At 38.8% G+C, this 53,292-nt stretch overlaps 2 protein-coding genes across 2 annotated transcripts; both read left to right on the forward strand.

The window, feature by feature from the left end:
* The first annotated feature begins 1,316 nt into the window (after positions 1-1,316).
* On the forward strand, positions 1,317-8,670 carry LOC576601 (prostaglandin reductase 1). The gene is made up of 9 exons (XM_030989385.1): positions 1,317-1,713; positions 2,304-2,349; positions 3,249-3,299; positions 3,940-4,107; positions 4,939-5,056; positions 5,710-5,865; positions 6,630-6,735; positions 7,329-7,447; positions 8,372-8,670. The coding sequence occupies exons 1-9, from the start codon at positions 1,602-1,604 to the stop codon at positions 8,480-8,482; spliced, it is 987 nt and encodes a 328-aa protein (XP_030845245.1). The 5' UTR covers positions 1,317-1,601; the 3' UTR covers positions 8,483-8,670.
* Positions 8,671-11,594: 2,924 nt separating this feature from the next.
* Positions 11,595-25,924, forward strand: LOC576667 (uncharacterized protein C05D11.1). Its single transcript, XM_030989386.1, has 8 exons — positions 11,595-11,772; positions 13,693-13,775; positions 14,277-14,435; positions 16,797-16,952; positions 18,419-18,595; positions 19,499-19,639; positions 19,906-20,108; positions 25,206-25,924. Exons 1-8 carry the CDS (start codon positions 11,631-11,633, stop codon positions 25,447-25,449), a joined length of 1,305 nt encoding a protein of 434 aa, XP_030845246.1. The 5' UTR covers positions 11,595-11,630; the 3' UTR covers positions 25,450-25,924.
* Positions 25,925-53,292: the final 27,368 nt, after the last annotated feature.

A 53,292-nucleotide genomic window follows, 5' to 3' on the forward strand; every position in this document is an offset into this window, starting at 1 on the left:
GAAAAATTTTAAGATGTGTGAGGTCGCAGTGGAAAGCATTGGAAAGCTTGAGTAGTGATATTTTTCACAAAGAAATATTGTTCACTTTTTATTTGAACTAACGAGCGAAAAAGTGAACAGATGATAAAATTTGAATACAAAAGCATTATTGTGTCAACAAATTTGCTTATATTTGATTTGTGAAAAATAGCAAAATTTTACAATCCTAAAACCTGCAATTTGACAATTTTCCGATTACTTCCGGCTCACGAAAATAAAACGTGAATTCGTTCAAATACAGTTCTTTATGTTATATGTCAGATTAGTGCCCACACATGCCCAGTCGAGTAATTTTGATTAATATTTTAGGAAATTGTGCTCCATATCCTTTCGCTTGCCTCCTAAGGTAATAGTATAAACAGTGGCGGATCCAGGGGGGGGGGGGGGCCCGGCCCCCCCCCCTTGAGAAAAAAAATCATGTAAAATCACGTGATTTTTACCTTTTTCGGGGGTTGGGTCCCCTCCCCCTGGCGCTCAAGGGGGGGGGGGGGGGTGCAAGTCGAAATTTTTTTGAGGATCAAAAAAAAAAAATGTGCTCACTACCCCCCCCCCCCCCCCCCCCCCCCCCCACTGAACGAATTTTTGGCCGGCGCGTTTTTCAAATTTTCGGGAGCAAAAAAAAAAAAAGTTGGGCCCCCTCCCCTAAGAAATCCTGGATCCGCGCCTGAGTATAAACCAAAGGTTTTGCTTTACTTTGCTTTGTAATTCTGTTCTGGTTGTTCCAATTTTTTTGGTCCACTTTGCCCCGGGTTCCCCTACTGCTCGTAATTTAAGACGAATGGAAGCGAACGGTAATTAGGCTATCATCACAAAAGCATATTTCCCTTTGTAAGTGACCCGTTACTTTGCAGCTAGGCAGAAATCTATTGTCTACGTATCTGCATTAAGATTCAGTTAAGCACATGCCCGACATATTTTCTCTTGGCGGCATCATTCGGAAGATGGTACAAAGGGAATGAGCTAGATATGACTTCATCTCTTGAAACCTCTTTGATCTTATTCTAATGGGCCCCTCCAAGCGTAAAAATTCAAAACCTGATCTGAGTTGTTGTTGGTATGGTATTAATATTTTTTATTTGATATATATAGGCCTATATATATATTTCATTATATTTTATTGACGGCTTTTGCACGAATAAGAAATCCTAATCCTGTAAATCCTAATACCAATCCCTAAATTAAGAGTCGATTTCCATTCCTATTTCCGAGACTAACTGTGCGGATCGAGGAATTTTACTCTCAAATCATACCTCTAACCTATATATTTGAACTTTGATACAACACGTACACACACACACTCATCAGCTCATGGATATATAGATACTCAGATATAGCCAAGTCATCGTCTCGATAATTTTGAACTATGGCCTGGAAATCTTGCTACTAATTTAGGCACGTTAATGACAGAGACATAAAGGCAAACACATTAACCCTAGCTACAGTTAACGCGGATGAATTACACCGGTACGATTCAGGCATTCATGTGCTAAAGCCTGGTTGCTTTTCAACACGCGTAGGCCAAGTTCATATTACTAGTAGTACACGTTTGAACGGTAGAAAAAATGGCTGCTACAGCTGGGAAACGTTTTGTGCTTGCGGAAGCTTTTGATGGTGACGTCAAAGAGACAAATTTCCGTTTGGAAGCAACCTTGATTCCCGCTCCGAATGAAGGAGGTAGGCTTAATGTTTTTCATTTTAATTGTTATAAGTAAACATACCTATGTGCAATCTTATCATTAAAACTTTTATCAGTAATAAATGAATAATTATAAATTATGAAGTAATTATTAAGTATTCCCCCAATTATGATGAATTACACCTGCAAACGTAAACTTTAAAGACCGTCAACACTACTGGGCCAGAAGGAATTAGATCACACAGCGAGGTCACTGACAGGTGGCTATCTCATTAACTCAGCTCTCAACTAACATAAGAAAAAGAGGATCATGGGGGACCAACAGGCACCAATTGGGAAAGTTTTCTATACAGAGGGAGCAAGTAGTTACAAGTAGGAGAGTGGGGTTTTAAAGAAAGTCACATGGATGCCTGCATGGTAAAAAAATTATCCAAGGTATTTTAACCTGAAAATTTCCCTTGCAAATCCATGCAACTATTAAAAAACTTTTTATTTGTATGTTCATCTAGTGGCGTAAAAAAAACTAGTTCCAGAATCGAGACTATGTTCAAAATGCACAGGTATATATTATATGCATAACAAATGTGAAATGTGAATCACTCCATGAATTATCTACTTTTCTTTGCAGAGGTGTTGCTAGAAGCTCTGTATCTAACCGTCGACCCCTACATGAGGTGAAAAATGTTTCTAGTTTTTCTTCATAATAAGTTTGCGAAGTTATACAGCAAATGTAATTCAAAGCATATAAGTGTCGCCTAAAAGTGTTCTCTAATTTCATTTCGCATTGTATTAATTTCCAAGAGAGTTGCCAAATATATAGATACAAATGATAGTTTATGTATTGGTTTGTATGAGACTGCAATTGAGTCGAATGTCCAGTTTGTAATGTATTTTGGTCACTCATGAAACAATAAATCAAGATTGGCTTAAAGTTAAAAACCGGACTATCGACTAATAACTATAATGAACAATATTTTGAACAAGTTACTTCAAGACAGAATAAGTCCTATGTGCGAAATATTGTTTCATTTATTTGCATGTGCATGTCAACTGATTTTGTTTTTATTTTATTTTTAGTCTCTCTCTCTCCCTTTATATCTTTCTCTCTGTATATATTAGTTAAAATATATACACGCATATAAATGTATACATGTATTAAAACATCCATACCACCCGACCACGCACACCTACCCGCCCACCCGCAAATATAATCGTCCGATAATGAGTATTTGCCGTGCTGTGCGAATAATTAAATATATAATAAATACATTAATGACTTAAGTGCGAAGTTCAAGTGAGATCACACAGCTATAGTCATTCCTCCTAGCAAACAATAAGAATAGAAAATGCAATGTCACAGTGGTATGTTAATTAAATGAATAATGCTATCTTATTTACACTTTAAAGGAATACAACATAATACCCTTGAATGGTGTCCTTGGTAAAAAAAAAACTCCTCTATCAAATTACACGTACATGTCCTCACTTTGTATGTGATAAGTATATGCATGCAATGTCTATTTTTACAATCGGATCTCATATTCATTTTGTCATCTTTTCTCTTTATTTGTAGAGTATGGGGAGTTCAGGAAGGGGAACCGATGGTTGGAGAACAAGTGGCCAAGTAAGAATGCAGACAAAATTTTAAAGCGAAATTTGATTGATTTCTACACACATTTTTGAATAATTATTTCATATAATGTATTCAAGAGATTAAACCAAAACGCAGTTTTGAAGATTATGTATGTGTGATCTGTTGCAATTATTATTTCCAAGCTGAGAATATACATGTATACATGCAGGGGGTGTTTCACAAAGATCCTAAGTAGAACTTAACACTAAGTTGGACTTAAAAATTATGGACAGCCATTGGAGCCTTAAAATGAAATATATCCAAAAGCAGAAATTCAAGTATTTTAGACTTTTTATAAAATCCACAACAAGAACATGAAATCTCCTTGATGATAGAAAATATGAATGATTTGAATCAACATTTTATGACTTTCAAAATAACTTTTACAAAATATTTTCAAAGATGCTGATGGCTTTCCATAATTTTTAAGTCCTACTTAGAGATAAGTTCAACTTAGGATCTTTGTGAAATACCCCCCTGGACTCTTTAATATATTTATACCGCTTTTTGAACAACACGAGTGATGAAATAATTGTGAAATGTGACTGAACGCCAATAATATAATCAATAACAACAACACCAACAACTATAAAAAAAAAAAACATCAACGAATTGTCTCACGTGTATTCAGGGTGATAGCGAGCCGGGATAATAACATAGCCGTAGGTTCCTTGGTCCAAGCCCAGAGTGGATGGACAACACATTCTGTTGCCAAGGGCAGTGACGTCACGCCGGTACCGACATTCTCTTCACCTGATTGGCCAAAGTCTCTTGCACTCGGAGTGTTAGGCATGCCAGGGTAAGAAATAACTATATTCTCTCGCTCCGTATAATGCAAAAACGGTTTTGGGCATAACCTGGGTGCGATTACTAAAGACAAAATGAAACATGTTTATCTATACCCTCTGATATGTTAGTCACACCGCCAAACGGACTAAACACCAATTCCAAACCGACCGATATTGTCCGGGAAGTCCACCCTGGTATTAAGTGTTTTTGTTTTTTTTAGAACAAAAAAAAAAAAAACGAGAGGAACAAATCGGTGAAAGTTCGAGCAAATTCCCGATGAAAATAACAAAGTTATGAATTGTTGAAGTTCCGATCAATCAAACACAAATTGGCAACTGTGTGACGTATTTTACGAGGTCCCTTCCCGTTTGGTCTGTAGTAAAAATAAATCAGAAATTTTCTATCATGAATACACCCTAAATATGATAATTGCATATAATATGGAGAACAAAAATCTATTCCGTCATCATTATCGAAGAAAATGAAAGTTAAATGAAAGTGTCACTGTAAAGAGTAAAGTTGTAATCGGAAGTGGACCAGGCCACGCTAAGAAATCCTCCCATCCAGTTCATTTCTCACGATGCTAACATTAAAAAGCAAAAGCATTCAATTAACTCCTTCCTACCGGGCTTCTATTTTCTATTTTACTATTCACCTTACCTGGATGGACATCGAGTGGCAATTGTGTATACAGTTTTGTAGCAGGGATTTGAACCGCGTGCCTTGCGGTGCAAAGTCAGGGTATTGTCCACTAAACCAGACCACATCTCCGTATGTATTGTCTGCAGGATTATGTAGAGGATTTTATACTGTACTTGTTTTTTTGTTTTTTTTTGCGCAGGAAGACGGCTTACTTTGGCTTGTTAGATTCCTGTCGTCCTAAAGCAGGAGAGACAGTAGTCGTGAGTGGAGCTGCAGGTGCCGTAGGTGGCGTGGTTGGACAGATAGCCAAAATAAAGGTAAGACCTGACCAAGATCCCTTCTACTGACCAAGTGACATGCTTCATACCTTCACGCACCCCTTCTCTCTACAGAATAAGTGTGCTCGACTAATCTCTCAAAAACCGAAATGGCCCTATGTTGCCTCCTTGTTAAATGAACTGCAGTATAGCTTCCAGTAATACTGACATAATTCAATAATTTTGTTCAAACTTGTATACCTATGTCAACCCCTCTTCCCCAATAATCTCCTCACCCTTTCAGCAGCAGAGAACATCATATTCACTTCGATCTACATTCGGCTCCCTCCTCTCTCATTCCCCAATGGTAGTAGTGGTAGTAAAACTTTTGGTAGGCTTTTGGGATAACTTGTTTAGCATATAGCTAATCTGGCACCTGGAAAAGAGTGAAATATGGATGTTTTTGTTGTTGTTGTTGAAATATGGATGTTGATGTTAACCATAATTAGGCACTGAAGAGTAAAGAACCTCTAACTTTGCAAGCTTGCACTTGCAAAGATTGTGATTATCTACAGCCTTTATATGACACCATTTTTCTGTTTAAAGAATTCAAATGCGCAGGCTCCTCCATTGATATCAGTATTTTCACACTTGCCGAAGTATCAAGTATGACATCATGCAATAATAATTTGATTGTGTTAATTGCTTCCTAGGGATGTCGAGTTATTGGCTTCGCTGGGTCGGACAAGAAGGTTCAATACCTGAAGGATTTAGGCTATGATGTCGCCATTAATTACAAAACCATGGGCGACCTGGACATGACTCTCAAAAAAGCAGTTCCCGAGGGTATCGACTGCTACTATGACAACGTAAGTAAAATTCGGTTTGTTTGAAATGATCTCAGATATACCTTCTTCTTTTTCTTTGGTGCAGTTTGCTTCCTTCAATCTCGAAGATTCTTGCAGAACTTTGGTGTAGTTTGTGTCACAGGGATAACGTGCCATGTGCCAATAATTAACAAGGTGCAAGTAAAAGCAGCATTGGATCTAGCTGATGCAGCCTCTCGTCAATTAGAGACGAAAGGCTTCCACATGTGCGGCTGGCACGACATTAGCTGAGAGGTGTTCCATGTCCTCACAGTTCTTACCTTGTTCATTGTATGTGAGCGTCATGAACACGAAGCAGAAAGGGGATTTTGTAGATACACGAGAAGCCATCACTACCAACATGGTATTATTTCTGGAGGCGGATCCAGGATTTTGTACAAGAGGGGACACAATCTCTCTAAAATACTGAATGCTGACATCTGAGAAAGACACGGTCGCAAAGAGTCCGGGCAAAGAGGTTCTAAAAAAAAAATCAGCTTTAATACGGCTATTTTAATAGTCTTCTCGATTACTTATGAAATGTTAGAGGAGACATGGTGGCTCGGTGGTAAAGCAGTGCAGGTCTCGTAACCTGGAGGTCCCGGGTTCTGTTGACAAGTACGCTTAATGACTTAACATAAATTTTAGCTACCGTTGGACTCAGTATAATATTATTGCTATCGTCATTATTGTCCATCGCTTTCTTATTTCAACCGATTTCAAAATGTATATTACTTTAATTGTCCCTCATGCATTACATTATATAGGTTGGAGGTGAGTTTTCAAGCACCGTGCTGTACAATATGAACGTTCGAGGCCGTGTATGTGTGTGTGGATCTATCAGCGCATACAACGAAAAAGAACGTCCAAAAGGTTTGAAGAAATTTCAAATTCAATTCAGTTTAATTCAGATGATTATTTTGTTAATTAATCCACTCATTTATTCTGTAATTCACATTCTCTTCTCACACCACTATCTTTATCAAGTTGTTTTATTTTCTCTCCCTTTTGTCTTGTCTCGTCCTATCTCTCTCTCTCTTTCTCTATCCGTCTCTTTCTTTCTGTCCTTCATAGTATTGTATAAGTATGATATATGTGTAGATTTGTAAGATATCTTGGTTTTTGTTTCTACTTTTATTTGACCTTTTTTTATATAAACTCCATATCTGCGGAATAATGGGGGTTTGACATCATCGACTTGCTATAGATATAATTAGCATGCGATGTCATGGTTTTGTTAAATATTTCGAAACTTTAAAATTCCATAAATTTCTTATTGTTCGTCCAATTGTGATGAAACTTTTACCGTTTTATTTGTCTAATCATTTTCTATCTATTTAATTCAACATGAATCCAGTATCTTACCAAAATGCTTTGCATGTATATGTGCATATATGAATGTTTGCATTTTTGTTTAATAACTAAGGAATTAATAAAGACTGAACTAATTATATATTTCCATGCAGCAAGTATTGTACAACCAGCGATAAATCGGCAACGTTTGACCATGCAAGGGATGATGGTGTACGATTACACTGACCGATTCCCGGAAGCCTTGAAAGACATGATGCAGTGGATTCAAGAGGTATTTCTTAATACAAAAAAGAAAGAAAAGAGAAGATTGATTCTTTTTAAAGGCCCAGTGCACTACTTGTAGCTACTTGCGCCCTCTATATAACAAACAATGCCTAATCGGTGACCATTGGTCCCCCCATGATCCTCTTTTTCTTCTGTTAACTGAGAGCTGAGTTGATGAGATAACCACCTGTCCAGTGACCTTGCAGGGTAGTCTAATCCCTCCTGTAAACTACGGCAGATAAGCTTTAAAGGGCAATTCAACCTTTGCAATATATTCATTGAGTTGTGTATCAAAGCAGAACAATTAGAGAAAGGGAATTGCGAGAGTTCGAAATATAACTGAGCAATAATAAGATAGTTTTTAACAAGTTTGAAATATGAAATTGCTCGGCCTTTGTGTATCCCGGATTGGCAGTTCGGTCAGTGGATTATGACGTAGTCATTGGTAACCCTATCGTTTATCGTGTACTAAAGAATATCATTAGTTTATGTTTTTCTCCTGAGTGACCTCTCCCTTGGAGAACTTTTATGGATAACTTATTACAAATTGTAGGTTCCCTTTAAAGAAAAGACTCCCCGATTCATTATTTGAGAGAGCTGGAGGGTGTGAGGGAGTGAGCAAGCGAGGGTGCGAGTGAGTAGGAGAAAGAAAGAAAGAGAGAGAGAGAGAGAGAAAACTAGAGAGGGTGATACAGAGAGAGAGAGAGAGAGGCAGACAGAACAGAAAGAGATATAGACTCGGTGTTGAAAACAGATTTATCATCGTCATCTCTTTTCCAGCAGTCCTTTTCCAGGAATAATTTATCTACTTAGTAGTTCTACAAAACCTTTATCATTACTGACTTATTTTGTGTGTTTCTGTGATCTTTCTCTCGCGGAAATAATTTTGGATAACACACATATTTTGTCTGATTTCATTTTTTTTTCTCAGGGTAAACTGAAGTACCGTGAGCACGTTACCAATGGATTTGAGAACACTCCAAAGGCTTTCATGGAACTCTTCAGCGGCGACAACTTTGGCAAAGCCATCATCAAAATATAGTCACCTCTGTATAGTTAACCTTTCATTTGCTCGTAGTGCCGCCTGGCATAGCTGCTTGTTTGCCCCACGCGCCAATCGGCATAACTTATAAGGAATTATAAGATGACGAAGCGGATCTTAATCAATTAAAGGTAAAGACCAGTATTGGAAACGCCCCAATTTCAAAAAATGAAATGGAAGCTATATTAACAATCATGTGAAAGAATATGTTTTGACTAATACATGATGATACAAATTTTGCCGGGAAACCGCCTACTAATTGATATATTTGGTAAATTATTTTATCTACATGGTCTGTGAGAGATAAACGCACGTGTCGCGCACGTGTGCGTATAGTCCCATATACATCTTTCTGTGTACAGTGCTTGTAACTTTACGAAGACTGGGCCAAATTTCTTATCATTTTGATGATTCCAGAACCTTGCAGTACACACCAATACTTATATGCTAGATGATCAACCTTTTCTGATCGATTCCATAACGTTTCTTTCACAATGTAATCGCATGACCATAACTGGTCTTTACCTTTAATGATTGGTTGAGAGCGTATACGTGATCAGCCATTTATTTTGTCTAACACGTAATTTTACTAGTGACCAGTCATTAGTAAAATCGTGTAATAAAACATCATCTTATAAAACAAAATAATAATACACATCATTTTGTTCGGGCATTAGTAAAATTACCCACACTCGGTACCCTCGAAACAGTCCAAACACTCTCGGCTATCGCCTCGGGCCTTTGCTTTGTGAAAAGTATTACGTAATGCGAACATGATTTTTATTGGATGTACAAATTGAAATTGCCCTTGAGTTGATTTTTCGAAAGTAGTCGTGATCGTGTTATGGCAACCCTTATAGATTACTTAAGACATTGAAATACTCTCGAAGACCATTTGCTTGGCAAAAAAAGATTTTGAAATAAAGTTTGGCTCTGGTCACGTGGCTGTTTATAAGCAATTATAGGAGAGTTTTTTGAAATACTTAAGTATTGGTGTATACTGAGAGGTTTTGGAAGCACAAAAGTGATAAAAACTGACGCAGTCATACTAAAAATCACAGTCATGCTGAGCACTTATAAAAGTATACATGTATAGGCATATACTACCCAAACATGTGTAATGAATGTTTGATCCATTGTTTGTTATTTTTCTTCATCTTTCGTATATGAGAGCATTTGAAGAGTACCGTGTTGTAGAAGGTTCTGTATTTCCATAATATTGTTCCAAACTAGCATAAACAAAATTGGAAAAATCACAGTTTACTATCTTCTTTTAATACCAGAGCCCCATCTGATAAAGATTGATCCAAATCAATCTCAAGTCCGCCATTCAATTGCAAGTTGCAAGAGTGTCGACTATCTTATGTACATAATTGCAATTGAAATCAATCGCAAATAAGTAGCAATAAAACACAACTGGTTATAAGACGGGGCCCTGAACTCAACCTTCTCTTTAAGACGAATTTGAATATGTTTACGACGTGCTGTTTTAAATGTATAATTTCTCCCGATGTTGCGTAATTTTTCTTTCAGTTCTGTCTGTACCATAATTGTTGATACAAATATGATTCCATATGAAAATAAAGTCGTCATTGAATTAATTAAAATGTGATTAAATATGACCTAGCTACCACAAAATCAATCCAAGCAAGGCCATTTCAATATCCTTGCGCGTCACCTAGTTATTGCTTTTTTAAACGTATTTCGATGATATCTATATGGGAAATTCAATGGGGGAATTGAAATTGGCAAATTACCCTTGAGTTGATTTTGTTTCTCGAAAATAGTTGCGATCATCCAAAAGCAGAATCGGCCGCCCCCCCCTTTTTTGGCGGCCTTAAATGGGGGAGAGAGCAAAAGATGAAAAAAGAAAGAGAGCTACCTACCTTGAGTAACGGGTCGGCAACATGTTGGGTGGGATAGAACCCCTAAATCCACTCCACCGCAATTTATGCATAATTATTAATGTGTGCATAAAAGTATAAATCAGTGTTGGATCGGGGGGGGGGGGGGGGGATCTGCCGCGGCTTTCCGATTTGTTGTATTTGGCCTTTAAAAAAAAAGAAAGACCCAATATGTATATAAGTGGTTTCCGAGACGACCTTTTTAATGTAAAATTATCACTCACATACTCTTTCTCACTGACAATTTTGTATATACCAAAGGGTTTTCTTGGAAACCACTTTTGTATTGGGGTCAGGGGCAGGGCTTTAGGACATCGCGATTGCCTATAATTTAAAAACGAATAAGTTATAGTAATGTCTATATATAGCCTTTGAGTCACATGCACCTGAGTTCGAGGGGAGGGGTCGGAATTTATCTTCGGGGAGGGAGCAGAAGGGGGGGGGGGGTATATCTAATGGCAAAAGAAAGTTGTGTTATTTCTTTTAGCCGATCTTTGCCGCGTAGACAGGTAGGCCCTATATATGCGCCTATGTAGGCCTACCGGAAAGATGCCGGAAAGCGTCATTTTTTTCTGCGGCACAGATTGGGTCTTTTTTAGAAAGAGGTCTTGATTTAACCCTAACCCTAACCCTAACCCTAACCCTAACCCTAACCCTAAACTTTCCCGTAGGCTCAACACGCACTTAACCACAATCTGTGCCGCAGAAAAAAAAATAACGCTGACGGTAAAGATACACTAATGTCAATACGAGCAATAAGGGGGTACAAAATGTGCACCATCTGACCCACCCCCCCCCCCCCCCCCAGGCCCAGTGCAGCTAGGGCGGATCCACGATGTTCAAAAAGTTCCTTTACGCCGATGGGGCGGGAGTCGGGAAGATGCTCTAGGGTACATTCTGAGGCATTTCTGAATGCGTAAACTGAACATTTATGTGATTTTTTTTCTTTCTTGCGCCCCCACGCCCCTTGGATTCCCCTGCAATTGTCGCCGCCCATATCGTAGACAATTGCGTAGGCTACTGCATTCGACAAAAACATAGTACATAAAAACCTGATTAACATTTAATTTCAGCATGATTACACAAAATGTCGGTGATATGAGACGACTTTCCTTGCCATTTAGCCCCACCCCCACCTCCCCCTCACCCCCTCCCCCTCCCCCACCCCCCCCCCCCCCCCCAGTACGAGCCGCGGCGGCGCCGATCCTCGATTCATTCTCATTATAATCATCAGCCTATGCAAAATGGCAGCCAATTTCGAGAAAATTTCCGACGTTGTTTCCAACGGAATTGTGCCTGTCACAAAGTATAGATCGACTGAAACTGGTCTGACAGTATGTCTAGCCCAGGTAGAAGGTCCTCTTGTGAATGGCTACTTTGTTTTAGGTGAGTAAAGTGAAGTTATAGATTAAATTGTGATTGGAGATAATGAAGTCTCGAATGCACTGCACAGTAGTGTATGGGTAGTACACACACTATCTATACGCGATACACACGTGCAGTACAGTGGACGTTATACGAAGTCGATGGTTGTGTGCGAAGGGGTACGGCAGCGTCGCGGCGGGTAATTAGGTGTGTCGGTGGTGGATAGCGACCGGTGGTTATGGACGCTCCGTGTTGCTATGCAAGGCTGAATGGAATGATAATTATGATGAGGTTTGCATGTTGCTATGCAAGGATGGACGGATTAATAATTATGATGAGGTGATATTTATATGAATGCTGTGCTCATTGGGGTGATTGAATTAGCTTGCCACTGAATAGTGAATGTCTGTGTCAATGCTACCTGCTTGAACTTGAACTTAAGTTGTATAATAATAATAATAATAGTGGGTTCTTGTATAGCGCTCATGTCAGTCAGATTTGACCCTCCTGGCGCTCCCGATTATTACCCTGGCTTTAGCACGGCTGCCATACGGCGCTCTAGCATTTCAAGGAATAAATTCCTACCAGGTACCCATTTACTTCACCTGGGTGGAGTGTGGCAAATGTAGATCAATGTCTTGCCAAAGGACATTAGTGCGGCGGCGGGACTCGAACCGCGGACCTTGTGATCGACAGTCCGGCGACGTATCCACTCGACCACAACACCTCTACATTGTTGAAGTCGTGCTGGCATTTAACGGCTGATTTGGGAATGGGAGTCTCTATCCCGGGGGGATACTCAGATTTGGTTTAGACCAGCCTCGAAACCCTGACCCATTATTAGGGGTCATTTCGGGGGATTTTTCTCGAAAAAAACCAATACTCGGGTGGTTTTTGCAAATTTTTCAAATGGTATTTTTGTTGAAAATGGGACCCATGTTTAGGAGTGACCCATTAGAGCGGCACACCCCAGTATGTCCTAATATGTGAGTAGCCCCCCCCCCCCCCCCCCCCCCGGACTCTATCTTTTTTGAGAGTCAAATGTCTCCCATTTTGGAGACTAAGGTTTAGCTTACAAAGAAACACCATAGCCATTTTCCCAAGTCAAATTTTTCATCAGGAATCTATCTTTATCTGCTCATTTTAATGAGCTCCTCATGTTTTAAGTTTACTGATCCAGATTTCCATTCTGTTTATGCTTCAGTACACTCCTGACCTACATTCATTGTCTGATGTCTGTTAACACTATGAACATGACGGACAAAGAAAGCGGACAAAATATACAGTTCCTCAGGTAGATAAAGGAACATCCCTTCACTGCTATTATGTAAAAATGTGTAGAACAGGTGTCACATGCATATTCACTTTTTACAGTCATGTTGTTAGTGTAAGCTCTTGGCTTTTATTGTTCTGTCCCTATTCATTCATCCTCATTCAACATTTAATACCTGCCATAGCACCACACACACACACACACACTCTCCCTATATATTGGATTCAATCTAGCTAACTATATAGACACATGGCACTCTATCTTTCCTGAGGCTTTTTATTTATTGGTTAAATTATTCATGTACAATCTTGTGATTGGTTGTTATTGTAAATGGATTGCATGTCAGCCATCTTGGCAGCCATTTTGAAGATGTAGTGCAGTGCAACGCAGCTCAAGTCCAGAATCATGTCAGACTAGTTTTGTTCTTGTGTGAGTCTTACAATATTTCATTTTGAGCAGAGGTAATCCCTTTGCAGCAATTGTAAATGGAGGAAATGGGCCACCAAAAGTCTTCAAGAAAGTCTCTGAAAAATTAGAGACAATCTCCCAAATAGAAGATTTGTACTAGCCTAATTGGTTTCTTAATTAGATACTTAATCTTTTTTATGCATCATGGGTGAACTACTCTAATTCTGTGTATCATTTTTTGTTTTTTATTTTTTCCTCAGCCACTGAAGCTCATGATGATGATGGACTGCCCCATACCCTGGAACATCTCATCTTCCTCGGCAGTGAAGAGTACCCCTTTAAGGTGAGAGGTTGAAATGTTTGTACTATGCAAGTAATGGTGTTAATGATAAAAGAATAGAATACTGCTTACTGACAATACTACTGCTACTATTACTAGTACTACTTCTCCTAAGAAGAACACCAGCAAGAATAAGGTGGAAGAAGAAGAAAAAAGAAAGAAGAAGGAGAAGGAGGGGGAGAAATGATAATGACAATATCATATGGCTCCCATATATTTATGCAACTTGTGATTTCCAGTAAGTTTTTTTTAAATTTTTTATTTATGTCTGAATTACTGAACTGGTACATGATTATATAGAAAAAAGAGAAATTACAAAATTGAAAGGAAAAACAAAGGAAGGAAAAAAAAAAATTCAGAAAGTCAGAGAGAAGGAAAAAACAAAGAGAAAGTAAGATACAGGAGAAAAAAAAATTCTAAAGGAAATATGGCTCAAGAATGCAAGTGTCAATTTGAAGAAAAAAAAATCAAATCATTAAAATTTCTGTTGATGTTTTATTTCAGGGTGTGTTGGACATGCTAGCCAATCGTTGTTTGGCTCAGGGAACCAACGCATGGACCGATACTGACCATACTTGCTACACAGTGATGACCGCCGGTAGCCAAGGCTTCATCAATCTAATGCCTATCTACCTCGATCATGTTCTCTACCCGACACTCACGGTAAGCGCATCGTCTTTCTGCCAGGGGTATATTTCAATTTTTATGTGTATGTGATGACTGCTAGTACTAGTAGTAAGAGTTCCCGATAAGGACATTGTGTTTTCTGACGACATTCCATTTTGCCTCGTATGATATTCAGTTATCATTTACCTTTTTTCTTTCCCTTTTTCTTTCCAGTGGAGAGAAATGGCAGTAGAGGGTTTATCAATGTACGTGTACCACTTTATACTTGTACACACTATGAACATGACGGACAAAGAAAGAGGACAAAATAAACAGTTCCTCATTCTACCCTCAACAATTGCTGTGGTAGACAAAGGAATATCCCTTCACTGCTATTATGTAAAAATGTGAAGAACAGGTGTCACATGCATATTCACCTGTTCTACACATTTTTACATAATAGCAGTGAATGGATGTTCCTTTGTCTACCACATCAACTGTTGAGGGTAGAATGAGGAACTGTATTTCTTTGTCCGTCATATTCATAGTGACATTGCTGAATTGGTATTGTTTTTTTAATGTAGGATGCCAGAAACATGTACATTGCCTTCAATAGGTTGTGGTATTCTATTTTGTAAGAAAAAGTCTTCATATTTTCCTTTTTATTAGTGCAGGATGGTGGACACATGAATGTGTACATTGTATGCATGTGTAGTGGGTTGACCTATTAAAGAAGAACTTTAGGCCTTTTATTCAATTGTCACCCATTTCTTTAGTGACACCTGTAACATAATTAGAGTGCCACACATACTTTCTCTGGCAAGCACATTCTAAGCCTTATTGTATTGGGATGTGCAGTTATTCTTGCAAGCACATTCCACACCCTATGTGTTGGGATGTGCAGCCACCCAAGGTACTGGTATAGCATGCATATTACGCTTGCTTGCCACACCTATATTCATCACTTCTCCTGAGCTGTTCTTATAGAGCACACGTCTTCTAGAGAGAGTCTTGAGTCTACACCAAAGCTAATTCAGCTTCATCTCAATTCATGTCCTACTTCTTTGCTTGTTTCTCTACTCGGTTCCAAGGCCTTATTACTTTATTATGAGATTATGAGTTTCTCCTCACTTACTTCATCCGTAAAGAAGCGACATTACTTTGTATATAGTCTTACATATTCTTTCTACGGGTATTGTGCAATATTTGAACGACTACTATTATTCACATTGTGAGATAATTTGTCCCAAGTGTCGGTTTCAACAGGTGTTGCTACGAGACAAGGTAGGGAAGAAACCAATTTTATGCCGTAATGATACATGTAGCCCGAGGCATTATGTTTTTGGGTTGTCCGTCCGTCCATCCGTCCATCCGTACGTCTGTACAGGTGTACATCCCGTTCTCGTGATCTCTTTATCTCAAGAACCGATTGATTGATTCCTGCCAAACTTAGGTCATGTATGTTTCTTGCAGAGCTAATGAATTGATCAAATTTTGGGGTCACGAGGTCAAACGTCACAGGGCTCATTATGTATGCATAAATAGCTCGTGATCACATCATTAGAACCGATGGACAGATTACCATCAAACGCAGGACATGTATATACTTGCTATTAAAGCCAATGAACTGATTAGATTTTAGGGTCATGAGGTCAAAGATACACAAGGGTCATACATGTATATGAAAAATAGCTCGTAATCAAGATATTCTGGGAACCTGTTAATGGATTACAATTAAACTTGAATTTGAAAAATTGCCTCCGTTTTGGTTTGTGAAATCGCTCTATGGCGGGGGCATCATTTTTTACAGAGTGCAGTCGAAGTTCCATCTAGTTTTATTGAAGAGATGTAACATCTCTTCGTTCAAGCTTGTAGAAACATTATATCACAATTATACTGTTTCAAGGAGCCTTGTGTTACGACTATATTTGAGTTTTGAAAGAGTTTTCATGAGTGATTCTGTGACATGATGATTTGCCATGCTAATACTGAGAGTTCATTGCCCTTTCGAGGGCTCTGGGGCTTTGTGAGTTGAAAGCTGTTCATACAAGGAAGAAGACGTGTAGTCTCCGACCCTTTCTGATCACAAAAACACTTACCTATAAACTTGAGTGACTTAGTCATCAGAGTCATGAATGATAGTGAACTTGCTTTTTGTAGCTCTTATCAATGGTATAATGGCAATTCCACACCTTTTGTCCAGTACATTTTAATCCACATGATCTACAGTTTAGTATATGATTTGAGTTGAGAGCCCTTTTACAGCTTGGATTAGGCTAAATATCCGTTTTGGTTTGTGAAATCGCTGTATGGCGGAGGCATTATTTTCAACTGTGCGCAGTCGACGTTCCATCTAGTGTACAGTATTCTGTTATTTTAGGTGAACAATTCCCTAAAGTTCTCTTTTTTTCCCTGCAGGATGCTGGATACACCACTGAAGTGCATCACGTTAATGGAGAAGGAGAGGATGCGGGGGTCGTGTACTGTGAGATGCAAGGGAGGGAGAATGCAGGGGAGTCAAGATGTCACCTAGCCATGCTGAGAAAGATGTATCCAGGTCACTGCGGGTACAAGGTAAGTACCTTAAAGAGAAGGTTGAGATCTGGGAACAGGTGAAAAATAATTGGTGTTAATTTGAGCGTTATCATTGCAAGTGTGGATGAACATCAGATAAAACATGTTCCCTAAAAAGTATGGCCTTTCAAAGATAATATTCAAAATATGGCATGTAACATCATAAATATTGGGACAGATTTTTTCGCCACGTGTTCGTTTAGTCCCATATACATCTTTCTGTGTACAGTGCTTGTAACTCTACCAAGACTGGGCCAAATTTCTTAGCATTTTGATGATTCCAGAACTTTGCAATACACATTAATACTTATATGCTAGATGATCAATTTTTTCTGATCGATTTCACAACATTTCTTTCACAATTCAATCACTTGACCAGAACTCAACCTTCTCTTTAAAGGTACTATGTCCCATTTGCAGGCCAAAAAAATGAAAAAGTTAAATTCCAACTGAATTTGAAAGATAATACTAATTTAGAACTTCCATAAAAAAGGTGGGGCTTGAAAATGTCTTCAAGTGGGAAAATAACGACTATTGGTTGTCAAATCGACTTTAGGGCTATAGAGCCCAAAAGTAATAGTCTTGATTTTCAGACAATTGTACCGAATGGTCATACGTTTTATGCTGCACAAAGATTCAATCAGTTTAATCTTGGCCATCACAAGAAGTGGGTTATTGATGTAGACAACTGCTCATGTACCCTTTACAACTCTTTTCATTTATGTTATTACCAAAGAAGAAAAAAAGCCAGTCAGTCACTCAATAGTGTCTGACAGTGAAGTCTAGCAAGTAAACGGGTTTCCTTGCATAATTTGAATATGAGGACACTGCTAATGTTTCCATTTCACAGATAGGACATACATGACATATTCATAATTCCTGCAAAGTTCTACAGAATTTGAGGTTGGCTGCAAAAGGGACATAGTACCTTTAAGTGAATCTGCTAAGAGTCCAGATTCATAAAAGTTATAAATGCCTTGAAAGTGTTGGTTGTACGATGCATTGAATGCCAGTACAATCCTGTACAAGTAACTCGGCACGTACTATTCAGGAATGTTCCTGGTCTTTGTGTTTACAATTATAATATAAATTCGAGAATAGAGGCAATCTACTGGGGTAGATGAAACCATGTGACCGTGCATTATTTGTTTCAAGACCATGCAAAAAAATTCCAATGAAAAAGGGACTGAGCACTGCTAAAGAGATAATTCACTGCCAAGGTGAGCATATATATGTGTCTGATTTTCTCTGGAGCATTCAAAGTTTAGACCAGAATAACTGGAAATCTAATTTACCCTAAATAACATACTGCAAATGGATTGATCTTCTTGTAGATTTCTTGCACAATTTAATCACTTTTTGCCTAATTATTTAAATTTGTTTCCATCTTCGTAGTTATGCTTCTCAAAAGGCTGATATATTGTCATTTGACTGTTATCTTGTACTCACTGTCAATTTGTTAACAGTCGGAGACAGGAGGAATCATGTCCAATCTTCGAACCACAACTTCGAACGAGAAAGTTCGCAACTACCATCGCGATTTCTATCGTCCTGAAAACCTGTGTCTGATCATCACGGGAAAGGTTGCACCGGAGGAAGTCTTCAAGGCTTTAGAACCGTTTGAACAAAAGATCAAATCTAAGGTAATTCATGAGAGTCTTGAATGCTTAAAAACCGTTTGAACAGATGATCAAATCTAAGGTATTTCACAAGAAAGTCTTAAAGGCTTTAGAACCGTTTAAACAGAAGATCAAATCTAAGGAATTTCACGAGAACAACCAAATGTGTTACCCGTCATCTAAAATTTTTTTTTAGCCAATCGTTATATTTCACACGTACGCACTGTCTAGAATCCTTACGTTTCCTACCGTTTAGAAAGAGAGAAGTAATGAAGATTACATAATATATGTATGAAACATTTGGCGTAAAATTTGAATCTTCTACCTCCATTTGTTTAAAAGATAAATAGAAGAGAAATTATCCATTGATTCCGTTCATTTCCTGAGATTATTTATTTTTTTATCTGACCTAATGAATATATATTTTCTATGTATAGCAAGGAATTCGATTTGGGCAAAATACTCATTGTGTAGACCTTTAAAAAGAGGACAAATGAAAAGGACAACTGTTTCTATTTATTTTACTTTGTCTCTTAAAATTATATATTGTCAAACTGTTTTAGCAACCATTTGATAAGAAAGATGACCCATCTATAATGACCACTCGTTTTGTTTAAAGCTTATCTTTACTAGTTTATAGGAAGGGTTTAAACTACCCTGCAAGGTCACTGGACAGGTGGTTATCTCATCAACTCAGCTCTCCATTAACATAAGAAAAAAGAGGATCATGGGGGACCAATGGTCACCGATTAGGCATTGTTTCTATACAGAGGGAGCAAGTAGCTACAAGCAGGACAGTGTGGCTTTAAAGCAACCTGTCTATTCAGACCACCAGCATTTGAAGAACTGTTTTTTCTTGTCTCCCTGAGCAGAGTTGATATACATGTTTCACTGAATTTTATTTGTATTATTTTCATTGTATCACAGGGAGCCCTGCCCCCACATGTCCGCCCGTGGCAGTCTGCTGTACCACCCCTGCCTGAGAAAGTGGTAGAGACCGTTCTGTACCCATCTGATGATGAATCCAATGGAATGATCTACTTGGCTTGGAGGGGTCCACGTGCTCAGGTGGGTGATCAATGTTGATTAGCTTCTCTATGTTTATTCCTTGTAAACTCTACTCTCCCCCTATCTAAGAAAGTGGTAGAGTCTATGCCAAACATGGAATAGTCTACTTGGCCTGGAGGGGTCCATATGCTCAGGTGGGTGATCAATGTTGATAAATTCTTTGTTCATTCCTTGTTCCTCATATTCGTCAAAAGACCTTGATGAAAAGCTAAAGAATAAATTTTTGACAGAATTAGTGTATGACAAGATTATTTTTATTGTTTCAGGATATGTACAGGATGTCTGCAGTGATGATTCTTCTTGAGTACCTGACAGACACCTCGGTAGCTCCTCTGCAGAGAGACTTTGTAGAGCTGTCCGATGCCTACTGCAGCAAGGTGCGCTACTCTATCATAGAAGCCAAAGCCTCCTGCCTCTATCTCAAGTTTGAGAACGTTCCCAAAGCTAAACTGGGTGACATCAATGGAAGGTAAGGTTATCACTAATTTCAAGTTTTTCAAGTTCATTTTATTTCCACTTTATCAAAGATAACATAATTGAACATAATGAATATGGTAATAATTATAACTAAACACACAATATAGAAACGTAATTTACATGGTAATAGTCATAACAAAAGATACAATCATAATGAAAAAGGGTACATAAATTTGGGGATCTACTAAAATGCCAAGCTTGTATTATGATATCTTGCAAGACAGATCTAAACATTATAAAGAGTAGCGGGCCGGCGACAGAGCCTTGTGGGACTCCGCACCATAGATTGTGTTTTTCTGAGGTAACAGAATTGATGGAGACGGACTGAGAATGACCAATGAAGATATTGCTTTGGATCTGCTTTATCCTGTAGCTTATTCTTTCAATTGTATGGCCTAGTCAGATTAGGGATTGGATAGTAATGAGAAGTAAATTGAAAATTTTGGTCAACACCGACCCTTGTAGTCCATTCTCGTCTCTGGTGACGGCTGTCACTTCTACCGACACTCCCTTAATAACCTCTAATGTTGCACTTTTGCCCCAAAGTGTTACTCCTATTGTGTGTCTGTCATCTCCCAGCTGCCCTAACGTTATCATGTGACCTTTATATTCTGACGTTTGGACCAGTTGACCTACCCGCAAAACACCATGCATTCAATTCAAAATATACAAATTTGTTTAGAATAATGTATTACACTTCAAAAGCAAAATGAATAAATATACATTTCAATTATAATGAACTGCCAAGATTTGATTAAAAACACACATCATAAATAACAAAAAATACCAATATTGACGCTTTGAATTACAATGAATACTTTCTTCACAATACACTAAAATCTGAATATGATATAAAATGTTTATGAATAAATATCTTTTTCAATATTTCATGAAATCTTCATGATTTGAAAAAAACTTCTTTTACAATTCAACATCACTAATTTTTAAAGACCTCTTGTCACAATTTTCACCACGTCAGTTTACAACAGCAAAATACAAACCTTGATAACATCTCCTTCGACGGTCATTCGTCTCTTTCGGGCGCTCCCCCGAGCTTCAGAAACAGACACACTTTTAGGTCTTATAAAGTTGTCGACAGTCTCTTGGTTGACTTTGAAGTCAACAACTTCTGAAAAGACCTAAAAATACAATTTATAACTATTTAAAGATTTTGTGATACATATAGCCACCTCCCCTCAACAATACCAATAAAAACCATTAAAAAAAGACCCCACATATAAACAAATTATTCACCTAAATATAATTAACACACTTCATATGAAATTGCAAATTAATAAAGCCATATTTCCAAAACCTTCATTAAAAAAAATTAGTCTAACATAATTGTTTACAACTTGTTCTCAAGCCAATGAACATTAAAACACACGAATGGTTCAATATTACTACTCATGAAAAAGTTAAAAAAAAACCTACAAAATCACAAACAAAATTATAATAGTAAACAAAATAACCTATAGTAAAATACTATGACTCGGATTGACTCACCGATAACTGCACTGTAGTACTGCTCCGTAGTACGATGTAGTTCTCCTATGACTGACGTTAACTGCGATGCAGATGACTGTGTACTTGGTGTTCTCTGGTGGTGTACCTGGGTTCTAGCGAGGGCGGGTTTCAGCCTCTTTATATACCTGCACGCTTGTACGTACGTACGTGCAACCAGTAAGTAACCCGACGTACGCACATACCTGTTATTTCCCATATTCCTCCTGACCATAAAAACAAGCGAAAGATAAAAAAAAAAAAAAAAAGTCTTTAGCTTGTAAATAGACCTGGATAGTGGGATGGTATACGAAGGGTAACCTCCGGAATGAGTGGGCTCTCGAGAGCACCAAACTCTCCCATACCCCCCGGAGTGGGTGTGCACCACGCCCCCTCCCCCTACTCCCCTGAGTGGGAGTATGAGTACTCCGGGCTTAGGCAGGGGCAAGGGAGACTCCTCCAGCAGCTGAAGTCGGCTGGGGTGAATCCCTCGTCCCAGCTCGGAGCTTGCCTTTCAGCCGCCTCAATTTCCATAGAGGTGAGGTCGGCATCAGACCGGGGATTGGTATTGTCAATTGTCACCCCATTGACCTTAAAAGAGAAGGGGTCGTCCATGTGACTGTCACATGAGTGACTTTTTTTTATTTTTTATTACTGCTACGGACACACAGAATAAAGGGAAATAAAGCTTGTTAAAATAAAGTTAAATTGTAACGTTTAATTTCCAATCATTTTTCCTGTTTAACACACTTTGTTTTGGCTTAAGTAAAAATACAGTAGGTAATTAAACTTATCTTTAACAAAATAATTCTGGATGGGTAGTTTCCCGTCTGACATTGATGCCGGTCACAGCTCGTCTCGTCCACTTGGCCCTGGCCTCCGCAGATGGCGTCTTTGCTCCACTTGGCCCCGGTAGTCGTCCCGGATTCTAAATAAATATACATTTCAATTATAATGAAGTGCCAAGAGTCGATTAAAAACACATCGCAATTAACAAAAAACACCAATATTGGAACTTTGAATTACAATGAATACTTCACAATACACTAAAATCTTAAGATATAAAATGTTTATGAATAAATATCTTTTTCAATATTTCATGAAATCTTCACAATTTGAACAAAACTTCTTTTACAATTCAACATCACTGACTTTTAAAGACCTCTTGTCACAATTGTTACCACATCAGTTTACAACAGAAAAATACAACCCTTGATAACCTCTCCTTCGACGGTCATTCGTCTCTTTTGGGCGCTCCCCCAAGCTTCAGAAACAGACACACTTTTAGGCCTGATAAAGTTGTCAACAGTCTCTTGGTTGACTTTGAAATCAACGACTTCTGAAAAGACCCCAAAATACAATGTATATCAATAAAATACAATTAATAACTTTTTAAAGATTTTGTGATACATTTAACATAGCCACTTCCCCACAACAATACCAATATAAACCATTACAATAAAGGACTCCACATATAAAACAAATCATTCATCTCAATATAAATACCACCCTTCATATGGGATTGCAAATTAATAAAGCCATGTTTCCAAAAAATTCATTAAAAAAAAAAAACGAGTAAAATATTTAGGCTACGACTCTGGACTGTAAACTGTGAGGCTCTCTCAGAAAATGCCGAAGCACTAGCATCCTCCCCGACAACGAGCACCGCGCAACAATGATGGAGAATCCCTGACAGAGGCTGGGACACTAGGTCCGGCCTCAGCGGGAGAGGGAAAGGCGTCCCGTCCAGCAGTGACAGAAGGAGAGGAAACCATGACCTCCTTGGCCACGCCCAATCCTCCCTGACCTTCCTTAAGACCTGACGGATCAGGTGAAAGGGGGGAAAGGTTTAACCCCGAAACTGTCCCCAATGTAGGGAGAAGGCATCCAGAGACCAAGCCTCTGGATCCCGTACCCTCGAGCAGTACGTCTGGAGGCGGTGGTTGAAGGTGTTGGCGAACAAATCAATCTTGAGGCGGTTCCACGGCACCCTGAGATGGTCGAACACCTCGAGATTCAGCGACCACTCCGAGGGAAGACACTTGCCCCGAGAGAGAAAGTCCGCTATGAGGTTGTCCTGCCCGGGAATGTAGGAGGAGATTGGGAGAATGTCGTTGGCCCGACACCACCTCCACAGCCGGGCGGCGAGACCACTCTGCCACTTTCAGACAGTTACCTAGAGATGTTAAATTAATACTAGCTGTTATAGTTTTATCACTAAAATTAACAACCATTCCATACAGGAACCATCTAGTTCCAGTATCAATAAATAATAATAATAAAAACGTTGCTTATAAATCGCTTACCACCGAAGTCTCTAAGCGCTATAGCATCCAAAATACAATGATAAAACAATTACATATAAAACAAAACAAAAAATTACAAATAAACCTACATATTACATTACATATGAAATATACATTAATGTGAACAGAGTAAGTTAATAATCATCAAAAGCAATTTTGAATAAATGTGTCTTAAGACAAGTATAAGCCTTTGGCATGAGAGAATTCAAAGATATAGTGTTACAAACAAAGTATTTTCACACATAATTAACGCTGTTGATATTTTATGGGCTTGATTCTTCCTCTGTTATTCAATTCAATTCAATTTTTATTCAATTCCAATAAAATAAACAAAACAGAATACAATCATGACAGAATAACAGTATAAATCCATCAAGATTTCAAAATGAGGTAAAATGATAAAACAATAAAACAATACAACAGATAACAATACAAGATAGAGCATTATTGGAATTAGGTGGCCATATACAACTATGAGGATTCGTCGAGGCGACCACCTTTAATAAAGGTAAAATAAGTTGCATTGAACATTCAATATAATTTAGAAAATTAAAAAGATAATAGAGTACTATAAAGGAAGAAATAATTACAAATATATGAAATATTTTGTTTACAAAAATAGATGTTCCCTCACAAACCTACCACAGGACAATACAAGGCAGTCAAATTTACAATTCAAAATTTCAAACACTCGTGATCAAGTAGGATTTGAGTTTTCTTGAAAGGAATTTACATTTGTTTGGTATAGAAAGGTCGACTTCGTGCCAACACTGTCCGTTTGGACTGCTGTGATTATGAGCCTGAATTGATTAAACCTGTTACTCATTCAATTTCATTCAAAAATGGTTTTTATTATAGCACAAACATAGTTCATACAAATCCAATTTTACATGACAGACAGCCATGGCTGGAATATTCATGTTTACATGTTAGGTTGTTGTTGTTGTTGGGTTTATCGGCGCTATCCATCGATTCCGATGATTTCCGCCAGGCTGTGTGTGAGGGCGTCTTGCTCTCACTTCTGCCGCTCTACGTTTCTGTGATTCTGATACTTGCCCAGTGTGTGAGATAAAGATTTACCTTGACCTTTGTTATTGGCGAAGTGCAAGATTGAAGATTATGGTGGGGTTAATGTGCTCGTTACTCATTATTTGTTAGTCATTTGATGTTAGAACTGGTTGGAACTAATATCATGAAGTTAGGCACAATAGATAACACTTTTAAAGTTACCAGTATATATCTAAACAAAAACTAGCAATGTAATTTTTTTTTTGAGATAGGACGTTCACCCTTCTGGCTAAGCTATCGAACGGGACTGAAGAGATTGATATGGAGAGGATGAGCAGCGTGATCCATCGTAGAATCCTGGAAGCACTCAACCATATGGAAGATAGCCCACACGAGACCTTTGCCTTCATGTGTATTGGGGATTTTCTGTACGATGACACAGAAGTTGAGGTGAGTGATGGATCTTTTGTATCATTGTCTTTAAATGATTTTCTGTACAATGTTATAGAGGAATAGGTGAGTGATGCATCTTTTTAATCATTGTCTTTATATGCAGAAATGATTTTCTGTACAATGATATAGAGGAATAGATGAGTGATGCATCTTTTGAATCATTGTCTTTATATGCATGAGTGATTTTATGTATGATGAGACAGATGAACAGGGGAGTGATGCATCTCTAGTATCATGGTCTTCATATGAATTGGCAAAAGCTGTACAGTTATCCAGAAGATTGGATGAGCGATTCATCTTTAGTATCGTTGTCTTCATATGCATCTTAATTTTGGCTTCACAACAGACACATACAGCTAAGACAAAGCAAGCATTGGGTATGCACAAGGAAGAGGGGTGCACAGTGTAATTCTTATTTGTTCTCGTTTTACCAGGCTGTTATATTTCAAAATAGCTGAGTGTCACGTCACACCTTTTTTTAAGCCAATAGGATACATGAACTTGCTAACAAACCCAAATTTTATATTATAGTATTAATGACTGCTTTGAGAGAAATAGTTGTTTTTATACGCTCAAGGGAAGGTTAAAATTGTGCTATTGCCCCGAGGCGTGCTGATAGCCCAATTGTAACCTTCCCGAGAGCGTATAAAAACAACTATTTCTCGAATATTAAAGCAGTCATTAATACTTTTATATGCCGAAAACAAAAGAGTCAACTAATGACACCACCTTGGCCTTTCTCTAGTTTATCTGCACAGTTGTTTTTTATGAGTGTATCTTTGAGAGGAGACTAGATCTAGATTCTAGTCTAAGCAAGATATTTTTACAATTTTGGGGGTGGGCCGGCCCTGTGGGGAATAGAGAGAAGAACCTGCGCTTTCATATGACACCTCAACTTATTGAGTATCACCTTCAGGATCACAACAGATAAAGGTTTGAATTTCGAATTGAAAAAAAAAACTTGACTTTTTTTGCATGGTCGCGCAATGCACGTAGACTGCATAGAGACTGCATTGCGTGTAATCTCTATGGGAAGACTATAGCACACAACATCGGGTGCGCGACCAGACACCCTGACAACTAGATCTATTTTCGTCTACGTCTATGCTGGTACTCCATTTTCAGCAACTAAACGAACATGTTTATGGATAATTTCACGTACCTTTTTTGTTATGCCTCCGCCACCGAAGGTGGTGCCGGAGGCATCATGTTTTCGGGTTGTCCGTCCGTACGTCCGTCCCGTTTGACCGTTATCACAATATCTCAAGAACCATTTAAGATTTAAACTTAAGACTCGGGAATAGTATTTATCACCATAGGAAGACGATCTGATTAGATTTTGGAGTACGTAGGTCAAAGGTCACAGAGGTCAACTTATGAAATTCCTTGTATTGAGTTTGTTAGCGCGATATCTCAAGAACCATTTGAGATTTAAACTTCAAACTTAAGGATAGTATGTATCACCATAGGAAGACGATCTGAATAGATTTTGGAGCACGTATGTCAAAGGTCAAGGGTCACAGAGGTCAACTTATGAAATTCCATACATTGAGATTGTTATCATGATATCTCAAGAACCACTGGAGATTTAAACTTCAAACTTAGTGATAGTGTGTATCACTATAGGAAAACAATCTGATTACATTTTGGAGCATGTAGGTCAAAGGTCAAGGGTCATAGAGGTCAACTTATGAAATTCCATACATTGAGATTGTTATCATGATATCTCAAGAACCACTGGAGATGTAAAAACTTCAAACTTAAGGATAGTATGTATCACCATAGGAAGACGATCTGATTAGATTTTGGAGCACGTAGGTCAAAGGTCAAGGGTCACAGAGGTCAACTTATGAAATTCCATACATTGAGATTGTTATCATAATATCTCAAGAACCACTGGAGATTTAAACTTCAAACATAATGATAGTGTGTATCACCATAGGAAGACAATCTGAGTAGATTTTGGAGCACGTAGGTCAAAGGTCAAGGGTCACTGAGGTCAACTTATGAAATTCCATACATTGAGATTGTTATCATGATATCTCAAGAACCACTGGAGATTTAAACTCCAAACTTGTTTAAATTGCTCTATGGCGGAGGCATTATTTTCGACTGCGCGCAATCAAAATTCCATCTAGTTTTTTTAATAGGTTAGTTTCCCCACAATGAATGTACATACATGCCATTAGGTTGATCCTGACTCCCATATCCCTTTGAAAGGGGCGAAGAGGCAAATATTGTAAAAATTTGAATTATCACAACTTTCGGGCCGAAATGGTAAGGGCCGGGCTGGTTCAGCATTTTGGAGGAAAATGTATATTTTTTTTAATAGGCTAGTTTCCCCACAATGAATGTACATACATGCCATTAGATGGATCCTGACCCCATATCCCTTTGAAAGGGGCGTAGTGGCAAATATTGTGATAATTTGAATAAACACCAATTTCAGGCCGAAATGATAAGGGCCGCGGTGGTAAAGCATTTTGGAGGAAAATATTATATTTTTTGAATAGGCTAGTTTCCCCACAATGAATGTAGATACATGCCATTAGATGGATCTTGACCCCCATATCCCTTTGAAAGGGGCATAGGGGCAAATATTGTAAAAATTTGAATTATCACAACTTTCGGGCCGAAATGGTAAGGGCCGGGGTGGTTCAGTATTTGGAGGAAAATATTTTTTTTTTTTGAATAGGTTAGTTTCCCCACAATGAATGTACATAAATGCCATTAGATGGATCCTGACCCCCATATCCCTTTGAAAGGGGCGAAGGGGCAAATATTGTAAAAATTTGAATTATCACAACTTTCGTGCCGAAATTGTAAGGGCCGGGGTGGTTCAGCATTTTGGAGGAAAATATTATATTTTTTTAATAGGCTAGTTTCCCCACAATGATTGTACCTACATGCAATTAAATCGATTCTGACCCCCATATCCCTTTGAAAGGGGCGTAGTGGCAAATATTGTAAAAATTTGAATTATCACAACTTTCGGGCCGAAATTGTAAGGGCCGGGGTGGTTCAGCATTTTGAAGGAAAAAATTATGTTTTTTGATTAGGCTAGTTACCCCACAATGAATGTACATACATGCCATTAGATGAATCCTGACCCTCATATCCCTTTGAAAGGGGCGTAGGGGCAAATATTGTGATAATTTGAATAAACACCAATTTCAGGCCGAAATGGTAAGGGCCGGGGTGGTTCAGCATTTTGGAGGAAAATATTATATTTTTTTAATAGGCTAGTTTCCCCACAATGAATGTACATAAATGCCATTAGATGGATCCTGACCCCCATATCCCTTTGAAAGGGGTGTAGGGGCAAATATTGTAAAAATTTGAATTATCACAACTTTCGGGCCGAAATTAGAAGGTCGGGGTGGTTCAGTATTTTGGAGGAAAATATATATTTTTTTTAATAGGATAGTTTCCCCACAATGAATGTCCATACATGCCATTAGATGGATCTTGACCCCCATATCCCTTTGAAAGGGGCGTAGGGGCAAATATTGTGATAATTTGAATTATCACAACTTTCGGGCCGAAATTGTAAGGGCCGGGGTGGTTCAGCATTTTGGAGGAAAATATATTTTTTTTTAATAGGCTAGTTTCCCCACAATGAATGTCCATACATGCCATTAGATGGATCCTGACCCCCATATCCCTTTGAAAGGGGCATAGGGGCAAATATTGTAAAAATTTGAATTATCACAACTTTCGGGCCGAAATTAGAAGGCTCGGGGTGGTTCAGCATTTTGGAGGAAAATATTATTTTTTTTGAATAGGTTAGTTTCCCCACAATGAATGTCCATACATGCCATTAGATGGATCTTGACCCCCATATCCCTTTGAAAGGGGCGTAGTGGCAAATATTGTGATAATTTGAATAAACACCAATTTCAGGCAGAAATGATAAGGGCCGCGGTGGTTCAGCATTTTGGAGGAAAATATTATATTTTTTGAATAGGCTAGTTTCCCCACAATGAATGTAGATACATGCCATTAGATGGATCTTGACCCCCATATCCCTTTGAAAGGGGCATAGGGGCAAATATTGTAAAAATTTGAATTATCACAACTTTCGGGCCGAAATGGTAAGGGCCGGGGTGGTTCAGTATTTGGAGGAAAATATTATTTTTTTTGAATAGGTTAGTTTCCCCACAATGAATGTACATAAATGCCATTAGATGGATCCTGACTCCCATATCCCTTTGAAAGGGGCGAAGGGGCAAATATTGTAAAAATTTGAATTATCACAACTTTCGTGCCGAAATTGTAAGGGCCGGGGTGGTTCAGCATTTTGGAGGAAAATATTATATTTTTTTAATAGGCTAGTTTCCCCACAATGATTGTACCTACATGCAATTAAATCGATTCTGACCCCCATATCCCTTTGAAAGGGGCGTAGTGGCAAATATTGTAAAAATTTGAATTATCACAACTTTCGGGCCGAAATTGTAAGGGCCGGGGTGGTTCAGCATTTTGAAGGAAAAAATTATGTTTTTTGATTAGGCTAGTTACCCCACAATGAATGTACATACATGCCATTAGATGAATCCTGACCCTCATATCCCTTTGAAAGGGGCGTAGGGGCAAATATTGTGATAATTTGAATAAACACCAATTTCAGGCAGAAATGATAAGGGCCGCGGTGGTTCAGCATTTTGGAGGAAAATATTATATTTTTTTAATAGGCTAGTTTCCCCACAATGAATGTACATAAATGCCATTAGATGGATCCTGACCCCCATATCCCTTTGAAAGGGGTGTAGGGGCAAATATTGTAAAAATTTGAATTATCACAACTTTCGGGCCGAAATTAGAAGGTCGGGGTGGTTCAGCATTTTGGAGGAAAATATATATTTTTTTTAATAGGATAGTTTCCCCACAATGAATGTCCATACATGCCATTAGATGGATCTTGACCCCCATATCCCTTTGAAAGGGGCGTAGGGGCAAATATTGTGATAATTTGAATTATCACAACTTTCGGGCCGAAATTGTAAGGGCCGGGGTGGTTCAGCATTTTGGAGGAAAATATATTTTTTTTTTAATAGGCTAGTTTCCCCACAATGAATGTCCATACATGCCATTAGATGGATCCTGACCCCCATATCCCTTTGAAAGGGGCATAGGGGCAAATATTGTAAAAATTTGAATTATCACAACTTTCGGGCCGAAATTAGAAGGCTCGGGGTGGTTCAGCATTTTGGAGGAAAATATTTTTTTTTTTGAATAGGTTAGTTTCCCCACAATGAATGTCCATACATGCCATTAGATGGATCTTGACCCCCATATCCCTTTGAAAGGGGCGTAGTGGCAAATATTGTGATAATTTGAATAAACACCAATTTCAGGCAGAAATGATAAGGGCCGGGGTGGTTCAGCATTTTGGAGGAAAATATTATATTTTTTGAATAGGCTAGTTTCCCCACAATGAATGTAGATACATGCCATTAGATGGATCTTGACCCCCATATCCCTTTGAAAGGGGCATAGTGGCAAATATTGTAAAAATTTGAATTATCACAACTTTCGGGCCGAAATTAGAAGGTCCGGGGTGGTTCAGCATTTTGGAGGAAAATATTATATTTTGTTAATAGGTTAGGTTCCCCACAATGAATGTCCATACATGCCATTAGATGGATCTTGACCCCCATATCCCTTTGAAAGGGGCGTAGGGGCAAATATTGTGATAATTTGAATTATCACAACTTTCGTGCCGAAATTGTAAGGGCCGGGGTGGTTCAGCATTTTGAAGGAAAAAATTATATTTTTTGATTAGGCTAGTTTCCCCACAATGAATGTACATACATGCCATTAGATGAATCCTGACCCCCATATCCCTTTGAAAGGGGCGTAGGGGCAAATATTGTGAATATTTGAATAAACACCAATTTCAGGCCGAAATGGTAAGGGCCGGGGTGGTTCAGCATTTTGGAGGAAAATATTATATTTTTTTAATAGGCTAGTTTCCCCACAATGAATGTACATAAATGCCATTAGATGGATCCTGACCCCTATATCCCTTTGAAAGGGGCATAGGGGCAAATATTGTAAAAATTTGAATTATCACAACTTTCGTGCCGAAATTGTAAGGGCCGGGCTGGTTCAGCATTTTGGAGGAAAATGTATATTTTTTTTAATAGGCTAGTTTCCCCACAATGAATGTACATACATGCCATTAGATGGATCCTGACCCCATATCCCTTTGAAAGGGGCGTAGTGGCAAATATCGTGATAATTTGAATAAACACCAATTTCAGGCCGAAATGATAAGGGCCGGGTGGTTCAGCATTTTGGAGGAAAATATTATATTTTTTGAATAGGCTAGTTTCCCCACAATGAATGTAGATACATGCCATTAGATGGATCTTGACCCCCATATCCCTTTGAAAGGGGCATAGGGGCAAATATTGTAAAAATTTGAATTATCACAACTTTCGGGCCGAAATGGTAAGGGCCGGGGTGGTTCAGTATTTGGAGGAAAATATTTTTTTTTTTTGAATAGGTTAGTTTCCCCACAATGAATGTCCATACATGCCATTAGATGGATCCTGACCCTTATCCCTTTGAAAGGGGCGTAGGGGCAAATATTATGATAATTTGAATAAACACCAATTTCAGGCCGAAATGGTAAGGGCTGGGGTGGTTCAGGATTTTGGAGGAAAATATACATTTTTTTTAATAGGCTAGTTTCCCCACAATGATTGTACCTACATGCAATTAAATCGATTCTGACCCCCATATCCCTTTGAAAGGGGCGTAGTGGCAAATATTGTGATAATTTGAATTATCACAACTTTCGGGCTGAAATTGTAAGGGCCGGGGTGGTTCAGCATTTTGGAGGAAAATATTATATTTTTTTAATAGGCTAGTTTCCCCACAATGAATGTACATAAATGCCATTAGATGGATCCTGACTCCCATATCCCTTTGAAAGGGGCGAAGGGGCAAATATTGTAAAAATTTGAATTATCACAACTTTCGTGCCGAAATTGTAAGGGCCGGGGTGGTTCAGCATTTTGGAGGAAAATATTATATTTTTTTAATAGGCTAGTTTCCCCACAATGATTGTACCTACATGCAATTAAATCGATTCTGACCCCCATATCCCTTTGAAAGGGGCGTAGTGGCAAATATTGTAAAAATTTGAATTATCACAACTTTCGGGCCGAAATTGTAAGGGCCGGGGTGGTTCAGCATTTTGAAGGAAAAAATTATATTTTTTGATTAGGCTAGTTACCCCACAATGAATGTACATACATGCCATTAGATGAATCCTGACCCTCATATCCCTTTGAAAGGGGCGTAGGGGCAAATATTGTGATAATTTGAATAAACACCAATTTCAGGCCGAAATGGTAAGGGCTGGGGTGGTTCAGGATTTTGGAGGAAAATATACATTTTTTTTAATAGGCTAGTTTCCCCACAATGATTGTACCTACATGCAATTAAATCGATTCTGACCCCCATATCCCTTTGAAAGGGGCGTAGTGGCAAATATTGTGATAATTTGAATTATCACAACTTTCGGGCTGAAATAGTAAGGGCCGGGGTGGTTCAGCATTTTGGAGGAAAATATTATATTTTTTTAATAGGCTAGTTTCCCCACAATGAATGTACATAAATGCCATTAGATGGATCCTGACTCCCATATCCCTTTGAAAGGGGCGAAGGGGCAAATATTATGATAATTTGAATAAACACCAATTTCAGGCCGAAATGGTAAGGGCTGGGGTGGTTCAGGATTTTGGAGGAAAATATACATTTTTTTTAATAGGCTAGTTTCCCCACAATGATTGTACCTACATGCAATTAAATCGATTCTGACCCCCATATCCCTTTGAAAGGGGCGTAGTGGCAAATATTGTGATAATTTGAATTATCACAACTTTCATGCCGAAATTGTAAGGGCCGGGGTGGTTCAGCATTTTGGAGGAAAATATATATTTTTTTAATAGGCTAGTTTCCCCACAATGAATGTCCATACATGCCATTAGATGGATCCTGACCCCCATATCCCTTTGAAAGGGGTGTAGGGGCAAATATTGTAAAAATTTGAATTATCACAACTTTCGGGCCGAAATTAGAAGGTCGGGGTGGTTCAGCATTTTGGAGGAAAATATATATTTTTTTAAATAGGATAGTTTCCCCACAATGAATGTCCATACATGCCATTAGATGGATCTTGACCCCCATATCCCTTTGAAAGGGGCGTAGGGGCAAATATTGTGATAATTTGAATTATCACAACTTTCGTGCCGAAATTGTAAGGGCCGGGGTGGTTCAGCATTTTGAAGGAAAAAATTATATTTTTTGATTAGGCTAGTTACCCCACAATGAATGTACATACATGCCATTAGATGAATCCTGACCCCCATATCCCTTTGAAAGGGGCGTAGGGGCAAATATTGTGAATATTTGAATAAACACCAATTTCAGGCCGAAATGGTAAGGGCCGGGGTGGTTCAGCATTTTGGAGGAAAATATTATATTTTTTTAATAGGCTAGTTTCCCCACAATGAATGTACATAAATGCCATTAGATGGATCCTGACCCCTATATCCCTTTGAAAGGGGCATAGGGGCAAATATTGTAAAAATTTGAATTATCACAACTTTCGTGCCGAAATTGTAAGGGCCGGGTGGTTCAGCATTTTGGAGGAAAATGTATATTTTTTTTAATAGGCTAGTTTCCCCACAATGAATGTACATACATGCCATTAGATGGATCCTGACCCCATATCCCTTTGAAAGGGGCGTAGTGGCAAATATTGTGATAATTTGAATAAACACCAATTTCAGGCCGAAATGATAAGGGCCGCGGTGGTTCAGCATTTTGGAGGAAAATATTATATTTTTTGAATAGGCTAGTTTCCCCACAATGAATGTAGATACATGCCATTAGATGGATCTTGACCCCCATATCCCTTTGAAAGGGGCATAGGGGCAAATATTGTAAAAATTTGAATTATCACAACTTTCGGGCCGAAATGGTAAGGGCTTGGGTGGTTCAGCATTTTGGAGGAAAATATACATTTTTTTTAATAGGCTAGTTTCCCCACAATGATTGTACCTACATGCATTAAATCGATTCTGACCCCCATATCCCTTTGAAATGGGCGTAGTGGCAAATATTGTGATAATTTGAATTATCACAACTTTCGGGCCGAAATTGTAAGGGCCGGGGTGGTTCAGCATTTTGGAGGAAAATATTATATTTTTTTAATAGGCTAGTTTCCCCACAATGAATGTACATAAATGCCATTAGATGGATCCTGACTCCCATATCCCTTTGAAAGGGGCGAAGGGGCAAATATTGTAAAAATTTGAATTATCACAACTTTCGTGCCGAAATTGTAAGGGCCGGGGTGGTTCAGCATTTTGGAGGAAAATATTATATTTTTTTAATAGGCTAGTTTCCCCACAATGATTGTACCTACATGCAATTAAATCGATTCTGACCCCCATATCCCTTTGAAAGGGGCGTAGTGGCAAATATTGTAAAAATTTGAATTATCACAACTTTCGGGCCGAAATTGTAAGGGCCGGGGTGGTTCAGCATTTTGAAGGAAAAAATTATGTTTTTTGATTAGGCTAGTTACCCCACAATGAATGTACATACATGCCATTAGATGAATCCTGACCCTCATATCCCTTTGAAAGGGGCGTAGGGGCAAATATTGTGATAATTTGAATAAACACCAATTTCAGGCCGAAATGGTAAGGGCCGGGGTGGTTCAGCATTTTGGAGGAAAATATTATATTTTTTTAATAGGCTAGTTTCCCCACAATGAATGTACATAAATGCCATTAGATGGATCCTGACCCCCATATCCCTTTGAAAGGGGCGAAGGGGCAAATATTGTAAAAATTTGAATTATCACAACTTTCATGCCGAAATTGTAAGGGCCGGGGTGGTTCAGCATTTTGGAGGAAAATATATATTTTTTTTAATAGGCTAGTTTCCCCACAATGAATGTCCATACATGCCATTAGATGGATCCTGACCCCCATATCCCTTTGAAAGGGGTGTAGGGGCAAATATTGTAAAAATTTGAATTATCACAACTTTCGGGCCGAAATTAGAAGGTCGGGGTGGTTCAGCATTTTGGAGGAAAATATATATTTTTTTAAATAGGATAGTTTCCCCACAATGAATGTCCATACATGCCATTAGATGGATCTTGACCCCCATATCCCTTTGAAAGGGGCGTAGGGGCAAATATTGTGATAATTTGAATTATCACAACTTTCGGGCCGAAATTGTAAGGGCCGGGGTGGTTCAGCATTTTGGAGGAAAATATATATTTTTTTTAATAGGCTAGTTTCCCCACAATGAATGTCCATACATGCCATTAGATGGATCCTGACCCCCATATCCCTTTGAAAGGGGCATAGGGGCAAATATTGTAAAAATTTGAATTATCACAACTTTCGGGCCGAAATTAGAAGGCTCGGGGTGGTTCAGCATTTTGGAGGAAAATATTATTTTTTTTGAATAGGTTAGTTTCCCCACAATGAATGTCCATACATGCCATTAGATGGATCTTGACCCCCATATCCCTTTGAAAGGGGCGTAGGGCAAATATTGTGATAATTTGAATAAACACCAATTTCAGGCAGAAATGATAAGGGCCGCGGTGGTTCAGCATTTTGGAGGAAAATATTATATTTTTTGAATAGGCTAGTTTCCCCACAATGAATGTAGATACATGCCATTAGATGGATCTTGACCCCCATATCCCTTTGAAAGGGGCGTAGTGGCAAATATTGTGATAATTTGAATTATCACAACTTTCGGGCTGAAATAGTAAGGGCCGGGGTGGTTCAGCATTTTGGAGGAAAATATTATATTTTTTTAATAGGCTAGTTTCCCCACAATGAATGTACATAAATGCCATTAGATGGATCCTGACCCCCATATCCCTTTGAAAGGGGCGAAGGGGCAAATATTGTGATAATTTGAATAAACACCAATTTCAGGCCGAAATGGTAAGGGCTGGGGTGGTTCAGGATTTTGGAGGAAAATATACATTTTTTTTAATAGGCTAGTTTCCCCACAATGATTGTACCTACATGCAATTAAATCGATTCTGACCCCCATATCCCTTTGAAAGGGGCGTAGTGGCAAATATTGTGATAATTTGAATTATCACAACTTTCGGGCCGAAATTGTAAGGGCCGGGGTGGTTCAGCATTTTGGAGGAAAATATTATATTTTTTTAATAGGCTAGTTTCCCCACAATGATTGTACCTACATGCAATTAGATCGATTCTGACCCCCATATCCCTTTGAAAGGGGCGTAGGGGCAAATATTGTAAAAATTTGAATTATCACAACTTTCGTGCCGAAATTGTAAGGGCCGGGGTGGTTCAGCATTTTGGAGGAAAATATTATATTTTTTTAATAGGCTAGTTTCCCCACAATGAATGTACATAAATGCCATTAGATGGATCCTGACCCCCATATCCCTTTGAAAGGGGCGTAGGGGCAAATATTGTAAAAATTTGAATTATCACAACTTTCGGCCGAAATTGTAAGGGCCGGGGTGGTTCAGCATTTTGGAGGAAAATATTATATTTTTTTAATAGGCTAGTTTCCCCACAATGATTGTACCTACATGCAATTAAATCGATTCTGACCCCCATATCCCTTTGAAAGGGGCGTAGTGGCAAATATTGTAAAAATTTGAATTATCACAACTTTCGGGCCGAAATTGTAAGGGCCGGGGTGGTTCAGCATTTTGAAGGAAAAAATTATATTTTTTGATTAGGCTAGTTACCCCACAATGAATGTACATACATGCCATTAGATGAATCCTGACCCCCATATCCCTTTGAAAGGGGCGTAGGGGCAAATATTGTGATAATTTGAATAAACACCAATTTCAGGCCGAAATGGTAAGGGCCGGGGTGGTTCAGCATTTTGGAGGGAAATATTATATTTTTTTAATAGGCTAGTTTCCCCACAATGAATGTACATACATGCCATTAGATGGATCCTGACCCCCATATCCCTTTGAAAGGGGCGTAGGGGCAAATATTGTAAAAATTTGAATTATCACAACTTTCATGCCGAAATTGTAAGGGCCGGGGTGGTTCAGCATTTTGGAGGAAAATATATATTTTTTTAATAGGCTAGTTTCCCCACAATGAATGTCCATACATGCCATTAGATGGATCCTGACCCCCATATCCCTTTGAAAGGGGTGTAGGGGCAAATATTGTAAAAATTTGAATTATCACAACTTTCGGGCCGAAATTAGAAGGCCGGGGTGGTTCAGCATTTTGGAGGAAAATATTATTTTTTTTGAATAGGTTAGTTTCCCCACAATGAATGTCCATACATGCCATTAGATGGATCTTGACCCCCATATCCCTTTGAAAGGGGCGTAGTGGCAAATATTGTGATAATTTGAATAAACACCAATTTCAGGCCGAAATGATAAGGGCCGCGGGGTGGTTCAGCATTTTGGAGGAAAATATTATATTTTTTGATATAGGCTAGTTTCCCCACAATGAATGTACATACATGCCATTAGATGGATCTTGACCCCCATATCCCTTTGAAAGGGGCGTAGGGGCAAATATTGTGATAATTTGAATAAACACCAATTTCAGGCCGAAATGGTAAGGGCCGGGGTGGTTCAGGATTTTGGAGGAAAATATATATTTTTTTAATAGGCTAGTTTCCCCACAATGAATGTACCTACATGCAATTAAATCGATCTGACCCCCATATCCCTTTGAAAGGGGCGTAGTGGCAAATATTGTGATAATTTGAATTATCACAACTTTCGGGCCGAAATTGTAAGGGCCGGGGTGGTTCAGCATTTTGGAGGAAAATATTATATTTTTTTAATAGGCTAGTTTTCCCACAATGAATGTACATACATGCCATTAGATGGATCCTGACCCCATATCCCTTTGAAAGGGGCGTAGGGGCAAATATTGTAAAAATTTGAATTATCACAACTTTTGTGCCGAAATTGTAAGGGCCGGGGTGGTTCAGCATTTTGGAGGAAAATATTATATTTTTTTAATAGGCTAGTTTCCCCACAATGAATGTACCTACATGCCATTAAATCGATTCTGACCCCCATATCCCTTTGAAAGGGGCGTAGGGGCAAATATTGTAAAAATTTGAATTATCACAACTTTCGGGCCGAAATTAGAAGGCTCGGGGTGGTTCAGCATTTTGGAGGAAAATATTTTTTTTTTTGAATAGGTTAGTTTCCCCACAATGAATGTCCATACATGCCATTAGATGGATCTTGACCCCCATATCCCTTTGAAAGGGGCGTAGGGGCAAATATTGTGATAATTTGAATAAACACCAATTTCAGCCGAAATGGTAAGGGCCGGGGTGGTTCAGCATTTTGGAGGAAAATATTATATTTTTTGAATAGGCTAGTTTCCCCACAATGAATGTACATACATGCCATTAGATGGATCTTGACCCCCATATCCCTTTGAAAGGGGCGTAGGGCAAATATTGTAAAAATTTGAATTATCACAACTTTCGGGCCGAAATGGTAAGGGCCGGGGTGGTTCAGCATTTGGAGGAAAATATTATTTTTTTTGAATAGGTTAGTTTCCCCACAATGAATGTCCATACATGCCATTAGATGGATCCTGACCCATATCCCTTTGAAAGGGGCGTAGGGGCAAATATTGTGATAATTTGAATAAACACCAATTTCAGGCCGAAATGGTAAGGGCTGGGGTGGTTCAGATTTTGGAGGAAAATATATATTTTTTTAATAGGCTAGTTTCCCCACAATGAATGTACCTACATGCCATTAGATGGATTCTGACCCCCATATCCCTTTGAAAGGGGCGTAGTGGCAAATATTGTGATAATTTGAATTATCACAACTTTCGGGCCGAAATAGTAAGGGCCGGGGTGGTTCAGCATTTTGGAGGAAAATATTATATTTTTTTAATAGGCTAGTTTCCCCACAATGAATGTACATACATGCCATTAGATGGATCCTGACCCCCATATCCCTTTGAAAGGGGCGTAGGGGCAAATATTGTGATAATTTGAATAAACACCAATTTCAGGCCGAAATGGTAAGGGCCGGGGTGGTTCAGCATTTTGGAGGAAAATATATATTTTTTTTAATAGGCTAGTTTCCCCACAATGAATGTACCTACATGCCATTAGATGGATTCTGACCCCCATATCCCTTTGAAAGGGGCGTAGTGGCAAATATTGTGATAATTTGAATTATCACAACTTTCGGGCCGAAATTGTAAGGGCCGGGGTGGTTCAGCATTTTGGAGGAAAATATTATATTTTTTTAATAGGCTAGTTTCCCCACAATGAATGTACATACATGCCATTAGATGGATCCTGACCCCCATATCCCTTTGAAAGGGGCGTAGGGGCAAATATTGTAAAAATTTGAATTATCACAACTTTCGTGCCGAAATTGTAAGGGCCGGGGTGGTTCAGCATTTTGGAGGAAAATATTATATTTTTTTAATAGGCTAGTTTCCCCACAATGAATGTACCTACATGCCATTAAATGGATTCTGACCCCCATATCCCTTTGAAAGGGGCGTAGTGGCAAATATTGTAAAAATTTGAATTATCACAACTTTCGGGCCGAAATTGTAAGGGCCGGGGTGGTTCAGCATTTTGAAGGAAAAAATTATATTTTTTGATTAGGCTAGTTTCCCCACAATGAATGTACATACATGCCATTAGATGGATCCTGACCCCCATATCCCTTTGAAAGGGGCGTAGGGGCAAATATTGTGATAATTTGAATAAACACCAATTTCAGGCCGAAATGGTAAGGGCCGGGGTGGTTCAGCATTTTGGAGGAAAATATTATATTTTTTTAATAGGCTAGTTTCCCCACAATGAATGTACATACATGCCATTAGATGGATCCTGACCCCCATATCCCTTTGAAAGGGGCGTAGGGGCAAATATTGTAAAAATTTGAATTATCACAACTTTCGGGCCGAAATTAGAAGGTCGGGGTGGTTCAGCATTTTGGAGGAAAATATATATTTTTTTAAATAGGCTAGTTTCCCCACAATGAATGTACATACATGCCATTAGATGGATCTTGACCCCCATATCCCTTTGAAAGGGGCGTAGGGGCAAATATTGTGATAATTTGAATTATCACAACTTTCGTGCCGAAATTGTAAGGGCCGGGGTGGTTCAGCATTTTGGAGGAAAATATTTTTTTTTTAATAGGCTAGTTTCCCCACAATGAATGTACATACATGCCATTAGATGGATCTTGACCCCCATATCCCTTTGAAAGGGGCGTAGGGGCAAATATTGTGATAATTTGAATAAACACCAATTTCAGGCCGAAATGGTAAGGGCCGGGGTGGTTCAGCATTTTGGAGGAAAATATTTTTATTTTTTAATAGGCTAGTTTCCCCACAATGAATGTACATACATGCCATTAGATGGATCCTGACCCCCATATCCCTTTGAAAGGGGCGTAGGGGCAAATATTGTAAAAATTTGAATTATCACAACTTTCGGGCCGAAATGGTAAGGGCCGGGGTGGTTCAGCATTTGGAGGAAAATATTATTTTTTTTTGAATAGGTTAGTTTCCCCACAATGAATGTCCATACATGCCATTAGATGGATCCTGACCCATATCCCTTTGAAAGGGGCGTAGGGGCAAATATTGTGATAATTTGAATAAACACCAATTTCAGGCCGAAATGGTAAGGGCCGGGGTGGTTCAGCATTTTGGAGGAAAATATATTTTTTTTAATAGGCTAGTTTCCCCACAATGAATGTACCTACATGCCATTAGATGGATTCTGACCCCCATATCCCTTTGAAAGGGGCGTAGGGGCAAATATTGTGATAATTTGAATTATCACAACTTTCGGGCCGAAATAGTAAGGGCCGGGGTGGTTCAGCATTTTGGAGGAAAATATTATATTTTTTTAATAGGCTAGTTTCCCACAATGAATGTACATACATGCCATTAGATGGATCCTGACCCCCATATCCCTTTGAAAGGGGCGTAGGGGCAAATATTGTAAAAATTTGAATAAACACCAATTTCAGGCCGAAATGGTAAGGGCCGGGGTGGTTCAGCATTTTGGAGGAAAATATATATTTTTTTAATAGGCTAGTTTCCCCACAATGAATGTACATACATGCCATTAATGGATTCTGACCCCCATATCCCTTTGAAAGGGGCGTAGGGGCAAATATTGTAAAAATTTGAATAAACACAACTTTCGGCCGAAATTGTAAGGGCCGGGGTGGTTCAGCATTTTGGAGGAAAATATTATATTTTTTTAATAGGCTAGTTTTCCCACAATGAATGTACATACATGCCATTAGATGGATCCTGACCCCCATATCCCTTTGAAAGGGGCGTAGGGGCAAATATTGTAAAAATTTGAATTATCACAACTTTCGTGCCGAAATTGTAAGGGCCGGGGTGGTTCAGCATTTTGGAGGAAAATATTATATTTTTTTAATAGGCTAGTTTCCCCACAATGAATGTACATACATGCCATTAATCGATTCTGACCCCCATATCCCTTTGAAAGGGGCGTAGGGGCAAATATTGTAAAAATTTGAATTATCACAACTTTCGGGCCGAAATTAGAAGGCCGGGGTGGTTCAGCATTTTGGAGGAAAATATTATTTTTTTTGAATAGGCTAGTTTCCCCACAATGAATGTACATACATGCCATTAGATGGATCTTGACCCCCATATCCCTTTGAAAGGGGCGTAGGGGCAAATATTGTGATAATTTGAATAAACACCAATTTCAGGCCGAAATGGTAAGGGCCGCGGTGGTTCAGCATTTTGGAGGAAAATATTATATTTTTGAATAGGCTAGTTTCCCCACAATGAATGTACATACATGCCATTAGATGGATCTTGACCCCCATATCCCTTTGAAAGGGGCGTAGTGGCAAATATTGTAAAAATTTGAATTATCACAACTTTCGGGCCGAAATGGTAAGGGCCGGGGTGGTTCAGCATTTTGGAGGAAAATATTATTTTTTTGAATAGGTTAGTTTCCCCACAATGAATGTCCATACATGCCATTAGATGGATCCTGACCCATATCCCTTTGAAAGGGGCGTAGGGGCAAATATTGTGATAATTTGAATAAACACCAATTTCAGGCCGAAATGGTAAGGGCCGGGGTGGTTCAGGATTTTGGAGGAAAATATATATTTTTTTTAATAGGCTAGTTTCCCCACAATGAATGTACCTACATGCCATTAGATGGATCCTGACCCCCATATCCCTTTGAAAGGGGCGTAGGGGCAAATATTGTGATAATTTGAATTATCACAACTTTCGGGCCGAAATAGTAAGGGCCGGGGTGGTTCAGCATTTTGGAGGAAAATATTATATTTTTTTAATAGGCTAGTTTCCCCACAATGAATGTACATACATGCCATTAGATGGATCCTGACCCCCATATCCCTTTGAAAGGGGCGTAGGGGCAAATATTGTGATAATTTGAATAAACACCAATTTCAGGCCGAAATGGTAAGGGCCGGGGTGGTTCAGGATTTTGGAGGAAAATATATATTTTTTTTAATAGGCTAGTTTCCCCACAATGAATGTACCTACATGCAATTAGATCGATTCTGACCCCCATATCCCTTTGAAAGGGGCGTAGGGGCAAATATTGTGATAATTTGAATTATCACAACTTTCGGCCGAAATTGTAAGGGCCGGGGTGGTTCAGCATTTTGGAGGAAAATATTATATTTTTTTAATAGGCTAGTTTCCCCACAATGAATGTACATACATGCCATTAGATGGATCCTGACCCCCATATCCCTTTGAAAGGGGCGTAGGGGCAAATATTGTAAAAATTTGAATTATCACAACTTTCGTGCCGAAATTGTAAGGGCCGGGGTGGTTCAGCATTTTGGAGGAAAATATTATATTTTTTAATAGGCTAGTTTCCCCACAATGAATGTACATACATGCATTAATGGATTCTGACCCCCATATCCCTTTGAAAGGGGCGTAGGGGCAAATATTGTAAAAATTTGAATTATCACAACTTTCGGGCCGAAATTGTAAGGGCCGGGGTGGTTCAGCATTTTGGAGGAAAAATATTATATTTTTTGAATAGGCTAGTTACCCCACAATGAATGTACATACATGCCATTAGATGAATCCTGACCCCCATATCCCTTTGAAAGGGGCGTAGGGGCAAATATTGTGATAATTTGAATAAACACCAATTTCAGGCCGAAATGGTAAGGGCCGGGGTGGTTCAGCATTTTGGAGGAAAATATTATATTTTTTTAATAGGCTAGTTTCCCCACAATGAATGTACATAAATGCCATTAGATGGATCCTGACCCCCATATCCCTTTGAAAGGGGCGTAGGGGCAAATATTGTAAAAATTTGAATTATCACAACTTTCGGGCCGAAATTAGAAGGTCGGGGTGGTTCAGCATTTTGGAGGAAAATATATATTTTTTTAAATAGGCTAGTTTCCCCACAATGAATGTCCATACATGCCATTAGATGGATCTTGACCCCCATATCCCTTTGAAAGGGGCGTAGGGGCAAATATTGTGATAATTTGAATTATCACAACTTTCGGCCGAAATTGTAAGGGCCGGGGTGGTTCAGCATTTTGGAGGAAAATATTTTTTTTTTAATAGGCTAGTTTCCCCACAATGAATGTACATACATGCCATTAGATGGATCTTGACCCCCATATCCCTTTGAAAGGGGCATAGTGGCAAATATTGTGATAATTTGAATAAACACCAATTTCAGGCCGAAATGTAAGGGCCGGGGTGGTTCAGCATTTTGGAGGAAAATATTTTTATTTTTTAATAGGCTAGTTTCCCCACAATGAATGTACATACATGCCATTAGATGGATCTTGACCCCCATATCCCTTTGAAAGGGGCATAGTGGCAAATATTGTAAAAATTGAATTATCACAACTTTCGGGCCGAAATGGTAAGGGCCGGGGTGGTTCAGCATTTGGAGGAAAATATTATTTTTTTTGATAGGTTAGTTTCCCCACAATGAATGTCCATACATGCCATTAGATGGATCCTGACCCCTATCCCTTTGAAAGGGGCGTAGGGGCAAATATTATGATAATTTGAATAAACACCAATTTCAGGCCGAAATGGTAAGGGCTGGGGTGGTTCAGCATTTTGGAGGAAAATATATATTTTTTTTAATAGGCTAGTTTCCCCACAATGAATGTACCTACATGCAATTAAATGGATCTGACCCCCATATCCCTTTGAAAGGGGCGTAGGGCAAATATTGTGATAATTTGAATTATCACAACTTTCGGGCTGAAATAGTAAGGGCCGGGGTGGTTCAGCATTTTGGAGGAAAATATTATATTTTTTAATAGGCTAGTTTCCCCACAATGAATGTACATACATGCCATTAGATGGATCCTGACCCCCATATCCCTTTGAAAGGGGCGTAGTGGCAAATATTGTAAAAATTTGAAATAAACACCAATTTCAGGCCGAAATGGTAAGGGCCGGGGTGGTTCAGCATTTTGGAGGAAAATATATATTTTTTTTAATAGGCTAGTTTCCCCACAATGAATGTACCTACATGCCATTAAATGGATTCTGACCCCCATATCCCTTTGAAAGGGGCGTAGAAATTTAAATAATGCCAATAATATTGTATAAAAATTTAATAAAACACAACTTTCGTACCGAAATTGAAAGGGCCGGGGTGGTTCAGCATTTTGGAGGAAAAAATTATATTTTTTTTAATAGGCTAGTTTCCCCACAATGAATGTACCTACATGCAATTAAATCGATTCTGACCCCCATATCCCTTTGAAAGGGGCATAGGGGCAAATATTGTGATAATTTGAATAAACACCAATTTCAGGCCAAATGGTAAGGGCCGGGGTGGTTCAGCATTTTTGAGGAAAATATTATATTTTTTGAATAGGCTAGTTTCCCCACAATGAATGTACATACATGCCATTAGATGGATCCTGACCCCCATATCCCTTTGAAAGGGGCGTAGGGGCAAATATTGTGATAATTTGAATTATCACAACTTTCGGGCCGAAATTAGAAGGTTCGGGGTGGTTCAGCATTTTGGAGGAAAATATATATTTTTTTAATAGGCTAGTTTCCCCACAATGAATGTACATACATGCCATTAGATGGATTCTGACCCCCATATCCCTTTGAAAGGGGCGTACGGGCAAATATTGTAAAAATTTGAATTATCACAACTTTTGGGCCGAAATTAGAAGGTCCGGGGTGGTTCAGCATTTTGGAGGAAAATATTATATTTTTTGATTAGGCTAGTTTCCCCACAATGAATGTACATACATGCCATTAGATGGATCTTGACCCCCATATCCCTTTGAAAGGGGCATAGGGGCAAATATTGTAAAAATTTGAATTATCACAACTTTCGGGCCGAAATTGAAGGTCCGGGGTGGTTCAGCATTTTGGAGGAAAATATATATTTTTTTTTAATAGGTTAGTTTCCCCACAATGAATGTCCATACATGCCATTAGATGGATCTTGACCCCCATATCCCTTTGAAAGGGGCGTAGGGGCAAATATTGTGATAATTTGAATAAACACCAATTTCAGGCCGAAATGGTAAGGGCCGGGGTGGTTCAGGATTTTGGAGGAAAATATATATTTTTTTTAATAGGCTAGTTTCCCCACAATGAATGTACATACATGCCATTAGATGGATCTGACCCCCATATCCCTTTGAAAGGGGCGTAGGGGCAAATATTGTGATAATTTGAATAAACACCAATTTCAGGCCGAAATGGTAAGGGCCGGGGTGGTTCAGGATTTTGGAGGAAAATATATATTTTTTTAATAGGCTAGTTTCCCCACAATGAATGTACCTACATGCCATTAGATCGATTCTGACCCCCATATCCCTTTGAAAGGGGCGTAGTGGCAAATATTGTAAAAATTTGAATAACACAACTTTCGTGCCGAAATTGTAAGGGCCGGGGTGGTTCAGCATTTTTAAGGAAAAAATTATATTTTTTGATTAGGCTAGTTCCCCACAATGAATGTACATACATGCCATTAGATGATCCTGACCCCCATATCCCTTTGAAAGGGGCGTAGGGGAAAATATTGTGATAATTTGAATAACACCAATTTCAGGCCGAAATGGTAAGGGCCGGGGTGGTTCAGCATTTTGGAGGAAAATATTATATTTTTTAATAGGCTAGTTTCCCCACAATGAATGTACATACATGCCATTAGATGGATCCTGACCCCCATATCCCTTTGAAAGGGGCGTAGGGGCAAATATTGTAAAAATTTGAATTATCACAACTTTCGGGCCGAAATTAGAAGGTCCGGGGTGGTTCAGCATTTTGGAGGAAAATATTATATTTTTTAATAGGTTAGTTTCCCCACAATGAATGTACATACATGCCATTAGATGGATCTTGACCCCCATATCCCTTTGAAAGGGGCGTAGGGGCAAATATTGTGATAATTTGAATTATCACAACTTTCGGCCGAAATTAAAAGGTCCGGGGTGGTTCAGCATTTTGGAGGAAAATATATATTTTTTTTAATAGGCTAGTTTCCCCACAATGAATGTACATACATGCCATTAGATGGATCCTGACCCCCATATCCCTTTGAAAGGGGCGTAGGGGCAAATATTGTAAAAATTTGAATTATCACAACTTTCGGGCCGAAATTAGAAGGTCCGGGGTGGTTCAGCATTTTGGAGGAAAATATTATATTTTTTTAATAGGTTAGTTTCCCCACAATGAATGTCCATACATGCCATTAGATGGATCTTGACCCCCATATCCCTTTGAAAGGGGCGTAGGGGCAAATATTGTGATAATTTGAATAAACACCAATTTCAGGCCGAAATGGTAAGGGCTGGGGTGGTTCAGGATTTTGGAGGAAAATATATATTTTTTTAATAGGCTAGTTTCCCCACAATGAATGTACCTACATTACATGCAATTAAATCGATTCTGACCCCCATATCCCTTTGAAAAGGGCGTAGGGGCAAATATTGTGATAATTTGAATAAACATCAATTTCAGGCCAAAATGGTAAGGGCCGGGGTGGTTCAGCATTTTGGAGGAAAAATATTATATTTTTTGAATAGGCTAGTTTCCCCACAATGAATGTACATACATGCCATTAGATGGATCCTGACCCCCATATCCCTTTGAAAGGGGCGTAGGGGCAAATATTGTGATAATTTGAATATCACAACTTTCGGGCCGAAATTAGAAGGTTCGGGGTGGTTCAGCATTCTGGAGGAAAATATATATTTTTTTTAATAGGCTAGTTTCCCCACAATGAATGTACATACATGCCATTAGATGGATTCTGACCCCCATATCCCTTTGAAAGGGGCGTAGGGGCAAATATTGTAAAAATTTGAATTATCACAACTTTCGGCCGAAATTAGAAGGTCGGGGTGGTTCAGCATTTTGGAGGAAAATATTATATTTTTGATTAGGCTAGTTTCCCCACAATGAATGTCCATACATGCCATTAGATGGATCTTGACCCCCATATCCCTTTGAAAGGGGCGTAGGGGCAAATATTGTAAAAATTTGAATTATCACAACTTTCGGGCCGAAATTAGAAGGTCCGGGGTGGTTCAGCATTTTGGAGGAAAATATATATTTTTTTAATAGGTTAGTTTCCCCACAATGAATGTCCATACATGCCATTAGATGGATCTTGACCCCCATATCGCTTTGAAAGGGGCGTGTAGGGGCAAATATTGTGATAATTTGAATAAACACCAATTTCAGGCCGAAATGGTAAGGGCCGGGGTGGTTCAGGATTTTGGAGGAAAATATATATTTTTTTTAATAGGCTAGTTTCCCCACAATGAATGTACCTACATGCCATTAGATGGATCTTGACCCCATCCCTTTGAAAGGGGCATAGGGGCAAATATTGTGATAATTTGAAATAAACACCAATTTCAGGCCGAAATGGTAAGGGCCGGGGTGGTTCAGCATTTTGGAGGAAATATTATATTTTTTTAATAGGCTAGTTTCCCCACAATGAATGTACCTACATGCAATTAGATGGATTCTGACCCCCATATCCCTTTGAAAGGGGCGTAGGGGCAAATATTGTAAAAATTTGAATAAACACAACTTTCGTGCCGAAATGTAAGGGCGGGGTGGTTCAGCATTTTAAGGAAAAAATTATATTTTTTGATTAGGCTAGTTTCCCCACAATGAATGTACTTACATGCCATTAGATGGATCTTGACCCCCATATCCCTTTGAAAGGGGCGTAGGGGCAAATATTGTGATAATTTGAATAAACACCAATTTCAGGCCGAAATGGTAAGGGCCGGGGTGGTTCAGGATTTTGGAGGAAAATATATATTTTTTTAATAGGCTAGTTTCCCCACAATGAATGTACCTACATGCAATTAAATGGATTCTGACCCCCATATCCCTTTGAAAGGGGCGTAGTGGCAAATATTGTAAAAATTTGAATAAACACAACTTTCGGCCGAAATTGTAAGGGCCGGGGTGGTTCAGCATTTTTAAGGAAAAAATTATATTTTTTGATTAGGCTAGTTGCCCCACAATGAATGTCATACATGCCATTAGATGATCCTGACCCCCATATCCCTTTGAAAGGGGCGTAGGGGAAAATATTGTGATAATTTTAAATAAACACCAATTTCAGGCCGAAATGGTAAGGGCCGGGGTGGTTCAGCATTTTGGAGGAAAATATTATATTTTTTAATAGGCTAGTTTCCCCACAATGAATGTACATAATGCCATTAGATGGATCCTGACCCCCATATCCCTTTGAAAGGGGCGTAGGGGCAAATATTGTAAAAATTTGAATTATCACAACTTTCGGGCCGAAATTAGAAGGTCCGGGGTGGTTCAGCATTTTGGAGGAAAATATTATATTTTTTAATAGGTTAGTTTCCCCACAATGAATGTACATACATGCCATTAGATGGATCTTGACCCCCATATCCCTTTGAAAGGGGCGTAGGGGCAAATATTGTGATAATTTTAATAAACACCAATTTCAGGCCGAAATGGTAAGGGCCGGGGTGGTTCAGCATTTTGGAGGAAAATATATATTTATTTTAATAGGCTAGTTTCCCCACAATGAATGTACCTACATGCATTAGATCGATCCTGACCCCCATATCCCTTTGAAAGGGGCATAGGGGCAAATATTGTGATAATTTGAATAAACATCAATTTCAGGCCAAAATGGTAAGGGCCGGGGTGGTTCAGCATTTTTGAGGAAAATATTATATTTTTGAATAGGCTAGTTTCCCCACAATGAATGTACATACATGCCATTAGATGGATCCTGACCCCCATATCCCTTTGAAAGGGGCGTAGGGGCAAATATTGTGATAATTTGAATTATCACAACTTTCGGGCCGAAATAGAAGGTTCGGGGTGGTTCAGCATTTTGGAGGAAAATATATATTTTTTTAATAGGCTAGTTTCCCCACAATGAATGTACATACATGCCATTAGATGGATTCTGACCCCCATATCCCTTTGAAAGGGGCGTAGGGGCAAATATTGTAAAAATTTGAATTATCACAACTTTCAGGCCGAAATTAGAAGGTCCGGGTGGTTCAGCATTTTGGAGGAAAATATTATATTTTTTGAATAGGCTAGTTTCCCCACAATGAATGTACATACATGCCATTAGATGGATCCTGACCCCCATATCCCTTTGAAAGGGGCGTAGGGGCAAATATTGTGATAATTTGAATAAACACACAATTTCAGGCCGAAATGGTAAGGGCCGGGGTGGTTCAGCATTTTGGAGGGAAAATATATATTTTTTTAATAGGCTAGTTTCCCCACAATGAATGTACATACATGCCATTAGATGGATCCTGACCCCCATATCCTTTGAAAGGGGCGTAGGGGCAAATATTGTAAAAATTTGAATTATCACAACTTTCGGGCCGAAATTAGAAGGGTCGGGGTGGTTCAGCATTTTGGAGGAAAATATATATTTTTTTTAATAGGCTAGTTTCCCCACAATGAATGTCCATACATGCCATTAGATGGATCTTGACCCCCATATCCCTTTGAAAGGGGCGTAGGGGCAAATATTGTGATAATTTGAATTATCACAACTTTCGTGGCCGAAATGGTAAGGGCCGGGGTGGTTCAGCATTTTGGAGGAAAATATTTTTATTTTTTAATAGGCTAGTTTCCCCACAATGAATGTACATACATGCCATTAGATGGATCTGACCCCCATATCCCTTTGAAAGGGGCATAGTGGCAAATATTGTAAAAATTTGAATATAACAACAATTCAGGCCGAAATTGTAAGGGCCGGGGTGGTTCAGCATTTTGGAGGAAAATATTTTATTTTTTTAATAGGCTAGTTTCCCCACAATGAATGTACATACATGCCATTAGATGGATCTTGACCCCCATATCCCTTTGAAAGGGGCGTAGTGGCAAATATTGTAAAAATTTGAATTATCACAACTTCGGGCCGAAATGGTAAGGGCCGGGGTGGTTCAGCATTTGGAGGAAAATATTATTTTTTTGAATAGGTTAGTTTCCCCACAATGAATGTCCATACATGCCATTAGATGGATCCTGACCATATCCCTTTGAAAGGGGCGTAGGGGCAAATATTGTGATAATTTGAATAAACACCAATTTCAGGCCGAAATGGTAAGGGCCGGGGTGGTTCAGGATTTTGGAGGAAAATATTATATTTTTTTAATAGGCTAGTTTCCCCACAATGAATGTACATACATGCAATTAAATGATCTGACCCCCATATCCCTTTGAAAGGGGCGTAGTAGTGGCAAATATTGTAATAATTTGAATTATCACAACTTTCGGGCCGAAATTAGTAAGGGCCGGGGTGGTTCAGCATTTTGGAGGAAAAATATTATTTTTTTAATAGGCTAGTTTCCCCACAATGAATGTACATACATGCCATTAGATGGATCTGACCCCCATATCCCTTTGAAAGGGGCGTAGTGGCAAATATTGTAAAAATTTGAATATAAACACAATTTCAGGCCGAAATGGTAAGGGCCGGGGTGGTTCAGCATTTTGAGAGGAAAATATTATATTTTTTTAATAGGCTAGTTTCCACAATGAATGTACTACATGCCATTAGATGGATTCTGACCCCCATATCCCTTTGAAAGGGGCGTAGGGGCAAATATTGTAAAAATTTGAATAAACACAACTTTCGTGCCGAAATTGAAAGGCCGGGGTGGTTCAGCATTTTGGAGGAAAAAATTATATTTTTTTAATAGGCTAGTTTCCCCACAATGAATGTACCTACATGCCATTAGATGGATCCTGACCCCCATATCCCTTTGGAAAGGGGCGTAGGGGCAAATATTGTATAATTTGAATAAACACCAATTTCAGGCCAAAATGGTAAGGGCCGGGTGGTTCAGCATTTTGGAGGAAAATATTATATTTTTTGAATAGGCTAGTTTCCCCACAATGAATGTACATACATGCCATTAGATGGATCCTGACCCCCATATCCCTTTGAAAGGGGCGTAGGGGCAAATATTGTGATAATTTGAATTATCACAACTTTCGGGCCGAAATTAGAAGGTCGGGGTGGTTCAGCATTTGGAGGAAAATATATATTTTTTTAATAGGCTAGTTTCCCCACAATGAATGTACATACATGCCATTAGATGGATTCTGACCCCCATATCCCTTTGAAAGGGGCGTAGGGGCAAATATTGTAAAAATTTGAATTATCACAACTTTTGGGCCGAAATTAGAAGGTCCGGGGTGGTTCAGCATTTTGGAGGAAAATATTATATTTTTTGATTAGGCTAGTTTCCCCACAATGAATGTACATACATGCCATTAGATGGATCTTGACCCCCATATCCCTTTGAAAGGGGCATAGGGGCAAATATTGTAAAAATTTGAATCACAAATTTCGGGCCGAAATTAGAAGGTCCGGGGTGGTTCAGCATTTTGGAGGAAAATATATATTTTTTTTAATAGGCTAGTTTCCCCACAATGAATGTCCATACATGCCATTAGATGGATCCTGACCCCCATATCCCTTTGAAAGGGGCGTAGGGGCAAATATTGTGATAATTTGAATATAAACACCAATTTCAGGCCGAAATGGTAAGGGCCGGGGGGGTTCAGCATTTTGGAGGAAAATATATATTTTTTTTAATAGGCTAGTTTCCCCACAATGAATGTACCTACATGCCATTAGATGGATCTTGACCCCCATATCCCTTTGAAAGGGGCGTAGGGGCAAATATTGTGATAATTTGAATAAACACCAATTTTAGGCCGAAATGGTAAGGGCGGGGGGTGGTTCAGGATTTTGGAGGAAAATATATATTTTTTTTAATAGGCTAGTTTCCCCACAATGAATGTACCTAGATGCAATAAATCGATTCTGACCCCCATATCCCTTTGAAAGGGGCGTAGTGGCAAATATTGTAAAAATTTGAATATAAACACAACTTTCGTGCCGAAATGAAAGGGCCGGGGTGGTTCAGCATTTTTAAGGAAAAAATTATATTTTTTGATTAGGCTAGTTACCCCACAATGAATGTACATACATGCCATTAGATGATCCTGACCCCCATATCCCTTTGAAAGGGGCGTAGGGGAAAATATTGTGATAATTTTAATAAACACCAATTTCAGGCCGAAATGGTAAGGGCCGGGGGGGTTCAGCATTTTGGAGGAAAATATTATATTTTTTTAATAGGCTAGTTTCCCCACAATGAATGTACATGAATGCCATTAGATGGATCCTGACCCCCATATCCCTTTGAAAGGGGCGTAGGGGCAAATATTGTAAAATTTGAATTATCACAACTTTCGGGCCGAAATTAGAAGGTCCGGGGGGTTTAGCATTTTGGAGGAAAATATTATATTTTTT

This window comes from Strongylocentrotus purpuratus, unplaced genomic scaffold (assembly GCF_000002235.5).
Source record: "Strongylocentrotus purpuratus isolate Spur 01 unplaced genomic scaffold, Spur_5.0 spur5_scaffold_18, whole genome shotgun sequence".
NCBI lineage: Eukaryota > Metazoa > Echinodermata > Echinoidea > Camarodonta > Strongylocentrotidae > Strongylocentrotus > Strongylocentrotus purpuratus.

Bases quoted from the DNA above. Each gene is read 5' to 3' on its own strand.
- LOC576601 (XM_030989385.1), top strand. From the start codon at position 1,602: ATGGCTGCTACAGCTGGGAAACGTTTTGTGCTTGCGGAAGCTTTTGAT. The intron at 3,300-3,939 runs GTAAGAATGCAG...ACGTGTATTCAG, and splicing joins GTTGGAGAACAAGTGGCCAA to GGTGATAGCGAGCCGGGATA. The intron at 4,108-4,938 runs GTAAGAAATAAC...TTTTTTGCGCAG, and splicing joins GGAGTGTTAGGCATGCCAGG to GAAGACGGCTTACTTTGGCT.
- LOC576667 (XM_030989386.1), top strand. From the start codon at position 11,631: ATGGCAGCCAATTTCGAGAAAATTTCCGACGTTGTTTCCAACGGAATT. The intron at 11,773-13,692 runs GTGAGTAAAGTG...TTTTTTCCTCAG, and splicing joins GAATGGCTACTTTGTTTTAG to CCACTGAAGCTCATGATGAT. The intron at 19,640-19,905 runs GTGGGTGATCAA...TTATTGTTTCAG, and splicing joins GGAGGGGTCCACGTGCTCAG to GATATGTACAGGATGTCTGC.